The following is a 71,497-nucleotide window of genomic DNA, read 5'->3' as shown; positions in this document are numbered from 1 at the left end:
CGCTCGCTGCGTCGCAAGTGGACTCCTCGCCGGAGCGTCCCCGAAGTGTCCCTCGAGCCAACGAGGGTCCAATGAAGCACTCTACACTCCGCGAGCGGCCCCGTTTAGAGCCCCCGGGCCCGGCTCTAAGAGGCTCCATCGGTCACCCTCGTCGAGCTGTCGAAAGCAAGCACTCGTCACTGCACCGTTGCAGATGCGGCCTGCTGCTGCTGCTGGCCGCCGCACCGAGCAGGTTTTGAATTATGCAACCGGACCGAGGAAGAGACACTCGAGGCACGCAACTGTGGCAGTGCAACCCCCTTTTTATTCGGTCCCCCCCCCAAGGCACAGGGTTGCTGTCGCTCGGTTTCGGAAGTCGGCCCCCGGTGCTTGCTGTGCTGGGAGGAGTCCACATCTGGATCGATGGCCGGCAGATGGCTTTACGAGGCGCAAAGTGCACATGAGCGGCGAGCGATGTGATATTCTTCGACGTGATTTTAATGCTGCCGTGACAGGCCGTGTCCAGGCCATGGGCTACTGCTACTGCACCAGAATGACGTCCATTTTGACGTCCATTTGCGGCCGTTCATCGAGAGACGGGGAATCGAGAATAGGGAAGGATGGAGAAAATCACGGTACACTTTGGTTGAGTTCGATTCAATTTTGCAGGTACTTCGTTGAAATGAGTCAAGTTGACGTTGACAACATTTGAAGTAGACATGACACTTCTTAACATGGACTTCTGTGGTTGGTTGGGTTGGGACAGTCGTAAAAGAAATTAAAATATGAATTTGGGGTGTAAATTTCCATTGATGATTGTTGGTAACTAATATCAGTCCGAGCTCCACCGTGGTCAGTGCTCTATGCTCCAGCAAATAAATTTGTGAACCTTGCTAAGTCCCGACTACAAAGACTACATATGCAAAGAGTGTTTCAATACCAGTTCCAATACCTTTGGAATTAGTTCAACAGATATGGGGTCTTAACATCGCCTTCAACATCCAGATGTTGATAACTTAATAATTGATTCAACGATTATTTGCTAAACGTAAGTCCAACAGTCCAAGAGTCACTTCCAGAGAACTACATTTCAAAGCTCACAAACTCCGGTTGGGCGGTCGAACGAAATAACCTGCTTCATTCTGGTCCGGTTTCTACTCCATGGTCGCCAACTCACGAAAGCCATCGATTGGCTATTAATTCGTTCTTTTGGGTGACCGAGAATTAATTGCAAACAGACCTCACACTAGCCGTAGGGCCTCGTCCATCATTTATTCAGCCGATTTCGGCGATAGCCTGGCGTCGAAAGTCCACAACCGTCCACCACTGCGACTGCGAAGAATTTTTCCCGCAACACCCGCCCCACACCCCGCAGGGTCGTCCCTACGAGGCCGCTCGTGTGGTTTCGTTCGAGAAGCGGCAAAAAGGATCGGGACCATTTCTCAACTCGGTGGTCGCCATATTTATCCCAAGATTATACCGACTGCTAGCTGGACCTGCGTTGGGGGTTGGAGGTTACGCCATGCTGAGCCAGCCTCCGAACACGCCTCCGCCTCCGCCGGCCGGCCATCGTCAGAAACCGCCGAAATGGTTCCACCGGGAGATGGCCGGTTCTCCGGCCAGCCGTGGCCAGCAGGTCCGAGTGCGAGCGAATTCCTTGTTGCTCGCTCGCATCCCGACGGGCAACGGAAACGGGACGGCGATGAAATCAGATAGAGTCAGCCTGACCGTCTAGGTCGGGGACGAGTGAGTGTCGGTCGGGCGGGGGGTTGGGTTGGTTTTTAGACAAAACGCCGCGGATCATTCCTCACGCGTGGCTTTCCCGGGGCCCGGAACCGAGGGTGATGGCGCGGGACGAAAAAAGGAATGTCCACGTCCCGGGGGGTGGGTGGCTGCTGGTAGGAGGAAAAAAGGGGTTTCCAGAGGAATCGAAACCCGGGATGGCTCCAGAGGGACCGACGGACCGGCTAGCGGGAGAGAGATAGTGAGAGCGAGCGAGAGAGCGAGGGATGTAATATTCATGTATATTTAAAAGCGTCCCGGTTTCCAACGTCCAACCCCGGGTGCCGGATGTGGTCTGTGTCCTTCTGCGCTCCGTCCGTCCGTCCGTGTGTGTGTGTCCATTTGGACCGTAGGGACACACACACATACACACACTAACACACTCGATTCACATTTAAAATCGCCCCGAAAGGACCCGAGAGGCCGAAGGCGCGGTCGGACTTGGGTAGGAACGCCGCCGGTTTGGGGGCAACGCCAAGGCAAGGCGACGTGGAGCACCCCCGGGCGACCGACCGGACCCCACCACCCCCCCCAGCAGGCGGGAAAAGTTACAATTCCGGCAAAAGTTTGCCTTTTCAGCGAAGTCGCGCCCTTTCTGGGCGCGCCCCGAGAGAAGTCCGAGACGGAGTTGGTGAGCATGTGAGTGGCGCAGGAAGCGCAGGAACCGTGGGACCATGGACCAAGAGGTTAGTTTTTGCTGGCAACCCCCTCGTCCGCGCTTCTTCAAGGGCCCGCGTGGTCCCAGGGCCCGCGTGGTCAGAGATCATCTCCACTTGAGCGGAACGAACGTGAACCTCTTTCTCGGAAGGAGTCCAGCGCTCGATGTGTTCGGGGGCCAGCCCACGCCCCGGCGTGGGCCAATGGTCCGTGACGGTACCACCCTCTGGGCCGGGCGATGCCGGGGATATAACCCATTAAGATATTTTCTTATGGAACACAAACTCTGCCCAGCGAGCCAGCTGGGCTCACATTCGGGCCACCGGGTCCGCCATGTGGCGAAACAGCATGGCGTCGGCGACCACTGCGCTTCGGTTCACCTGCCGGTGCCAGGACTTTGGAGGATGAACTTTTCCGCCCAAGATATCGCATCGAAGGCCTGCGAGAAAGGGAGGCTCCACACACGCAACCTCTCTGCCGAAATCCGCGTTCCGGAACTCGGAAACTCACTTCTGAGGCTGATGCTCTCTTGGACCAACTTTTTCGGCGCAAACTTGTATTCCCGGGGTCGTGAATTGAATGATGTCGTTAGTTTAGGACACAGTGTGTCCGTTGTGTGTTTTGCTCCCTCATTTGCGCCAACGTTGAAGTTATGGTTTCATCCCACCGACTGACCGACCTTAGATGAAGAATCGCGCGAATTAGGCCAAGGTTTTTCGGGGTGCGGATTGGGCAGAACTCTGTGGCTCTCTGTCCTGGCACCGAGTTGTGAATGAAGAAAAAAGCCGGAAAGCCCAAAAGTCCCATTGCCACGAGATGGCGAGGTTCATCTGCAGCACCACCGAATGTCCATCAGCGAGGGCTGTTTGATCAAGTCAAACGCCAAGAGACCTGCGTGCGATGGACTGGGTTTTCGGACGGCTGGTGCTTCCGTCTTATCGTGATGGTTCCGTGACCGTGTCGAAGCGACACCCGAAAGTGAGATGGGACAAGAATATGGCGGATCGAATTGGACATTCGGGTGACGGGTGTGCGCCGGATAAGGGCGGCCGGTCCCGGTTTTTCCCCGGTCCGTGGACCCTTTTCTGGAACCGGCCATGGAGCAGCGTCGGAAGGGTCGGTTTGATATAAAATGTCCACAACCCATATCAATTCTTTGAAAAATTTAATCGACCCTCGTTTTTCTGACCTTTGTCTATCCGGAAATGCTATCAGCCCACACCGACACACATACGCGGCATGACACATAGCGGGATGGCCCTCGTCCGCCGATGAACCTACGAACACATGCCAACTGCCAAAGGGACGGGGTCAGGACGGCGAACGGACGGACGGTGCCCGGCGTGTGTTATGCTCGCTCGGAAAAAGGGTTTTTCTTCGATCGTCCGAGAAAATGGAAGCGAAACGGATATTAGGTCCTCCGCATCGGCCGACACTTGTGACACTGAGCGTGAGAGTCGGACCGCAGTGTTGCCTTCCAGTCGTGTCTAATGAAGTGGCGACAGTGGAGTTCAGGAAGAATGTATGTACACTGAAATGGAATTTGCAGCAAAAGTAGTTCAATATTGTTATGTTGGTGTGCCCATTTTGAATTTGCAATTATTTCATAATTCAAAGTGCTTATTTTAAATGCATTTTGAATATAAAGTTAGTAGTGGATTCCACAGAAAGATCCACAGAAAGGAACATGATATTTGCATTAAGCACGATTCAATGTATTTATAACCTTACATTTTAGCATTTCTTTGCTTATTTTCTGAAAGTCATGCCAAAAGAACAGCTTCTCCTTTGAAGTAAGCTCTCAAGCAATCGTTCAAGTCGTTGACGTAAATAGATGGTAATTGAAAGGACCCAAGTCAAAGACCCACTATCATGCGAAACCCATTTTTTGATTCTATGGATTTTTCTCATGGCTTTAGGAACATAGGAAAATGCCTTCCTGAGTCACTATTCTCGAACTTTTTCGCAGGTCTTCTGCTCTATAATCTCCATTTTTTTTCTAACTTTTTCTACCAATCGAAGCATTGCGAGTTTTCAAAAGCATATCCTGCACGGATGCTTCAATAAGCATTCAATGCGCAGCTCATTTCTTCAAACGGCTAAGAGAACTAAGCGTAAGTTGCCGACTAAAACTTGTTTTAATTTGTTTATTAATTTATGATAACAAAACAGTCAACGGGCAACTTAGCCTATTTAAAAAAAAAACTTAACTTAGAACTTAGAACTGAAACTAATAACAACTGACGGCGTTTCGTGGAAGCTGGTAGCGTAGAAGCTGGTAACCGGTATTTAAAGGAAAACATAGAGGACAGTAACATCGATGAAACAGTTCGACATGAAGACGACATGAAAGCAAAAACATCACAACACTGATCAAGGGACATGTCGAAGTCAAGAGATGAAGAGAAATTCTTGTACGTACGCGTCATGTTTTGTTTTGACTTGAAATCCTTTGCCATTGGCAGCTAGAAGCCATCGGTTTCCAATGGACGTAAGCGTGTCACCTCACGCACCTGATTTATTTTCCATAGGCCAACATATTTTGGACTACAGATCAATTGCAATGCCAGCAGATCTTGTTCAAACTTTCATTGTTTTCAGCGTTTCTTGGTACGTACTAAACGGCTTTCAACTAATCCAACACTAATTTGAATCTTTCAAAGAACCATCGTATCTCATTTAAACTATCCTTTCAATGGAATTTACATTGTTTAATATTATTAGAACTGAGTTGGTGAAACAGATGAACGAAAGTGAGACATCATGAGAAGATTAATCGACCAATCGGCTAGTTCTCAAAATAATTTCTTGTAGTAGAAACGTAGCTCTAGTTCAATTTATTTAATTTGTTGCTGTTGTTCTACCCAGCAAACGAATAAGGATTGTCCAAGCGTTCATAAAGCAATAATACAGTTATTTGATATAAAATGATGCTATAAAATCATTGCCTTTCCATTCCCAAACCATTCGAAAGCGAACCTCAGATGGCCGGACTGGCAGGACTCGAAGGGGCGGCGTTGAAGCTAACACCACGCAGTGCCCAAGGTTCCGCCAATTGGCACGCGGAACGGCGCTTAATACGCTCAGCCGCTCATAATTCCCCACACCGCGGCAACCGGAAGCGTGTGCCGGCAACAAATGAACCCCGAAATGGCCGAAAGGAGTCACTCGCGTGGTTTCGGTTGCTTCTGGCACGTTATCACACACCGAAACCGCGCTGCATCGCGCATGGACACAAATGGCGTCGCCCGGCTGTGCTGTGCTGGGCGTTGGTTTTAATGAAAAGGGTTCAAAGACAAAGGCGTAATGTTTTGATTTATGCCGTCGTACCCACGTCGTCGTGGTCGGTGGAACTCGTCCCCAAAACAACGGTCGTACAGTACAGTACAGTGCAAACCAATCACCTCTCTCAACTGAATGCGGATGAAGGCTATGATTATTTAATTTCACACTCGCCGTTTAATGGCCGACTGCACTGTACGGGACGTGAAAATGCCGTCCCCCGCTCGTATCTGTCGCCGACATTAAAGTGCGAGTGCCAGCCACCGACAACAACGCGGATCAACACGCTCCCGAAACGTACTAATGATGGCCGCGGATGCGGGATGCCTTTATGCTCCGGATCCGGTGGGTTTGTCGGGCGCACATTTTAATTACGCCCCGGGCCGGCCGCGGAAGCCCCGGCTGAATGGATTTGAATGGGGCAGCCCGTCAAAACTCATCAGCCGACCGACGGTCCAAAATGTCGATTTCCACCATCAATTTCCCGCCACGGCCGTGGGTGCGGTTCGTGTTTTAATTGCTTACCCGGCCCGGCCCGGCCACATGCAGTTGCATCCTGAGGTGCAGAGCTTCCCCGCGAGTGCAGCCACTGGGGTGGGCGGAAATTAAAAATTACATGTGCGCCGATTTGGGGAGGACCCGATTCAATTTCGATTCGCCGAAAAGCTCGTCAGCGCGCCTGCGACGAACTTCGATTATCGGAGCAGCCGGAACCCGGGGCGGAGATCGTCGGGAAACAGGTTGAGGGTGTGTGCCATGTTCGGTGGATTTTCGATTAGCGAGTCGTTTGTTTGCATGCGAAATGCAAAACGCAACTGCACATTCGCTTGGTGGGTCCATTAGAGCCATCGACGGATTTGTGGGCCCTCCAGAAGTTAGAGCTGCGTAATGTGCCCTTTTGCGTGCATCACCGTAAAGTGGCCTCGCGGATGAACTTTTGCCTTCGAGATTGATGGCAACCGGAGCGTTTGGTTTGTGTTTTTAGTTTTGAGAGCCATTGTTGAGTTAACATTCAGTAGTTGAGTCGTGCAGCCCAGTAGATCGCTCGAATTATTTGTTTGCAATTCGAGAGCACACATAAAGGGAATTGAGCGATGCTGTGATTGTGGAATAGGAGTATGAAACAGTAATTTATCGTTCCGTTGCATTAAAAATAACTCTGCTGTATTCAGAGAATATACCAACGCTACACAAATTTTTGCCATTTGTTCAGGAGCCACGCTAAAAGAGGAGTTTTCGTATTCTGGTCTTTTTCATCGGAATCTTTATTCTAATTGTTCAATTGCTATCGGTAGCATTCCGTAATAACCGTTTCACAAGGTTTGAGCAGCTTACAGTAGATCAAACCCTTTCGATTCCACCAAACAGAAAGCGTTGTCTTTCGTCCACAGTGAGTTGTCCGAGCAACCGATGATGGTGGTTCCACTGGATTTATCAAATCTACTTATTGTCACCACTCCCAATCCGATGGAGAAAGGACTTCTTGTTGTGCCTGAACTAATAGTACGAACGGGCGGCTTAATCGTTTGAAGAAGTCTCAGCCAAATTCTTCCCGTTGTATTAGCTAGGGAGAGGATAGGGTCCACGTCCATGGTCCATGGTCCAGGAACGTTCATATCCAGGAACAGAGCGCACCATTCGTCTACCATCGGTGCGCGGCATCCAACCGATGCCGGAGCCTGGCGCGCCAGAGTCACTTAAGCGATTGAAATTTCTGGTCCAAAAATTCTTGCTTCACGTCTAACAACAAAAACAGACAGCAGGCGTTGATTTCCAGGGCGTAGCCAGTGAAGCCGCCATCGTGTGGCATCGGCCCCTTCGGAGAAGGGCTCATTGATGGACCGCGGCCCGGCCCAAAACAATGCCATCCGGAGGCCATCCGTTGAAATTAGCCCGCAATGGTCATTGTTTTTCGAGTGCCATTGTGACGCCGCCGGATCTGAATGGTCCTCCCTACATACGGAGTACCACATAGGAAATCGCACAGACACACGTACGCACCTGAGGACTCGCAGGCAGTTTTCCGATTGGTTAATGAATTTTTTCTACTTTTCACCGTGAGTCGAGACATTTGGTCGGCCGGGGGGGGAGTGGTTCGCGTGGAGTGTCTTCTGCTACCGGAGGACTCCAGGACTTCCTCTCTATTGCACACATCGGCCTCGAAAGGGATGTGCTCCGGTGCGCCCGGTTCACCTTCGATGGATGCACCGCACATATATGGAGTGGTGGTGGCTTCTCTTTCCGGCCAGTGGCGGCGGCGGCGGCGGTGGCCGGAGATCCATGCATGGTCGCCACTGAAAAGGCTGCGATTCCGCGGGCGCACACATGCACATACACGGCGAGGACACTTTTATTAGCCATAATGAGGTCGCCGATGATGAAAGGCGAGCCTGTGGAGAGCCTTTCCAAAAGGCAGCCCTCGAAAAGGCGACGCAGGATCACATGTGTGACATGGCAGCTGAGGGCAGCTTTCGGCGGGGGGGCATAAACACCCAAAGGGGGCGGTGGGCTCTTTTGTTGGGGTGACTCCTTTTCCACTCGCGCGAACTATCCAAATGGGGTACGAAGATCCGTCTTACGGTGGTGGTCGTTGAAGATAAAGGCGCCATTATGGGGCGTCCCGGGAGGGAGATGCAATGAGGCCTGTCCGGGGAACTGAAAATGGACCAAACAGAATCCGTGATCCGTGAACCATCCTGGGGGCCCACAAGGAGAATCCTTTTCACTCCCGACAACGGGCGCTTTCTTTCGCTCCCTGTTGCTTTCTCCGTTTTTGGGGCGGGTTTGAGTTTTCTTTTGACAAGACCCAAACCGTAAACATCGCGCGAGTCGCCATGACACACGCGACCCCCCACATCATTGTCCTCCCAGACGGGCGGTTAATGGAACTCGTTAATATGTGCACGGCCCCACCACCACCGGGCGCTACATTGTTTCCGTCGGTTTATTGAGAGCGTTTTCTTTTAATTTTCCCCGACAGGGCTCCCCCATGAGGTCACCGGGAATGTGGGCTCCGGCCCACGCCACGGTGCCGGTGTCTGCATAATTGCGCGCCAGTCTCCGATCTCCGACACACTAACGGGCGGTGAAGGATTTAATGCAAATTGGAACACAACGGCACACGGAACCGCACACGGTGCTGCTGACGCTGTCACCATCTGTTTTCAATTAATTAAGGACTTCTGTTCGACATGCTTACAGCAATTTGCAGCTGATAATGTTCCGGACCGGAGTTGCGCTTCCTCCCGGAAACGGCGCTCCGGAATCGGAACGGAAGCTTCTTTGGGCATCGACGCATCGTTACAACTCGAAGTCCTTGGTCCTTGGGGTCTGCGCTGAACTGCACAATCTGTCCAGGATCCACCGGGACACGGGAGCCACGGGGTGGACTCTCAATATTCAATCGTCTGATATCGGTGGACCACGCAACCACACTCGCGAATTTGCTGACGTTTTGGGGCCCCGAACGGAAGCGTCTTGGGCTGGTGGCCGTGGTGGTTGGCGTCACAAGCAAAACTTCGCGATGCCGCGATGATTTGAAACCGAGGAAATTATTGGATGTCTCTTGCTGGAATAGGTTTAGGGCAGTCGGGATCGAACTACTCTTAGTATAGGATGCTCCATCAAGTGTTTGGATTTGTAACTACTGATTACTTGATTTTAAAAAAACGTCAAACTTCATTTTGGAAATGGTAAACCTTTACCAATAACTTTTACATTTACGAAAAGGGGCGCTATACGCTGGCAGAAAAAAGTGGGAAATATTGAAAACGTATTTCCAAAGTGATTAGTGTTCAACTTTAACTGTACGTAATTTTGAAAAACTCATTTACTCTTTACTGGTTAGCTTAATAAGGAGAATTTTCGCATTTGGAACTCGAACAACTCACCCATCGTGCAAGAGAAACCAACGCACTCCACAACGAGTCAAGAGTGTTTGTGCGGACTTTGACCTGGCGGTCCATCATCGGCATATTTATCTTCGAAAATGGTGAAGGAGCTATCGTAACCGTAACCGATGGCATGAAAGACGTGAAGCAATAGATGCTTACTGTGGCCAACTTTAAGCTATATTTTGAACATCGGATGAACCTCTCAGTTACGCTAACTAAATCTTTAACCCCATTCAACAATCGTAATGAATACTAACAAACATTCCGAAACACGTTTTTCATGTTCGTCCGGGGGGGTCCTTATGCCCTCGCGCTGTTTCGAGTATACCCGAGACCCATTCCAACACCGGCACGAAATTTTATTTCTTCGTTCGACCGGAAAAAAGAAAAGCCGAACTCCTGGCGGCTGCACAAACTGCATCCGCGTTCGGTAATGTTGGCCAACAATGCCCACCCTAGCTGCCTTTCCTCTTCGAGTGAGCACGCAAGCCAAAGTCCCTACCCAAAGGGGGGGTCTTGCAAAATAGAGGTATACAAAATTTACAAATAAAACATATTATTAACGTCGACCGAACGACGTGGGCCGGCCCGGTCGGGATCAGCTTCGCCCGGATTGATTCGCCCGGATTCGCTCGGCCCGGCCCGCTCAACCGGAATGCGTTCGGCCCCGGGACCACATTTCTTGTAGAGCAAATTCCTGGCGCTAAGCTTCTACCTCGACAGCTCGGCAGCTTCCTGGCCCCGTTCCTGGGTGGTGACCAACGTGCTGGAAACGCTGGATGACAGCGCTGACGACGACGTCGAGGACGAACTTATCATCATTGTTGTCGCCATCGTTGTCGTCGTCGTCGCCGTCGCCGTCGGGAGGGTCACACAATCGAACGCGGGTCGGGTCGGGCGCCGGGGGAAAACGCGCTGACGACATCTCGAAGTCATCATCTTTTTCCAAAGTTTTCCCCACTCTGTATCTCTGTATGTGTGCTCGGGAGCATTCCCGGGAACGGTGGATGGGTGCCGCCCGCCGTGTGCAGTTCCCGATGCCCGAGACCATGCCTCGTGGCCGGTTGACGCTATTGTCGGGTATTACACAGTGGAAACGGTTATTATTGTTGCTGAGTCGCGGGTTTTCGGGTGGCGGATTCCTACGGCTACGAAAAGATGGAATTATCGGTCGTCGTCGTCGTTCGCGCACTGCATTCAGGAAAAATGAAGCAAAAATAACGCAATAGGAAGCGGAAGATCCCGGATGCCTTGGGCCGGGCATCGGTGCGCTCGATGGCCAACTCGGCTGAATGCACTCTGAAGCCGGGAGTTTCTTAGTCAGCCCGCCAGCCAGCCGGTTGTTAGTGGGCCCCCATTGTGCAACGGCAGCCGCCAGGACACTCCACAGGCGGTGTATCGGATCGGCGGCTTTGGTTAATGATGTTTTGCCACGGTATGTTAGCTTCGGCCAATGCTCCAACGTCCCGTCCCGGATCCTGAGGACCACTATTGCTGTCTTCTTTTGCTGCAACAATCGGTCCTTCATAATAATGCTAGAAATCTGCAGCCCACTAGGCGAATAGGCATCCAATTAGTTGTGTACAATTCGTCGAAGGCGAGCGAAGGCTAATTGGATGTGGTCGCTAACCTTGTCGGCGGCCAATGTGACTGTCCTCCGGCGTTCGATCGTATCGCAAGCCAGAATCATTAAATCGGAACCAGTGGGAGATTTTATGTACGCGGTTTTTGTGTTGACCATTAGACCTTCGGTTTGGTTTTCTGGTCCACGATCTTCAAAAGGTTCCAATACTCCTTTTCCTTTTCAGAATATCTTTTTCGATGGAAGTTCTCTGTATAATCACATATTAAGCGACATAAATAATTTGGCAAGAGTGAAGAATTAATTAGTGAAAAACAAGAATAACGTTGCCACTCTCGTGCCAGGACATTAGTACCTCATTTTATGGCCAATGAAAAGTACCATGTAAAAGAAAAAGAGGATCAACAGTTAACTGAACAGTGGACTCTATAGGATAGACACATTACGCTGGACACGATTGACGATGGCTTAAGATAAAAAAAACTTAAATGGAATTGGCGAAATCGTAAAAGGAATCCAAAAATTACTCACCATCAATCATATCCAACACGGCCCCTGCATATGACCCCCACGGTAAAGGCTTGCAGCGTAAAGCGAGCTGTAAACATACCGCAAAGTAGCTAAACTTCCATTAACCCTTGGCCCGCCCGGTGAATTTAACGACCATCACACATCGCCGCGACCGGTGACCTCGTCTTCTAATGTCCATCGTGGCCGGACACACGCGGCCGAGTAAACTCCTTGAGAAAAGTGTTTGACAAGTCCGCGCCTATCGTCGCGTCTTCGGCAACAATATTTACCGGTCCGGTGCTGTGCGGTCCGATGACCGAAACTGGACACAGTGTCGAATCCGGTTTACCGTCCGGGAAGTCCGGGAAGTCCACTGAAGGGACTCCGATTACCTCCCGAAGGGTCCGAAGGGTTTCCTTGGTCGCCTTCTCGAAGCGAAAGGCTTTCCAGAGGGGTTGCTAAATGAAGTTAAAAGTTGGCCCTCGGCACGTACCGCCAGGTTTCGCTTGCCACAAACCGAGAAACACACTGCCACGTCCGCCCAGTGGCAACCGGAGATTGCTGCATGAGAAGAGACGTTTCTCTGGCCCTGGACCGGACCAGACTGATTTGTGGGCCACCTTCACCGGGCGCGGAAGAGCGAGAGAAACTTTCTCGAGCCCATCGACCATCGAAAGTTGATCCGGCGAAGCAACGACTCACTTCCGTGGTGTGGCGTCTGGCAAAAACTTTTGCTCCCGGTTTCGAGGGAGCAGCATGGAGTTCCGGGTGAAGAATTGAAGAACGGTGGCCAGTGCCAGAGCAGTGGAGTTCCGGTAGCAAACGTCCGACGGGGTGCCAGTGGACATAAAATAAACATCACATACCCCGGACCCGGAGTCCGCCCAATACTCACGCCCAGGAAGCAGATCATAGCAACAAAGTTCCGAGGTGCCTAAAAGAGAAATTGTATTGATTTCATGTTTTTTGGGTAATTTTTAAATTTAAAGTAAATCATAATCACTAATAATTTTTAATTAATAATAATAAGGATAATTTTTAAAGCAAAAGAAAGGAGCCTCTATGCAGATTATTCACAGTGTTCCAATCGCTGAAGTAGCGATCAAACCAATCCACGATAGGCTTCGCTCAGCGTCCAGCGGGAGGCATATTTCCACTGGATACGAGCGTTGACTCAACCGTTGGACCAAACCCGAACCCCCGAAGTCCCTTGGAGGGGCCTTCGTCCGTGCCGTCGCCATTTGCGGGTTCTGGTTCCGGTTGAAGCACCAGCTAAAAGTTAAGCAAGAAAGTAGCACACCAAAGCTATATATTTTCCCAAAACTCGCACCAATCGCGTGGCCGACGACGAAGGCGTTATTGGGTCCTAGTGGCCACCGGAGTTCGTCGCTCCATCCTGCCTGCTGCCAACCGCCGCGGTGACTCTTGGTAGCTACTCCTCGTAACTCTTTCTTTTGCCCGCTGGAGCTCCACCCGAAATCGGCGAAGAACGGGACACCCAGCGCGCCGGCTGTCCGTTGGGTGCGGTTTCCGTGCGAGAGCAAGATGAAAAGTTTTGGTACCCCCCATCCCCCTCCCCCCGCAGAATTTGGCCAAACATCACCCCGCCGGATCACAGGAGCCACTATCCGGTGGTTAGTGTTTCTCCGAAAGGTAACGGGACCGACCAAAATGGACTCCCAATGTTTTAGTCCCGGGGTTTCGCTTCGGTGCCTTTTGGAGCCGAAGTTTTCGGGGGGGCCGGTGGTTTAGAATTAGCGATGGGTCCGGTCCCGGGACGGAGCACGAAGGTGAGCGGGTTAAATATTTTATGAAGTAAAGTTAGCTTTCGAGTACAGCATTCGTTAAATCTTGGCGCGGTTTGGGAATGGTGCTAGGCAGTGTTGACCGGTTCCTGAGCCAAAGATAGGTACGTTTTCAAAGCCAAAGGCACATAAAGTAGTTCAACACAGAAACACTAGCTGAAAGGCTGCGGATGACATCATTCAATTGATTTGTAATAAGAATTTTTCTTTCATGGAATTATTCAAACACTACGCACAATTCAAGGCTTTGGTTTGTTTTGGGGGTTTTCCGTACATATTTCTTTTACTATGGCGAAATGGGAACGTGAGAAAAAGAACAGGTTACCAATAGATACTTAATTGCATGTAATTATTTGCGTCTGGTGAAATATTTCACATATCATACTCAGGAACTACTCGACCAACTTGTGCCATCTTTATCGGCAAGCATCCTGGTGATTGTCTTCTGTGAATTGAGTTAGAAACAATGGCACTCTAGCCATGGGCGAGATTTTTCAATTCTAATACGACTATCGAATCAAGAACGAAGCGCCCTCACAATATCATTAAGATTGTAACAACAATTCTCATTTGAACTTTTATTACTCGCGACGGTCCGAGTTCTCCGTTCGAATTTGTAGTATCAATTTAAATTACAATTAAAATCCCCTCTAAAACTCCGAGTCCTCTCTGGCCTTAGGTTTCGATTGCCAAAACTGCCTGCAGCCGTGACCAGGAAGTCTCGCGTGTTGGTCTCCGGTTCCGTTTCTGCTCCTGTCGAGGCTGGGCCGACATTTTGTTCCTTCACCACGCGCTGGACACTCTGCAAGTGTGTCCGCCCGAATGGAAGGGGAAGGCTATACAACGATAGCCCAGCGAAGCACGGCCCAATGAACTCGGAGCGACCCCCGGCGAAGGGTGTTGTGTTGGGCTCACGCGACTGACCGGCCGAAAGGTTTAATTAAACCCTTCGACCCCCGGCTTTTTTCCCGTTTCCGTACGGCTAGGCAGCGGAAGGTCCTGGTGCCCCGTGTCCGGACGTGGTGGTAGTGGTACTGTCGACGGTCACCGAAAACCCCTTCCCCGGGCCGTGCCGTGCGGATGACGCAGACGCTCCGGGTATAAATAATAGATTAAAACTTCCCGAAAGGACAATATTTTAGACAGTTTTGGGATGACCCTTTTTCTTTCCCGCTTCCCGGGCTAATTTACATATTTTCACCATGGCCGTGCGCGGTGCCACGGAGCCAACGGGGTTCGCTTCGCTGACCATTCGGCCGACGACGCCGAGGAATATCCTTCGCAGTGGGCACATGTGGCCCGTGCTGGTCGCCGGATTCAATTTGTAGACAGCTTTTTAATGGACCGACTGATTTATGGCGCAATGGCCTCTGGCAGCCCGGGGCTGGCCGCGAAGGTCGCGGCCAGGAACGTGCAGAACCCCCGTGTAACCGAACGGCGAACCCCGATTTCCCGGGGGTTCTGCTTGTGGTGCGGCAGTAGCAGCAGCAGCTGAGGTGCTCGAGGTGGCCGCGACCCGGGTTAGGGTTGCCGTAAATGTTTTCTTCCACAAAACTAGTCGTTAGCAGCGTCATCATCATTATCGTCATCGTTTCCGGTGTAACGGAGATTGGCTAGGGAGCATGCACTCCAAGATGGCGATACGGTAGGTTTTCGGTTTCCCTCAGGAACATATTGCTCGACGTTTTAGAACGATGCACTGTTCTTGCAATCTTCCCGTAAAAAGACATTTATTGTAATACCATGACATAATTCGTTCTTCGTCCTTTCGAATGACGGGGGTGCCATTTTAATTTTTAATCACCGTAAAATGGGAACCTGATTTTAAACGGCCATATTAAAATCGATTATAAAATTCGATAGACAGTTGAAGGATTCGTTACTATATTTGCAATTACTTGTACAAACTTTGGAGACTCTGTACAACAATGACGCGGTACTCAGAAATCAATGTACGAAAACGAACGAAAGAACCGCTTGCATTCCGATACAAAATAATAATCGGTCGTTCGCCGTCGGTTTTAAGCTGCAAACCCTTCTCTACGACGAACTGCTCGATCTGCTCCTTGCAATAATAATTTTATATCTCGTTCCACGCGCATCGCCCTCCTTGGGTCCAGACCGTCCGCAGGAGATGGAAATATAAACAAGAACAAAGAGCAGGAAAGAAGAAACCGGAGCGAAACTACCGGCACATCTAATATGAGGTTCCAGCGAGATGGAATCAAAAGATCCGGGACCTCGTCAGCGGGAAAAGAAATCCTTTCGAAGCGAGCCGATGCCGGGCCATCAGCAAGACAAAGCCTACACTAGCACCGTGGCAGGGCACTGGCGATAAAGGTACGGCAGGACTCGCTACGGCTCCCGATGGTCGTCAGTTTCTCGAACGAACGCTCGGGCAAGCAGTGGAATGCGCAGCCGGTCTCTTTACCCCCGGAGGATGTTGTGCCTCGGGATGTTCCCGTTTCGTCCGTTTCGACCGATCGAGATACCGGCAGCGCCACCGATGCGACCCTTGGCTCGCAACGCACGTCGCCGGTTGTCGTCACATCGTTCGTCAACCTTGCAGCATTCAGCATTTCTCCGAGCCGGGTCGGGGAAAAAAGCGAAACGGGTCCTTTCTGCTATTACCATTATTGGCTCATTCTTCGCCCATATATGAGCGCACGGATATGAGGAGAACAATTTTCCAATATAATTTTGCTCACATTGCACACCCCGCAGTGGCCCTGGTCCACCGGGGAAGGTGTGCTGGGGTGCGGTGGCAAGGAACGCATCCTCCAGCGCTGAAGGGGGGACCCTATCGGGTTACAGGCATTTAGCGACAAACCAGACGATGTTATTTGTTTGAAAGAATGCAGAAGATAGAAGGAGTCCGCAGTCCTTGGAAGCGGCGACACGGCACGGATCGAAAAGTGCTTCCCTAACAACTACCCTTTCAAATGGTGGACTGCAAGCCTCGTGACTAGATAATGTTAACAATCTTTCAGGTTTGCGCAGAAAGATGGGAGAATGAACGATTCGTTGTTAAGTTTATTGGGAAAATGTGAGAAGAGATAATATGGTTATTTTTATGTTTAGTTTATTTTAAACTCGCCACACGGTGGTTAAGATATGTAAAAAGATGTAAATGTAACAGGAAGCCATATTCGAAAATAAAAGCTTTTCCGACAATGATATATTTTAATATGAAATGTTTCGTGAGCTCTAATTTGTACCAAGTTTTGATATGTTCCAAATAGAAAGGTTTCAGCGAAAACCTCCTAATCAAATGTGAAATATTTCGTATGGAATTTTGCGCGAAACTTTGCAGGAATGATTTTATTATAGTTTGGGCTGCAAATATGCGTTGATATTATTAATTCATCTTAAGTTCATCATCTTCTGTCCCTTTTAAAGTATTTTTTTTCATTTTCGTCACGTTTTGGTACATAATTTACAGTAGAAAATTTGCAATAAACATTCCAAATGCTAACTATTTCACCTTAACCATTAGCAGACCATCTTGCTGCCATTGCTGACCACGAAGGAAGGGTTTAATGTAGTCAAATTCCGTTTACGAAAACCTGCATGGCGCTACATACCGCATTGAATTTCCGCTTCCGAACACGCTCAGATTCCGCGTCGGTGGTGTCGCCTTTAAAATCGCCCGCTGGCTTTGGGCAATTTTTGCGAAAGGACTATTCAAAGTCCTGCCCCACCCAAACCCGGGGACCTTCCGCATAAAATCCGAACCGAACATAAATCCGGTGTGCATCCGCACACACGGTAATGAACCCATTCTGTTCCGTCCCGTCCCGTCCCCCATTCGAGGGCCGACGTTAATCTCACATGCGTCGCTGTTCTTCATTTCCATTTGCGCGTTTCCTTGCGCTCTCCACGGCATGAGGGGGAAGAGCGCGGGGAACGCATTGTCACGTAAACACTGCCCACGACCGGCGTGACTCCTAATGATTGGAGGCGCCCTCGTCTTGCTGCCAAAAATCTCACACAGAACGCCCGACGACGACGTGGAGGACGACGAATTTAAAACAATAAACAGAACACTCGACAGGATGCCGACCGGCGCCGCTACCGACGCTCCTTGACGCCGGTCGGTGGCCGGTGGCGGCCGGACGGGCGCAGGACCCCCGCTCGCTTAGGTCCTTTCGCTTTTGATGTGTGTGTGGGTTTCCTGTTGGCTCCGACGGCGGCGGCAGCGGCTCTAGTGCGAGCGGCGGGAGGTCCTTCGCCAGACCGGCCACTTGAATGGACGGCCTGCCTGGGGGACCTTCGTTTGCCCGTCCCGCTCGGTGGTGGTGGATTATGGAAGGACGGCTTCGGAGAATAATTTATTCAAACAGACCCTCCGACTCCGAGAGGGTGGGCGAGAGCGCTGGCCAATTTGCGCGTCCAGTGCGCGGGAGCGCGGGATTTTCCGGGCGACCGGGCCAGATAGCAGCGCTCTTCGGGCCAAGTCCTAATAATCGCCAACATGGCCGCCCAGCCGAGGCTACCCTTTTGCGCAAATTTTATTTCGCCCAAACCACAGCCCGCTGGCCCGCTGGATGTCATTTCCGGATGATGGTTTTGATAAGTGGCCGTGGTTCGGCTGCGATTTGTGGCGATGGTTCCCACTGCCGGCCATTGTCTGCCACTGGGAAAAGCAAAGCCCCGTCTCGATCGCCCACGCCAGCAGGACCAACATAAAAATGATTTATGTTTCGCCGGCGTGGGGCGACTGCACCACCAAATCACTGCTCTGTTGTCCTGGCGCGCGCGCCATTCGGTCCCTCGTTGATATGCTCGCATGTTCCGGCCCGGCGGACAGGCGGAATTCGGGGGGAGAAATTAAAATCGAAATAAAGCACCTGATCACGGAGCTTAAGTCATTTACATTAACCGGCTGAGGGTCTGGTTGGCGGCACTGGGTTGACTGGCGAATGCAACGGGACCCGCTCTGTGCACTCTCAGACCCTTTGAGGTCGATGTGGAGTCGATGCTCACGCGCGGCACATCAATCACATCGGCCGCACAACCCCTCAGCCGGCAAGTCGGCGCGTCGGAAGAATGCGTCTGAAGTCGTAGACCGCCAGTGCGGCCAGTTCGGTGCCGAGTTTTGAGTCGATGAGCTGTGGTGGAGTCAGCGGCTGGGAGAGGATTTTGCTAGCTGCGTTGACGTTTGTTTGCCGTGAAGAGGACCGCACATTACTGACGGTCGGTTGGTCCTTTGTGCCCTGCTAATAGGTGTAAGTGGGTGTAAACGGCTTTCATATGAATTCCGCAATAGTTCCAGTTGTCGGTTGTTCTGAATGCTTCAAACGCAATTAGAAACCAGTACCAAGCACAGCCTTTTGTGCAATATTGCTAGTGATATGCAAAAAAAATGAACAATTTTTAAAATAACACACGAAACATCCAAAATCGAAATATCGAAAAAAATTTAATTTGTACACAAAATATGTTCCAAAACTTGTACACAATGTTGAATGCAAGGTTGTATGCAATCTTGATTGCGAAGCTTGCATGGAAAAATTGTGTAATAATATTGCATGATACGGTCGAACAATATTTTTAGCAATATTTCAGTACTATTCATTGTTTTCCAAATATTTTCCGGTGCCTGATTCGTGTTCTAGTTCTTCACAAAAGGTTGCATAAAACATAGCATGCAATGTTGCATGCAAGTTTTTGAAGACAACACTTGCACACAATGGTACGTGCTACCTACCAGTCGCTTCTGTTCCCCTAGTCGTTTTGCGGCGCCAGAAAACCGATTTTTTCGAGTCAGCACGGCAAATTCTTGACGACTTTTTGAAGTGTTTTTTTCTGATTAAAAAAAATTACCAGGCACTGGCAGTGTAACGGAAAGCGGAAACACTGAAACGACTAAGAGGTGTCACGTCAGGTCCGGAAGAAAAGCGCGTGTGGCGTTTGCCTAAATCCATATTCCCTGAAGCTTCCGACGGAAACTGGTGTTCTTTCGAGCATTAGTACGAGTCTTACCTTACTTTCCTCCCCCTTTTCTTTCGGTGGCCAATTGTTTTCCAATTCCAGCGGAAATAAAGAAAATTCTAACAACGGGTTTTGCGGTTTTAAGATAAAATGTTTGCAAATAAATACAGACCGAGGGTCTTAAGGAAAAACACTGCAACAAACAGCTGGCGGAACGATGGATCAAGAGAGATTAGCCCGATCTGCTACCCGATCTGCTACCTGCTACCAAAAGCAATCGAAGCGCGTTCGGAATAAACAAAAATGGAAAATAAATTAATTTGATGATTAAACGAAATTTCGCATTTTTTTGATTAATTGTACATCAATTAATGGAACGCATTCCAGCTTTATTGCGTATAATCTATCCGATGCTTGTGTCGAATAAACCGAACCATACCAAACCAACTATCGAAATTTGTGAAAACCACAGGAATTAATTCAAAGTTTTAAGTTCGAATTAGAAGTCAATCGAAAAAGTTTGGCCATTTGTTTGGTTGGTCCTATGTTCTCCACTATTTGGTGTACTGTAAACGAAAGCCAACCGGTAACCTAACTACGGTACAATCTATCCAACGAGTTCGATGAAATATTTCCCTATTCGCCGCGCGTGAAATATTTCACTCGAAATGCGTAGAGCAATCGGTTACCAACAAAGGGTCGCTTGAATGGCGATTCCCGCATTGCATGCTCTCCTATTACCCGAAATATCGGTCGAAATGTTGTTCTGTTTGAAGAACATAACCCAAAAGTTCACAACAGTTCGTCACACTATCAGCAACTGTATTCGCTATTTATTGGGACTGTAAAACCATGAGACTTCTTCGCTGAAGGCAACCCCATTTTCATCCCGCTAGTCAGGCTTTAAGTGCGTCGAATGGCTCCGTCGAATCGTTACAGTGTACCTTTACTGAAGCGAGCCTCATAAAGTATGCCCGTGAAACCGTAAATCTTCAAAAAACCCATCTTATCTCCCGGACGAAGGCCGACCACGGCGATCCATTACAACCGCCGAGTAAAGCGTAGTGTAGTCCGGGCCGAACAGCGTCCATTTTGAAACTAACCTTCTCCTCCTACGCCACCGCTTCCTCCTACCAGATCGTTGCTGACCACGGGGCCGTCGGGGCTGTCCTTCGCCGCTGTGTAATGGTTTTCCCCTTTCCGGTTCATTTGTTCGCGCGAAGGACGTAAACGGAACGTGTGTGCTCGGGTGCCCCGAACCCGAACACGTCGGGGCTTCGAAGCCATTGGTCAGCTCTCGTGTCTGGTCACCAATCTGGCCCATCCAACCAACACACACGAGTCACATTCCTCCGGGCCAGCGCGCGCCTGCTAATGGATTTCGCCATGTAGCACCGAAACAACAAGGACACAGCAGGCCTGCTTGGGCTGGGTGAGCTTTGAAAAGGACGACCACAGCGCAATGGTGCGGCGCTGGACAACACAAATGCCTTTCGGGCACTCACACTCACACACGCAGGTACGGACAGGAGGAATTATGAAAAATAGAATCCCAGCATGTGTGAGGGGCTGCCCGCTGTCCTGCGGAATCCTTTTAGTTCCAATCGGAGCAGGACTGAGAGGGACAGCTACGAGAATGAGTGAGATAGAGTACATGTCATCCTCGCTAGTATGTGTAGGCCACACGAAGGGTGAGTAAGGATATCCCCACTACATCGCACACATGCAGCTTCCCCTGCAGGACTCACTCTCTCTCTCTCTCGCACACGTGTCCCGTCCTGCCACTACGTATGCATGTGTGGGTCTGCTTAACGATCCTTGGAACATGCACGGCACACACATCGACATGCGTTAGGCAAACACACACGCGCACCCGTGTCCATGCATGTGTTAGTGTTTGGCAAATACATGGCACTGTTTTCTTTCTCCTTCTCGCCGGTGTTGCTCTCTCTGCCCAGTAAGTGGGGTGTAATAAATTATTAATGCCCTCGCGTGCGCGTGTGTGCTGGTCATCGTCAGGACGATTGGGAAAGGGTTGCGCCCTTTCCCCGCCGTGCGCCAGCCCAAAAGTGGAAATTCCGATTGGAACCGGACCGTCTCCGGCGGTGTTTTCTTTGTCCGAAACTCCGCCCGAAGCGATCCGGGGCGAGGACGCCGGCGGCGGTTCACCGCGGTCGCTGGCCGATCGATTTAACGCCTCTCCCGCAAGGCGGAAGAACCCCCGGACCCAGACCAGGCGAGACGCGGAGGACAGTGAGTAATTAAATCCGATGATTTTCCGAACTCTGGCGCTGGCAAAGGAGGCGACGGTCGAGATGATGATGATGCCGGCGGTAATCAGCACTTTCAGTGGGGCCGCGAGACGCGCTTATGCTAATGCGTGAACATGAGTGACAAATGACGACACGCGCGATGATGGGCTGCGCGGGTATTTGTCATTCGCTCACATAATTAATGGCACCGGGCCACCAGGGATTTCATTGTTTCAACATTTCGGCGCCACCGGCTTGCTTAGATCGTATTTGGCCCTCCGCATTCGTTCGAAAGCGATCTAAAACGCTGCGGGGCTAGGTAAAACGCCTAGCGGTATGCAATCCGCACGACGCGCCTTCCCGCCAGGTGTGGTGTGGTTCGGACCTCATCTAAAGGACTTACCTGCGACCCGCGACCCTTGGAAAAGGATTCTGGGCGCGCCAATAAAAGAGCGAGAGTTTGTTTTTAATTTTTGTAAACATTGATAGTTTTTATTTACGTGTTTTGTTTTGCTGTAAGTGTAAGTACGCGCGCGCCTTTCGCTCGCCCTCGGTCCGCTCGGTTCGTTATACAATATAAGTGATTTTATTACTGTCCAACTGCTACTACCATTACACGGGCCAGTGTCCGTTTCTGATGCCCTCCCCCCCTCGGATGGTGGCTTGTTTCAGTTTCTTTTGGTTAAATGTTTCAGAACGAAAAGAGAACACTTTAAAAGTCAACACCTGTGGGGCGGCGGTTGTCGCGGGATTTGTGGATTCCGTTTCTGCTTCATTTAATTGCGTGTCGACAGCACTTTCGCTTGACTGTTTTATTTGCTACTTATTCGATTTGTGCTCTCTCTCTCGATACTGTCCACTCTGCGCGCGCTACGTTTCTACTTCCCTCTCCCGTTACGTTAGGTAAAAAATGCCCCTCGAGTCCCGGGTGGCCTCCTTGAGTCCTTACATGCAGTGTGTCACCCGACCGACCTTTTTGACTTTTGCCTCGATTTGCATCTACGCCTCTCACCGCGATTTGTACATTTATATAAATTCATAAAGTTTAATAGGAATCCGTTTTTGTGTGTTGTTTTGCGCAAATATTTTCTTCTTCATTTGCGCCGCGTCGACCGGCAGCGGCGGCGACGCCGGTCATATCCACCTTTTTTGGTTGGTTGCTCTTCTTGCCCTGTACACTACACGCTCACTACTCACACGTCCTTCTATCACGTCCGGGAATGTGTGCAAACCCCACACGGGGACCGTGAACACAGAAAGGTGAATGGAACGAAAGCAACCAAATTGTGGGTTAAACGATTAAAAAACTGTCTTTATTGTTGTTTTGCGATCATTACACAGGTTGCACGGGGAAACAGTTGCACTGCATCCACCGCAATCGGCCGATTGCAGGGGATTGCCGGCAACTGTTTCGGGGGGGGGGGGTGGGGGTTCAAATAAATAGGACTCGCGGTTCCACTACTTCGGGAACTTACAAATCACCACTAAAAACGGAAGGCCCCACAACGGTTCGGATTTATCATTCTTTTGGTCAGTCTTAACGTAAGTAGAAGGAAACAAGTGAGCGCCCCAACCGGAGCGTGGCGCTCTACAGATCTGAACCCGCGCGAGTCCGAACGGGAAAACGAAAAGTCTAAACAAGGAATTCATGGGGGACACGCGCGGCACGGATGACGCTACTACTTATGGGCCTAATATCATACACAGTTATTTACAGGGCCCACCCAAAAAAGGGACTCCGCCCCCTGGGGTGGTCGCCAAGGAAACAGTAACAGCACAGGCGGCTTCTTGAACGAAGAAAAGGTTAGCGAAACAATGTCGTAAAATAGGTGGAAGGTAAATTAGTCTAAAGGGCCGACCGTCTAAGGACCACCTCTCAACAGTAACCGCGAACTCAGATTTTAACAAAAATTTTAAGCCCTCTATACCCGATCCGGGGGTACGGGTTGTGGTGACTAACCTAGTAGTGTTGAATGGAATACTCTTACGCGTAGTAAAAACGAAACTGGCCAATACGTCTGGTACAATACGTCTCGTCCCTGGCGTGCGCGTGTTTGGTGGCTCCAATTTGCCTATCCTTCCCTGACAACGAATCGCTCGAATTAACGCTACTTAGAACTACTCTACACGCTCTCTCTCTCTCTCTCACCTTGGGACCCACGGGGCGTGTGTGTTTTCTTTTGTTTATTTGTCTTATTTCTTTTACGCTCTGTTATAAGGAGTTTTCATATATATATATCGATCTTTCTTAGCCTAGGCTCCCGCTCTCTCTGTACATAAGTCGGGCGAAGGGTCAGGACCCCGCCTGAAACCGAAAAAAAACAAACAAACAAACAAACAAATAATTTAATCTCTAGTGCCTCTGCGCCTCTGACTCCAAGATATAAATGCCTTTCTGCGTTCCCACCACGCATCGATCTGGCTCTCTCTGCTCTAGGTACACCATCCTCTATGTATGTACAGCCCACCCCTCTCGTGTGTCTGTGTTTGTCAGGGAAAAATCGGGAAATCGGGGTGGCCACAAACGGTTGCCACGGGAACGAAAAAAGAGTGGTCAGAGAAATTTACAACAATGCTTTGGTATTAATGCCGCTAAGAGGAAGGAAAATAAGCACGATTCAAACGAGACTAAGAAGGACGTTGTCAACTCAACTCGACGATCACCTTTCACGTGTCCGGCGGTCTGTAGTGTGCGGCGGCGGCGGCGGGCGGCTAGTAAATGCGGGACATCATCCGATTCGGAGGCAGTTCGTAACCACTCCACGGGGAGTAAAGTCATGCCGTGGCCGCCTCCTCCTTTATCAGGGCTGCCGAGGCTGCCGAGCCTGCGGATGATGATGAGGAACTGGCCGACGTGTTGGCTGAGCTGGTGCCGTCGTCCGGTGCCGTCGCCGTCGCAGCCGCCCCACTGGCGGCGGCGGCTACAGCGGCTGGCAGTGGTGGCAACAGCAATCCCGGCGGCAACTGTGGTGGGGCACCGTGCGAAGGGGATGCGGCCGCTGCCAGAAGGGCCGCCGATTGCTCACGGTGGTGATCACGGTGATGTTCGGCCCGTTGCTGGGCGGCTGCTGCCGCTGCCGCAGCCGCCGCCATCTGCTGGGCGGCTAGCTGTTGCTGGGCGGCCAGTTGCTGTTGGTGGTGATGCTGTTGCTGCTGGAGTTGCTGGAGTTCACGCTGCTGCGCTTGCTGGAGCTTGCCCTGGTTGACGACACACTTGCGCATGTGCTTCTCGAGCGTGGACGGTACGCTGAACGGCATCTCGCAGAACCGACAGCGGTACACGTCCTTGCCGAGCCGGCCGTGCGTTTTCATGTGGCGCGTCAGCTTCGAGCTCTGGGCGCAGGCGTACGAACAGAGCTCACACTTGTACGGCTTCTCGCCCGTGTGGCTTCGCCGGTGCACCGTCAGGTTGGAGCAGTTCTTAAACACCTTGCCACAGAACTCGCACGTGTCGTTCCGCAGTTTGCTCTCCTTCTTCAGCATCGGCTGCAGCAGGCCACCGGCGCCACCGCCATGCCCTCCAGAACCCCGATCACCACGGCCCGGTTTCAGGTTCTCGAACAGTGACTCGCCCCGGTGCAAGCCCGGGATACCCCACCAGCTGTCGGCGGCCGCTCCCTCAAGCTTCAGGCGCTTCGACGCCTCGAACGGATTCTCGAACGGGTGGAACAGCGGAACTTGCGGGAGCTGCGCGTTGTGGTGCTGCTGCTGTTGGTGCTGCTGCAGCATACTCTTGGCCAGCTCCTCCTTGATCCGGAGCGCAGCCGGCAACCCGTTCAGCTTCTCCGCTAGCCCGGGGATCGCCATCGCGCTGTTGTTGTTGTCCCGATCCTTACTCGTCAGCTGCAACTTGAGCGCGTTGCCCGATTCCTGTAGCGCCTGTTTGTACGCCTCCGAGTACTGGGCGATGTTGGACAACCCGAACTTGTCCATCAGCTCCCCAACGAGCGAGCTGGACATCTGCTGGAGTGCCCCGCTCCCACCACCGCCATCCTTCTTCGAGTGGCTGTGGGTGCTGCTCATGCTCAGGTCCTCCGCCTCATCATCATCATCGTCGTCCTCGTCCACATCCTCCTCATCGTCCTCCTCCTCATCGTCATCGTCCAGCTCCTCGTCGTCGTCGTCGCGGGCGGCTCGGGCCGCCGCGTTCCGCAGGTGCCGTCGCCGACGCCGCTCGTGGGCCGCCGATTCCAGCTCGTCGCCCTCCAACTCGTCCGCCTCCATCAGCGCGTCGTTATCCGAGTCCGGATCGCCTACGTCACTTTCGATCGACGAGCCGACGTTGCTGGCTGTATCCGGCTCCGAAGTGGCCGCTGTTGAGGGTCCTGCCTGTCCGTGCGCCAGCCGCATATGCTGCCGGAGTTTGGCCGGCTGGCTACACGAAAACTCACAGCCGGTGCATCGGAACGGCAGCTCTGTGGGTGCCGCTGCCGTGTGGGTCCGCCGGTGGACCAGGAGGTTGCTCTGGAAGCGGAACTTTTTGCCACAGAAATCACACCCGTAGAGGGCGCTATCGGCAGTGCCGCCCGTGGAGAGTCCACCTTGACCGTGACCGTGGGTGCTCTGCTTGTTCGGGGGTGTCGACGCCGAACGGGGCGTGTTGGTGAGTGAGCTGCCAGCGTCAAGGCCAAGCAGCTCGACGGCGCTCTTCTCCGGCGGTGTCAGGCTCTGGGGGCGCTGCGAGTTGCTTCCGGTCAGTGGCGTTGGCGGTAGCTGCGAGGGCGAAGGGCTAGCGAAGCGAGGCGACGGTGATAGCGCCGCCGTCCCCGACTGTTGCGTGGTTTTGCGCGGGCTCGGGGATGCGGAGCTGCTGGTGAGGGCCGGTCCAGATCCTGTCCCTGGGCTGGTGGTTCCGGCGAGCTGACGAAGACGCTGCGAGTAGTAATCCATGTGGGGCTCTCCGACTCCGAGCAGTGCTTGGGGTGCGGCGACCGGCGTTTCGAGGGCCCCGCTAGAGGACGCGGACGAGGGTGGACGCTCGGAGGCGGTGGCACCGGTGGCCGGGTTGAAGGGGGCCGGGTTGTGCGATTTCAGTCGGTTCGCGGCCACGACGGCGGCCGCGGCCAGGTTGAGGCCGTGGTTCCGGAACTGCTCCGACATCAGGTGCTCCATGCGGAAGTGGTCGTGGTGGGTCGTCCGCCCGAACAGCGGGCTGTGCGGGTGCGAGTGCGGGTGGTGTGGGTGATGTGGCGGCATCCGGAGCAACCCGAACGGGTTCGGGTGAAGGTCCGGCGGAAGTGGCGCGAGCAGCGGATGATGGCCCCGCAGCCCGCTGGACGGTGGTGGTGGAGGAAGACTGGTGGGGGGTGGTGCGGCCGGTGACTGCTGGCGGGACGGAGACGGCGGAACGGCGGCGGTGGCCGCCGACGACAAGGACACCGTCGCCGCCGTCGTCGTCATCGCGGAACAGAACGGGGACGGAGCGGAAGCGAGCGGGGGGCTGGTGAGGGAGAGGGCGGCCACCTCCTCGCAGCCGTTGGAACTTTGGGACAGCTTCTTCCGCTTCGCCCGCACCTCGATCTCCTCCCGCTCGTCGTCCGCTTCGGAACCGCCGTTGCCACCGTTGACGGCCTTCTTCTGTGGGTGGTGACCACCTTCCGCCGACGTCCCATTGGCCAGTCGCCCTCCCCTCTCCGCGGGCTCCCTCCAGGTTCTCCTCGGCCCCGGGGTTTCCGTTTCGTCCTCTTCCGCCACGCTCCGGCTCGAACTTCGCGGAGGTTCCACGGGCTTCGGTGACGTCACCGGGATTGGGGCTTCCGTCTCCATCGCTTCTTCCTCGGCGGCGGCGGCGGCGGCGGCGGCGGCGGCGGCCGATTCCGGTGCGTCGCACTCCTCGGTTGGGGTCGCCCCGCCACCACCGTCCTGGTTGCCGGTGCTGGCCAGCGACTCCACGTAGATCTTCACGCCGTGCGCGTGCTGGACGTGCTGGACCAACCGCCACGCCGAATGGTACTTCGTTTTGCACGTCGAACACACGTAGTTACTGGGCTCTAAAGCGAGAGAGAGAGAGAGAGAGAGAGAGAGAGAAACGGGTTATCGTTTGTGGCGGATTAACCGATTTTGTTTGGACACCAAACATCAAAGGACCGGGGAGGGACATAAATATTTGTAAAATTCGACCCGGGCCGTGTGTTGCGCGCCTGATGCAGTTGCAGTTGCGGAATTCCTCGCGGCGGAGGTCCAGCTTCCGGTTCCCGGGAGAGGAGGCCAACGGCAACAGCGACAACGACAAACGGGGCACAATATTTACATTCGCGCATTCGCGCGTCCTGTTTATGGTGCGTCCCCGAGAGAAGCCAGCTGCTGCTGTGGTGCATCCGTCGGAGATGCGCGCATGTGGATGCAGAATATTTCCCCCGTTCCGCCCGCTCGGCACTGCACCGCACCGGGCGGTTCGGTTTGGGAACACGGATTTTAATTAAAAAATAGCTTCGGTTTGCCATTTTTCGCATTTCGCCTTTTTTCGCCATTTGCCCACGACAAAGGGTTGCGCGAATAGTGCTCATCGGGGTCGGGACGTGGGGTGTCTTTTTGCAGGCACTGTAGGCAGTGCAGTGTGTCAGCCAGGCCAACAAGCCAAGGTTGGATTTGTTTCATGATCGGCCAGTTCACATTCGTTGTAAGCCGAAAATCACGTTGAGTCTCCGAACCGAAATCACAAATAATGTAGCCCAAGATCGCTGGTACTTGGAACCTCATTAGCTAAACCAACGCCATTGTATTCAAACAATTCTCATTTATGTGGCTCGTCGCAACAAACTAAAAGAACATCCGAAATGAGGTCCGTTTTGGCTGAACAGCATCATCCATCAATAGAAACGTAACAGCATCTATTGGCAATACAAATTTGAACCGATTCAACCGATGCACCAACAACTTCTTACAGTCGAGCTAGTCCCGGGATAAGGCTATCGTGTAGAGGGGGAAACGCCACATGTTTCTTAAGTTAAGCTTGTTAAATTAGATTAAGTTAACTAGTAAGTCAATTAAATAAATATGGCCCAGTCCGTTAAGGTCCATGAACCGAATATGAGACAAGAATCTTCCAACATGAACTGACTGTCCAAAACAGCAATTAAGCCAAAAAAATAGTGTCCGCATATCCGAAATGAATAGCATTAAAAGTGATTTACTGTACTAACACATTTATCAGCCCACGTCCGGGTCCTAACCCATAAATAGCGCTAACCTTATTGCACTACTAACTGAAATGAAGCAATTGCTTCGAAATCCAACCTTCGAAAGAAATCTGTTAAAATTTCATGATATTCTACTCATAAGTTTGCGAATTATTGTGCTAAGAGTGACGCTACTTTTGTTATTTCTAAAACAATGTATCAAACACCATTTCGTGTTTGAATGTTACGCTGCTTCTTGATGAGAAAAATACCGTTCAAGCGAAGCAATGGCTTGAAAAGTGTTGTAAGGACTACGCAGAGACACCGATGATGCTGAATGCAGTGGACTCCCAAATGATGCTGCTGTAACACCAGAAAACATTTAAAAAGTCCACGAAACTGTGTTTGATTATGAGACAACTCTTTACAAAGTGGCTGCCGTGTTTGCTCACTGTTGACCAAAAACAAGAACGTGTTGATGATTCTGAGCCGTGTTTGACCATTTTGAAATAAAATAGACCGACTGTTTTACGTCGATATGATGATGATGAGACCCACCTCTTACCCCAACATAGGTTTGAGATAGGCGAGATAGTTATCGTGTGATAATTGTATTTAACAAGATTTCAAGAGAAAAAAAATGGTACGAAGTGGTGGCATCGTTGCAAGACACTCTAGAACACTCTGTCTGACTCTAATCCATGCATACAACGGTATCTAGCCATTTCCATAAGAAGAAAACTCTCCGGATTGCCCCGTAAAATCTCCAGTTCTTTCAGTGTAGCCGGTTCCCTAGAACTATTGTAGCGCTAGGGTACCACTACTAAGAACGGCCGAAATTACATTTATCTAGGACATTTACGGTAGCATAAAAAAAATCATCAATGGACGAATTTGATGCACCTGTCCCACGATAGCACGAGTGCAGCGAGAGTCATTCTATTGTTGAGTGTTTGCTTCAACTGTCCACTTTTACGCGCGCGCGTCTCAAAAATATGTTGTCTCATTCATGCTATACTATTATTCTAAATTATTTTCAAAAATTCAAATTCAAGTTGTTTTCTTTTTTTCTCATCATCATCCAGCCTCCGGGATGAGTGCAGTAGATTACAAGTCCATACTAACAACATTTACATTACATTTACAACATTACATTACATTACATTTACAACATTTACATTTACCTAACTACTTCTTTGATGTACAGAGCGCACCTCCGTTTAAACTCCCAAATGCTATCTGAATTAACTATCTCTTTGGGCATTGAGTTAAACCATTGGATACCCTTTACAAATAAGGAATAAGGATATGTGATAATCGATAAAATTTGCATCTATCACGTCACTCCGGAATCAAAATTATCGTGATCTGAGTGGAGAGCAACTAGTAAACCTCGTCCTCCAACATTAAAGGACCTTGTAGACTTTAAAAAATGTTCGTCGGTAAGAAATTTCACTCGAATGAAGGAATGATACCTATTTGGAATGAAAAAAAAATCGTTTTCTTAGGATCGGGACTGTTCAGCCCATGTGTTACATGGCGACTATACTTGGATTCTCTCACGGTTAGGCTTATAGTGGAAAGAAAAGAAAATAAACATTTATAAATGTACACAAAATTTGATAAAAAACGATTATACCTGTTCATATCCCTCATGAAAACCTTGAACAAGTTACAAATAATACTTTAGCATTTATCCAGATAGGCTGTAGAGCCATCCAACCATCCAAAGACCACTCTTAATTCGACGTCACTCGACTACAGAAACATACGAATTTGTCGAAATGGGCAAGACTGCTTTAGGGGTAATGAAAATTCGCTGGTTTTCGCTTTGGGGCTCATACTATCAAGCAGAACATATTGAAATATTGATGATTAATGATGTATTGAAATATTAATATCATTATCCAATAAGTGATGACACTTTCGATCGAGGCCAATTTTGAGAGAAGCTAGTGAGTATCACAAAGAGTCGGCTGCCATTGCCGATTCGTACAAGAGTCTTAATTTGGCTCCACAAAACATTACAGAGTATCGTCCGGAAACAAGAAACCTGTCTAATGATTCGAACACAGAACGGTGCCAAACTGTTGGGTGTCCTTTTTAACTACAAATAAAAATGACTGAACTGTGTGTTATTTTTAGTAAAACAATAGACCAACTTTTCCTCACCGTGAATTGGCCAAAAGCCGCCCTTTTGGGAGGGGAAAAGAATTTGCGAACTTTCATTCCCACAAACGGGGACGACGGCGTGGGGGAGGGATGTGCGCGTAGGTCCATAATCCACACGTGGTCCAGCAGTCCCGTGGATGGGCCATTTCACTCCACACCAACCTTCCCCTCAGTCCGCGTCCTGCCGCAGGGAGTGAAAACTTCGGACCAAACGCGGAGCGAACGCCCAACGTCGTCCTACTTTTCGGCCACACGTACCACAACACACCGGCCGCCATCGCCATCCATGTGTGGTGAGGAGGCAACGTTTGAATACAAATGAGAGCGGTGGCAGTCCACCGGATGAGCCACTGGACTGGATGGGCCCGACCGGATGTCCTTCGCTTGGACGATGGCCTGGCTTTCTGGGTAGCAGATGTTCCCGGGAATCGTATTATGGCGCACGATGGCTCCCACACCACGCTAAAAAGTTCCACAGTGGCACTTCCATTACCACCGCCGTGTATGTGGACAAAACGGTGGCCGAATATTGCCTTATGGAAATTTATAGTATTTGATTAAAAAACACAACAACAGCCCACGCGGACCATTATCTCTTGGTCTCGGCCACGGCGAGTGGGGCGGCCAGGGCCCCGAGGACATTAGCGCGCCCCTGACCGGAACAGACCGGGGGGAGAGAGAGAGGGCGCAGTTGTCACCGCGCCATGTTGGCCACTTTTTATTGTAACTTTTTAAAATCACCCCCCGAAGAAGCGGCGGACCCTTCCCAAACCCGGGCCTCTCTCTCTAATGGGTTGGCGGCCTTTTCCGGTGGTGGTTCCCGGTGATAATTCGATAAATGTAAAACAACCGGAACCGATTGACCGTAACCGCCGCCGGAACCGGCCGCAGGCCCGCCAGACAATTTTCACTTTGGCACCTTCCACAAAGGACACGGTCGCGGAGAGTCCACCGAGCGACCGATATGATCAATGTGACGTAATCACTTTCGACACACGACACGACACACACGGACACACGTGATAAATGTCATGACACAATTCCGGTGCCCTGTTTTTCTTCCCGTTCGGTCTCTTTGCGCGAACCGATCCGAAGGGAACATTTATTTTACTGTCCTGACAAGACTTAATCAGAGGATGCTCACGCAGGGGGACACACCACAGACCACCGGATCAACCGTCCGAGTCCGAGGGATCTGACAGGACATTCCGGGCACGTACGGCGGTGGCGGAGGAATCGTATTGGAAATCGGCTCGGATCGGATTGTGGTCGGTCGTTGTTCGATTTTTTTGCTTCTTTTTGGTCGCTTATCGCCCAACCTTAAAAAACTAGGGGAACGACGACGACGATCCGGATTGTTGGCCGGCGCGTATTACAGCAAAAAATAAAAAATAAACAGGAGGCGGGCGAAAGGACCAATTTTTATTATTACTTTAAACCCCCCCAAAATTGGACACGATTTTCACTTCATTTGCCACGGCCAATAGTCGGCCATCCGCGCCTGCTAACGAGTCCTTCTGTCCGTCTTCTATTTTTTTTTTTGTTAGCATTAGTTCCTTCCTAAACCCGGGGGTCCTGACCGGGAACTGTCCAGAACGCAGAACACAGTTTTGTGGTTTGCGGCCATGGCGCCCCCGGAGAGAGATCGGGATCGCGATGTCGATTGCGCTCGCCCGCGCGTGTCCCGATACGTCGAAACGTATCATTACCCCCCTGATGTGTGGAGTATGTACGGGGGGAGGGGTCTGGGTGGGGAGTGGCTGCACTTCCGGTCTCCCCTCGGGCACGATGAGGTACGATTAATGCGCCCTCCTGTGGGGACCACAAAACAATGCCAACATTGTTCCAGCGCCACGGCCAACGCCAACGCCAACACGCTGATTACTTGTGCCTCGTGTGGCCCCCGGTGTCCACCCGCGGGTGGGACGGTGACAGGGCGGGGGGTGACCACGCATCGGGCGGCGTATGCTGCCGAGAGCCGAGAGTGCAATGTGACAATTAATCATCTCTCCAACTCCGACGTCCGCCGATGACAACGGCGCGACGGCGGACCGGACCCGGGCGGACCCGGGACCGGGGGGGTGTGCCGGGTGGCCAAAGTAAGACATAACCGCGAGATGGGTGCTTTCGCGACTCGCACACGCCCTTCGGGGGGCCCGTGGTGGCTCTGCGCCGAGGCCTATAATTACCAGACCCCGGACACCGCGCAATATTTGCAATCGATTGGTTCCTCGGACCAAGCCCCACGCCAGGGTGGGGAGTTGCAATTTTCCGTGGCCATTGTTCTCTCGCGGGCCCCGGGGGGCTGTCATCGCGACCGAAAGGATGTGCTCGCCGTCCGTCTGTCCACGCGCGAGATCGTCCCGTGCTGTTTGTTGTGTCTTGTGTGTTGGGCCCAATCGATCGCCGGGGACTTCGCGATAATGTCGACAGCATCACACCCGGGGCCCGGAGGATGTCGGGTTGGCGAGTGAGCCCACGGCGCACAGAGAGTTGCTCGGTAATTTTATTCACCGTGACTTTGGCCGCATTCGGCATCGGCGCCGCCCGGGACTGGCAAGATTAATGAACGGATGAGTCCCTCCCCGGAGGAGGACCCGACACGGGGGGTGTGGTGGACGTGGAAACCTTCACCAGAACGCCCACCAGGTCGCGACGAGATGTCGCAGGGCTTCGGTCGGCGGATGCAATCATCTTTTATTTTAAGGGCGCTGCTGGGGCTCAGGAATGTCCTCAACGGTCGGTGACATCGGTCACCACCGATCATCCTGGAAGGGTGTTCGCCTAGGACTCTTATCCTTGGGCCAATATAGCCTTTAGTCTAGAATCATTTGACCAAACTAATTCGACTTCATATTCTTTCCAATACTTCCATAATTATTTTGTGACGCTGATTTCTTAAAGTTTGGAAGACGTTAAGAATTTTTGTAGGATCTTTTAAAAACCATGTGGCGATACCTTTGGATGGATTAAGGTCACTAACGAACGCTAAGCTGCAATAAGCCTTAGTTGCATATATGAACCTTGGTCGCTCAATGGTTTTGACAGATGGTCTGTCATCTGCCTAGTGTTTGTTTACTATATAAAATACAGAGTTACAATTTATCTTAGTTTGTTCTTTTAGGTGGATTGCACTCGAAGAAAGGATCATTGGCCGACACATTGACGCATGAAAGGGAATCTACTTCTAACGTTTAAAGAGTACCGACCCGTAACAGCTTTCCCTTTCGACAGGGGAACTCACTGCGCACCAGAAAAAAAGGGACATCCGAGCCAACAAAAACCAACAGGACAGAAGGAAGCCACGTGCGCAGCGCGCCCAGCTAGGAGGTCCACGCGCAAAAAACCCACGGCCAGGCGGCGAAGAGGATATACAGATAGTCAACATAGGCCGACCAACCACAAAAAAAGCTGGGCCTCCTGTGATGGCCAGGTGATTCTCGGTCGGGATGCGCAACCGAGGAACCCCTTTCTGGCGATGTAAATGAAGGCCCACCCCGAGCCGTAAGCTCGTGCGCTCGTTGCGTGTGCTGCGCACGTTCCCGGGTCGCCCTTTCCCGGGTCTGTCAACACGGAACCCGGAAGGACACGGAAGGCACCGAGCAGCTGGTGGTTCGGGTTCGGCTGAACGCAACTTATCAAATGATCGGGCGTTAGGCGCACGTTCGATAATCAAACGAAAGCGAAACCCAAACAAACAAACCTCCCACAACCTGATAGTGATAGATAAATCAACCTTCTACCGGGCAGAAGCCGCGCGCGGTGAGTCGTGATAATGATCTTCACTGGACATCCGGCCTGTTGCGCCCTCTGGAAGGACCTGACGAAAATACGGAGAAAAAGGATGGCCATATGTTGGGTCCTTCGGAGCAATGATTTTTGATACGTCCCCCAGGGGGAGAAATTCGATTCGAAGAAGGACGGATCGATGAAAGCCCTTTTGGATCCGGAACATCGTTTGAGATTTGAGTGAGGTGATTCCGTCCGGTGAGATGTTTATTGACCGATCCGTTTTGATAGAGAAGCCATTTTTTTACATTTCTCAGGGTGGCCAAGGTGCGTGTGGTTGTACGTCAAGAATGTAGATAAGCTGCTTAGCTTGGAGTTTGGCCGCGACCGATACACATAAATCACACGGCCACAGGGTTCGAGGAACGTGACGACCCCCAAGAAGCCCTTCCATTAAGGAAGGTTGGTGGTCAAATATCTGCTCGCCACTCGCCCGAGTAAGTCACGTACACGCCCGAGGGGTCGATTTACATATCTTTGTCCCCTTTTTTTGGGCTGCCTTGTAAGTGGCAAGGGAAGGGATAGCGAAAAGCGACTGACCACCTATGAAGGTGGTAAAAAGGTGGCCTCCTTGGGGAAGAGTTTAATCTGGCAAAGAGCGAAAAATTGTTATCACTACCGGATGCCGGGGGCTTCAGAGGGTTTTTTACTATCCACTTCCAGCCTCGCCACTTGCCGAAAAGGGTTCGAAGGGCGTCAAATGGTCATCGGAGTAACACCTTACAACAACAACGGTGAACGGATTTATAGCGGGCCCCCTCGGCTTCCGGAACGCGGCATCAAGCCTAGAGAGTCGTCTTAAGCCCGAGCTCGAGCCCGTGGAGGATGTTTAATTGACAATATCTTCCGGTTCCGGGCCATTGAAGTCCGCGGCACGTACCGACCGAGACGACCCCCGGAAGTGGCCGACCCCGTGGAACAAAAAAAGCCGTCCATTTACATCCGGCAAAGGATCGGCGACGGAAATCAGCGTGGACAGCGGTGCGTCGTGACGGACAGTGAAGGAAAACGGAACCGAATATAGAAAAAAGGAACACGACGGCGCACCAGAATGCGTCGTCCTTTTTTAATTTGAATCGAGTGCCGAGCGCGCTCTGGCACGAGCCCACGGGGAAAAAAACGCGGATAATTAACATAAGTACGCCGAGAGGACATGGGTTTAATATTTATGTCATCCGTGAAGCGATGAACGCGCCCGCGGTTCGCGTATGTTCACAGTGGCGGCGCGGCATGTCTCTCTGGCTGGCTCACTTTTCATTTCCTTCGGGGAGGGAGCAAAGGGAACTAGGAAAAGAAAAAAAACGCCACCATTCCCGGGATGCGCTTTCGTTTTCGTTTACGATCTCCGGCCCGCGCCAAAGGGTGCGCGCGAGCGCGCGCCGCACAGAGAATTGAAATTAGACAACCAAAAAAACCCAACCAAACAACCGGAACACCTTTCGGAGGTCTGTGCGTTTGGAGAATAAAAACGAAGGCCACGGTAAACAAACCAACGAGAAAAAATAACGACAAGTAAATCGTGTCACCGACCGTAAAAGCCCGAGATCGACTGTGGTCGCCTCCGACGAGACGAGTGTTAGCGGCTTGTAAAATGGAGCCAAAGTAGCGGATTAACGGACCTGCTTGAAAGTCGGCCAAACCGGGCGCCACTCAGCCAGTTGGACAATTAGATGATGGCCGATCGGAGACGGCGAAAAGCCAGCAATCATTTAAGCTAATTATTTATGCAAAACAAAGGAAAAGGAGCGAATAGTTTACAAGTATTCAGTGATTCAAGTGCACTGAATGCGCCCGAAAGTATGCAACATGAATAGCACCAATATGCCCGCTTTTGTGGGCTGCGCGTTTCCCAATTATTTTCTCTTCCAACCAACCCTGTTTACTATAATTTTCGTATTTCATTTTATCACTCTTTATCTTGCTGTTTAGCTTATTATTGCTTCGCGTTTTAGGTTGGTTTGGGTCCTAGAAGCAGCCTGTAACTCCAATAACTATTCAAGGATTCTTAAATTCGAATTTCATTTCCAGGGTTCTGGAAAAAATTAAGACTAACGGTTTATCAACTCGCGAGTATGCCACATACCATTGAGCGTGGAAAAAGTAATTATTATCTAGCTTTAATTCAAATACTTGTAACGGTTGTCCTTGCGCTTCAAAGAGCAGATCCGTCGGCAACGTTGGAATTCGTGGTAGTAGCAAATCTTCTCCTTTATATTGTCCATTGAAAATGGTGGCTTCGATAATGTTTTTCATAAACCTTTTCATGGTAAGCCGAGTACCATTACAGCAACTTTCGGTGGATTGATATTTCTCAAAAAAAAAAAATCATCGCTACAAACTAGAACCACAAAGTATGTAAAGGCAGTCCTTATAAATCAAGCGGGTTAAGCAATTCTTTTGGATAATTTACTGCTTCAACCTGAAGTACCCCGGAATCCATTGACCTTGTCCAGGTTAGTGGCATCATTTCGTAATTGAACTCGCATTTTGGTTTTAGTGACAAATCGAACGCAAGCTGCAATGGAACAGACAAACATACAAACACACACCCAACATAAGTTGTGTGGGTTCGCTTTATGATCAATCAGCAGTTGCAACCAATGAGTTGCTCGCAATTAACCATCACTAGGCCACCATTAACATTAAAACCGGGTGCACCCTTTTCCGGGAGACAGATTTGAATGCCGAACGCCCAACGGTCGAGACCGCCTGCTGCGGCTAAGGACGACTGCACCAGAAGCTGCGCCGGCACTCGGAACAACTTACCCCTTTAAAATGCACTGCGCCGTGGCGGTGGTGGTGGAGGATCAAAACCGACCCGACGGGCGGGTTAATAAATGGGATCGAGCGATAGAATTCGGGTCCGGGGCCCGAAGGATCGCTCGGTCGCTCGTTCCCTTCTCACCCCGTGGCTACAGCAGCATACGGTTTTTTACTTTCACGACCCACCCAACCGAAAGGGTCTCTCTTCGGTGCCGTTGTAGGACCGCGTTTTTGTTGGAAGGTGAAATTTTCTTCTCCCTTTTTCGGTGGTGTTCGGGGGGTCCTGAATGCGCCCGGATAAACCCCGAGCGCGCGCTTAGACGATTATGATGGCGTAACGCGCACGGCCCGCACAAGGATATGCAGTCGGCCAGATGCTGCGTCATTTAACGAATCCTTTCGAACGCACCACATGGCTCGTGCCAGTCGGCACTGATTCGAAGGTGCAGCAGCAGCGGAAGCGAACTCACCATCAACTTCTCAGCCTTCTAATCCTTTCGCTGCCACGGCACGGCACGGTCCGGCTCGGCTTTGACAAGGACCTGGCGCGATATCAATTACACATTCCACAGTCGTCAATCAGGTCACGAGAAAAGTGAATCCCGCGAATCCTTGGCTGTGGCTGTGGAAAAACAAATATGAAGGCCCCGGGCGATGGCGCCGCAAGAAAAGGATTATAGCTTCCCCCAGGGGGTGGGCCAGCCAAAGGATTACCACCCATCAGGGGCCGAGGCCCAGCTCATCCACTGTCAGTGGCAGATGGTGGTACTACCGAGAGCCATGGAGAGCCATGGTGACACCGGGGGCTCTCGCTTATCGACAGACACTCGACGACGACGGCTGCCCCTGACACATGACGTCATCATCCGTCCAGCGCGCGCGGGCGTCTTACGTCAGGCGAAGGAGCCGAGAATATTGACATTTTAATTTCGGACCGGCTTTGTGTGTGGACCACCCAGCGACGGAGTCTGGGCGACGGAAAAGGATTGAGAAATTGATCCACCTTTTCAGCCAGTCCGCGAGAGTCCTTACACACATGGGCGGGGGGGCGGTCGGTCGGACGGATCGGGTTTATTAGCCTTCGCCAATCTCCTTCTTCTGCACGGCCCCCCAGCGGCGAGGCTTGAAATTGAGGCTGAAATTATATATTCTTCTCCGGGAATGGGACTCTCGGAACCCTGATGACTAATGCCATCAGGCAGGCTTTACATAGGCAGAGAGAGACAGAGAGAGAGCGTGCGATTGGAGCCAGGCACCTTGTTTAGCTGAGTGTTCTCCGCCGATATCCTCCGACGGTGTCGGTGACTCCCGGTGCCGACGCGAGTGTTTCGTCGAGGCCAACAACATCCGAGGACCAGTGGCCGGAAAACTAAACCGCTTGGTAACGTGCCAGTCCCGGCGGCCCAGGAAGCGGACCGTGGAACATGCAGACGCCGTCGTCGCCGACTTCCGCCCAACCGGACGGACAAAAGTGTTGCACAACCCTTTAGAGCCGGGGCGGCCCCCAGGGAATCCGGAGGCCTGCAAGAGACAGCATCCCTCCCGCTGGGCAGCTGCGTTGGGCGGGAGGTCAAGCAGGTCCCGGTTCCGGGTGCAATAAAATATCGCCATCAATGCCTGTGTGGGCTCCCCCCCGGGGGAGCCAATGGAAGGACATAAAAAGCAGGACCAGCGCCACAATAACCGCAATAAAGAAAACAATCTTCCCCGGGCCGAGACTGGCCCCTGCTGGCTGGCTGGCTGGGGACGAAATCCTGGTATTGGCGTTCCGTTTTTTTTCAGGACCACCGTTTGGACCGAATTCGTGGACGGAGTGGTCAACTTCCGGCGACGAAAGCCGGGTGGCCGCCCCGGTGTGTTGGTGGTTTCCGGTGCATCCGAAGACCGAATGCGAAGGGTGCATCACCTTCGCCTTCAAAGAGCCATTCAAAGCGGTCGGTGCAGGAAACGGAACTTACTTTGTCCTTCCGGTAGGTCTGCCGTCGGCATCATTATCCTCACCACAACATGGTGAAGTGCATGCATTTGCATAGCGGACCAAACACGAAAGCCTATCCACAAACAGACGGCATAAATACCAGCGGTGGCCGGGACGCCAGACGTCAGTAAACGGGATTACTTCCTGCGGCAAACATGCGAGAGTCCCTTCTCTGGGACTTCTCTTCGGGGGAACTACTGTCACGTCGTCTGGCTGATTGTCCTGCCGGGTGCCGGACATTGCCGAGAAACAAGGTAACACGCAGCACGTTCAAAGGTCAGCCCGTCCGAATCCGTGACACGATACAAAAGCGGACGAGGCTTCGTTGGTGTTCCGCCTTTTTGCCCGGATTATGGCTCCAGCCAGCCAGCCAGCCAGGGTCCTCCTGTTGGTGGTGATGTAACTGTGTGAGGTCCAGCGGTCCCAGGATTAGGCACGTCACCGTCGTCCTGGCGGTGTCTGGCTGGTGGCCTCCGGAAACGTGTCCTACACAATACGCACACAAATACCCAGCGTTGAGAGGATGCGAAAAAAATCCCACTCCTGCTGATGACCAGTGCCAATTTGTGCTGGCGTGTTGCGTGTGTAGCGGTCAACCTGGGCAGCCTTTAAAGAGCCTTTAAACTGCAAGGAGCGCCCTCTCGGGAGGATACTCGGTCCCGGCTCTAAATGGGGTGCGCTCCGGCTCGGTTCGCTCGTCGTGAATAATTAATGAACCGTAATTGATATGACCGGACACAACCTGACCTGACTCGGACTCGGACTGGCTGGGCTGTGCAGAAGGTCATCCGTTTGCCGACGCGGCCGGAACCCCTTTTGGCCGGACTGTGTCAACAGAGCCGGACATAAGAGGGACACAGGACAACGAAAACCCTGCTCGATGTGCATCCCTTCGTCTGTGCAATAATCTTCCTTTTTCACCCATTATTCTCTATCTTTCTACAAAGATAAAAAAAAGCAACAACAAGGAGTGCAAGCAAGGAACACTCACCACTGTTGCCGGTGGCCGCCGTCGGGTTGGGGGTTCCACTCGGGGGCTCGGAGTCGCCCTCGGGGTGGTGGTGGGAGTTGCTGGGTGTTCGGCACTTTGGCCGCAGCAGCGCATCCTCCAGGCCACCGTTGGTGGCGGCGGTAGTGGGGTCGAGCTCCATCAGCTCCTGTTTGATTTCGATCGCCGGCCGCACGACGACGGACGGTTTCTGGTCGCTGGCGGCGATGGTGGTGGTGGTGGTGGTGTCGTCGTCGTTCAGGCTGCAACCGAGCGGGCTGGCACCGCGCGACGGGCAGTGGGTGGATGCGTTTTCGGGTTCTGCGGGTCGGAATGGAACGGAAAAAAAGGACGAAAAGGAGCACGATTAGTGAATGCGTCTGTGGCGGCGGTGGCAGTAGCATGTCGGCAAATCGAGCAGGCGGCGACGAACAAGGCAGTGAGCAGCGAGCAGTGAGCAGTGAGCAGTGAGCAGTGAGAGCGAGTGAGTAGCGTTTTTCGGTATCAAAGCAATCGAGCGAAAGGACGAAAGGGGCGAGCGAGCGACAGTTCCGGGGGGTTGCGAAACGAAAGGCACGGGTCCCTTCCCCCATTGCCAGGATCCCCTTACTCTTGGTGGGCTTTTGGGATAAGGATACGGCGAAGGCCATCGTCGATCGAATCGTTGGTCGAAACGAGGCAAGGATCACAAGCGGAAAGAGGAGGCAATGGGGGAAAAGGACCCGAAGGATACTTACCCGTCGTCGTCGGCGGCGTTGGCTGTTTCGGGGTGCTGGAGGCCCCGTCCCGCAGCAGCTCGGCCGGGCTGGTCGGGGGCGGTGTGTGGACCCGGGGATCGAACGTCACGGCGGTGGTGGTGGTGGTGGTGGCGTTCGTGGTCGTCGAAGCCGGCTTCCGGGTGGACACGGTCGGCAGCGAGGCTCGGCGCATCGCGATCCGCTGGCCCATGACCCCGACGGTGGTGGCCGTGGCGGTCGCGGTGGCAGTGGTGTGGTGGAGCATCAACCGGCGGCCATCGTCCGAGTCACGGTCCTCCGCTCCGGACGCTGCCACACCCAACAACACGCACGCACACAACCACAACAACATCGGGGACACCAAAGTGATACACGAGGAAGAATCCATTAGGTTAAGGAACCGGAAGGGCGCGGGCGGGCGCGGAGGGACGTGGCCTTACCTTGCGCGTAGCACTGGCCGTAGTTCTCCTTGTGACACTGGAGCACCTTGTGCTGAATGAACCGCACGATGTCGGCGAGGGCGAACGTTTTCTGGCAGGACCCGCATGTCAGGATATCCTGCGGCCCTCCGTCCGCCGATTCGCCCGTGTCGGAATCTGGATTCCGACGACGGCCCCCGAATCAAGAAGAAGAAGGGGATGTGGGTGCGTAAGCGGAAGAGCAACCAAGCCATGGTGGGGGGTGGGGGAGATAGGATCGGTGGGTGGATGGTGGTGGTGGGTGGGGGCGGGAAGAAAATAGGCGAAGAATTAAAAATTATTATCTCATCACAGCTAATTTAATGAATTTAATTAGATTTCTTTCACGGTTCACCCCCCCGGCCCTGGTCTGGCGCCGGGTGGGTGGAGGGTGGAAGCCAGGGTGGGCCAGAGTGTGTCCCCCGTTCGGAGAATTCACCGCCATTCGAGTCCCCAACCCCCAGGCCTCTCTTCATTGGCCTCCGCAGACTCTATTCGAATCCACATCCTTCCGCGTCGCATCCTTTTACCCGTGCGGGGCGCGGGCGCAGGGAGTGCTTTACGGCTTTAATTAAAGGCCTCTTCGGACCAGCTTCCCTCGGTTGGTCTTCGTGTGGTGGTTATGGTCCGGTCGAAGGACCCCGGAAAAGCCTTTCCTTTCCCGAGGTTTGGCGTCTCAGTTTTATGAGCTCCTCCGCCAAAAGAGTAATCGTCGCAGGCCACCGGGGTTGGCCGGGGGTTGAATTCCTTCGCTCTTGACACTTTTATAAAGTCCGCAAGCCGCCAGACATTCCACCGTTCACACAACTGGGGCCAGCATGTTTTGGGGGTCCTCCAGCGAAAGGAAAAAAAAACGGTAGGAGCCACCCGATGGAGGGATTTTGGAACCGGTTTTAGGTGAGTGATAAAAGTTACGTCTCGACGGCCGGTGGCGCCGGGGCGGTTGTGGCCCCTCTCTTATTTATATCGAGTGGAGTAATAAATGGCGCCAGTTTCAGTTTTTCCGAATTAATATAATAAATTTCTCCACCACCGGCACCGGCACCGGGGTAAATCCGTTCGATTTCTGTATCGCTCCGGGAGTGGGCTGGGGCCACACATTAAAACCTCGGAGACTCTCGGATCCGAATGCGCACCGGATCGTTCCTTCCGAGCACGCGAATCGAGAGATGTGTAATTAATGTGCCACACACACAAAAAGCAAGAGGAACGCGGGCACTCGGGCCGCTGCTCGACTTTGGGGACATAAAAATCACAGACCAACGTTCTCGGCGACAGTGTCATTAAATGGCGTGTGCGGGGCCGGGCGGAAGGCCATAAAGACACTCTCCTGAAGCCGCTACTCGGTCCGGTTCTCGTTGCCCCGGGCAGGCGACTGCGGATTGATATTTATGCCGATGCCGATTGCGCCAGATTGACCCACTTGAACTGCGATCCCCGTGCGCCCCTCGGCGACCCGGACATTAAACGCAGAGCGACAGAGCACGCATGGCCCGGTGCCGGCCCCAGGATTTGATGGGTTCTTGCGATTCTTGAAGTGGAAACGCAATTAATATGATAATTTGTCGCCGTCGCGCAAGAGGTTAAGATGTCCTTTTTGCGGTGGCGCAGTGGTGTTTGCCACGCGTCATAAAACGGCGAGGCACCGAACGCATCACTTGCTAATTAGTGCTCGAGCTGTTTCAGGACCATCGCAGCGGGACCGACCGCAGCATCAATCCACATATCCAACGCACGTCTTCTTCTCGGTGGTCCACCCAACGGCGGTGCTCGTGCCTCGTGATGATAAATGAGCGAAAGGCTACGGCGGAACGGCGTCCCGACGTTGTGTTATCGGCCCCGACGCGCCAACAATGGGCACCGATGCGCAAAAACAATGCCACGGACCGAAAAGGACGTGACTAATGATCCTCACACGTTGCGTATGTGTGCGATAAGCCAAATGGCAAATAAATCGAACGCCGGGAGCGCCATGCCGTGTGGGCGAGCAAATTGATTGTGCAAAGCAACCGGGCGAACCAGGAGAGATGCCCGGCCATTGCGCGTCATTAAATTAATAGGACCACCACCACAACGGAGGAACCAGCGGGTTTACTGGACATCCCGCGGGGCTGGGTGGTGTTGCGTAGTAATCCGTTTCCCCCGGGGGTTGGCCGAAAGATTAACACCCCCCCGAACGAGGTCCCCGGTGCTGGGCGTCGTAAATCAGGGGCTTTATTTAATTACCCTTATTGAGTGCTGTTCCTGGTGGCGGCAGGACCTGCCGCAGGATTTAATCCACTCAAACGCGACGCGATGGACGATGGTCATTCGCGTGGTGGTGCACGCGTCGAACGCATTCGAGCAGTTTCGAGCAGTCACACAGTAAGCCGTAAGCAACCAAACGACCGAACGAGAGAGAGTGAGAGAGGGAGAGAGCACGCTTGTCGAACGCTGACCAGTCGAAAAATGGGCGTCCACTTCGGTGGGCTCCGGACGCACATACACGCGCACTCAGCCACATGTGGTCGAGTTATGTTGCCTCCAGTTCTTCTTCCTCGCGAGTGTGTCTTCGCCCCGACCGAGAGCTGGACGTTCGTCGAACTGACCAATAACATGCTCCGACAGCGAGAGAGAGAGCGAGTGCGAGCGAGAGAGTGAGCCGACCGGGGTGAAAGGGGTGCGTGTTTATGCGTCCTTTATGCTACCTTGGCACGTCGAACTTCTGACATCAGTGTCAGGGAGGATGTCAGAGGGATTGTTCGAAGGAAGTGCCGCGACTCTCTCTGCTCTGCCAGCTGTCGCAATTATGTCGATGGCCATGTCGATCGCTATGCATAATGCTGCCAGCGATCCATTATGACGTGTGTGACACATTCCGGGCACACACATTGGCCCACCCCCCGGGACCGGATGTGAAGGTCCTACGGTTCCCGGCGTTCCCGCGTGCGAAACGAATGCGCGAATCCGAGACACCCAAATCCGAGATCGAGAGGGGGAGAGAAATCGGTCAATCATTGTCGGGACTCGGGCAACCCACGTCAGCACGCAGACCCTCCGTCCTCCCCCGCCGCACACGCAGGCCACTCGAAAGTGCAACTGCATCGCCGCCCGGCCGAGAGTGCAGCTGTGTGCTGCACCGTTCTGTCGATCCGTAGGATCCAGAATCCCGAGGTCCGCGTAGCGGCCACTTGGCGTTTGATCCACACACTCACACGCAGCACACACGAGAGCCTCGAACCTCGAGGGTCTCAATAGAGCGCAGTGGAGAGGACCTGAACCAGGACCATCGAAGGACCGTTTGTCGGCATCGAATCGCGGGTCGCGGTTTGAAGTGAAGAAACACTTCGACGGCGGCGGCGGCGGCGGCGGCGGCGGCGGCGGCGGCGGCGGCGGCGGCGGCAGTGGAAACTAATTTCCACTTCAACGAGGACTCCTGGGCTCAGAGGTCCACCAGAGGGCTCACCACACCTCTGTGGTGTCCTTGGACGTGAAACCCCTTCTGGAGTCTTCTCGTTTCCCCGCGTCGCGGTCAACGACGCCTCGCGGATCGAGACGGCTCTCGGAGGCTGATGTCCTTCAGAAGAAGGGCCGAAGGACATCGAGAATCCTAGCTAGGGGACCGTCGCAGCATCCGAACGACACACGCCGGGGCCAGCAAACCCTTGGAATGGCGCGGAACCATCTCCGACAGTGCGTCGGTCGTGATGAATTATTTCGGTTTCTTTTGTGGACGTCGCGCGGAACTCCACGCTCCGGAACCGGTTGTTGTTGTTGTTGGCGCGATGGTTTCTCCTCGAGAGAAAAGGGCACCGTCAGCAGGGTGGCCTCATAAATGTGGCGAAATCGAATTCTTGGGCGCCCCACAAATTAGCTGATGGGAATCGGGGCCGCTAGTAGTGCCACGTTGGCAGGATGTCGCGATAGGACGCCCGCGTGTAGCGTGGAGTTTTGGGTGTGGTAATTGCCAGCCGTGGATCTATTGGGCACCGTGGGAGACAATCGAGGAACCGGATCTATTGCGCCGTGTGGGTTGATCACAGCTCTTTGATTGACTTTCGATGCATAAATTATGCGTCGTCGACGAGGACACCACGGTCGGTCCGGAGAACTCCCGGACACAATAAGGATCTGGGGCACCCGGCATCTTTATTTATTTATTCATAACAAATTTTGATTGACCGCCGCGAGATCCGCACGGCGCGGCGGCGGCGACGGTGGTGATGGGTATCGAATTCAGTGGACCAAAGTTTTCCGTCCCCTCCAGTCATCCCGCCACCATCGACAGGGAAAGACGGGACGAGAGCGTTCATAGCGCGACGCGAACCACGACGCCCGACCCAAATTCGATTAGGAAGTTGTAAATGATCTCTGTTGCCGTTGCGAGAGGCAACCGGGCCGGTGGGCCGGAAGTCAGCGGAGCGGAGACAGCCGCCGGCTATTTCCGATGATTACCCCCGTTGCGGTGCGGTATGGTGCTCCTGGCTACCACCGAAAATATGTCCAATTTCTGGGTCGGGCCGCCGGATTTCTGGGGGCGCGGGAACTGTCAAATTATCGATTCCGAGATGTCAACCTCCGCCGAAGTCAACGGGGAAAAACAATCGCCCCGGGGCATTGGAATCACTAGGTCGTCCCCGTGTCGGTGGGAACTCGAGCGAAGAAGTTGAAGAACTCGAGCGCGATTGATTGTCCGGGGCCGGGGTCGGGGATTCTCGCCACTAACGAAGTTAAAGCTCGCAGCCACCTTGAGGTCTCTTGATGCATGTGTGTTAAGTCGGAACTTTATCGGGAAGTTAGGCGGACTTGTTCTGGACCCAATTCTTCGCGCAGAACCCACAGCGTTTGTTATCCATTTCCCTCCGCAAACAGCCATAAACCGGGGAATGCGCACCCCCAAGTCCGAGCTAAGCCACTCCAACACGCCCAGGGTCCAGAGATCTGGGAGATGAGTAATGTCGCCGCCGCCGCCGCCGCCGCCGCCGCCGCCGCAGAGCTTAAGCAAATACGAGTGCGTCCGAGGCTCAACCTGGCTGGATGATGAGCCAAGGGCTGGAACGTCCAGAGCGCGGCCCAAACAAAAACACAGGCCGGCCGAATTCGGGCTAATCATCGTGCAAATATTGGCCCCGTTCCACATGTGGTCCTCGTCTGTCCGTCCGTCCGTAGACCACAGCGCAGCCAGTGGACAGTGCGCGCCAGAGAGCCACAAGTTGTTTGAAAAGTAGGAAAAATGATTCTTTTCCCCCGGGGTGGGGAACCGAATGCCGGGCAAGACAGGGCACCGCTCCGATAGCGGTGTGGTGTGGTGGCCATAAAAAGCCGCAGCTCGCCGTATTTGCGTGCGAGCCTGGACCCTCTGCGCGTTGCCCTCATCGGGCGCGAGGCCTTCGGGAGGTAGTGGCAGGCAGGCGAAAAATGAGGTTGAACGGTTAAATGGCCCACCAGCCGGCGGCCCGCCGGTCATTGGAAGTTAACCCCCGTGCGGACCCCCATGTGTTATCAGTGCGTGGCATCCACCCGCGCGCTGCCAGGGAGTCCCCACCAAGGGGGTTGGGGGCAGGCAGGGGTGACGGTGGCGGCCCCTATGCGTGGTGGAACCGCGCGCGTTCAAGGTACGCTTATCGCCGGCAGAAGTTAAACATTTGCCCGTACCCCCACAAACACATCCACGGCTCGCAAACCGTGACCTGAGCGTGTCCGGAGGCCTGAGGAGGCGAGAGACCTCTGGCGGTGAAGCGGAGCGCAACCACCACACCAGACCAGACCAGGCACCTTTCGACCTCCGTTCGCTTATCAGCGCCGCCGACGCTTGTTTGTAGAGTGCGGAGGTGGATTGAACACCTTCACCTCCGGCCGCGGCGGCAGTTATCTGCCCCATCCGGCCCCGCCGGGAACGACGTGCCACTTCCGGAGACCACAAAGAAAGGGAATTGAAAAAACAAAATTAAGTCCAACAAGGCACACGCAGAGCACATTTGCACATCGTCGACGATGGCGACACCTCTGGGCTGATTGGTCTCCTCTTGACCGGAACCTGCGCTGCTGGTTCCGCTAATCTCTAGACCGTCCCTCGTCTAGGTCCACAAGTTGGGGGCGTTGCGTTTAACCTGATAGGAGGCTTCCCGGACCTGGCTGGCTGGCTGGCTGGGGGCCATTGTCCCCAAGTGACGGATCCCGCACTCCAAGTCCAGTCCAAGAGAACCGGACATCGGCAGGGCACTGTGGTTCGATCGTCGAGGTGTGACACGAAAGCAAACAATCCACGACCCGGGCACCACGACACAGCTGTCTCCTCCGTCCGGATCGATAAACCGGGACTGGTATCAGAGCTTATCATTTTCGCGATGCGCGTGGGTGCCGCGAAGAAGAAGCTCGTGCTGGTAGTTGCCGTTGGACCGTTGGGATTTGAAGTAGGCACACCCGGGGGGGAAGCCCAGGACACGGCCAGGCCAACGGCCAGCTGCGCCAGCACGGTGGAGAAGGCGTCAACCTCTCTACGCTCGGCTCTGTAGGGGGCTAATTGTAGGTCCGTCGTGTGGCACCCCTTGCAAGTTCCGGAGCGGGGAAACATGAAGCCGGGTGCCAGAAGAAGGTGCTGGTTGATTCGGCACCCAAGAAGCGAACACACACACAGAAAGGCGCGGCCGACGGAAGTCAGCGAGAGGGGTCAGACTCCTGAAAACCGGAAGCAGAAAAACTCACGATCACGGTTGTGCGAGTAGAACCCGGCGTCTTCGCTGGTGGACAACATGGTGTTGCCCGTCGGATGCGTTTCACGAGACGAGTCCTTCCTTCCTGCCGGTCGGGTCGGGTATCACAACACGTTGCGCACACTGCCAGCGCTGGCTCACTGAGTTGACGGAGGACACTTGGAACGCACGTTGGAATCACTTCGGGGCGGACGTTTGACGTCGGCAGAGACTTGGAAACTCGCGGCACCTCAGGGCACCTCAGGGCACCTCAGGGCACCTCAGGGCACTGGCACACACCGCGAATAACCAACAAAACAGTAAGGCCACACTAAATCGACGACTTCCCCCCACCGTTGCTCTCCCTCTCTCTCTCGCTCTGAGTTCACCTCGATTCGACTGGACACGGCAGGAATCCCACAGCCAACTTCACTTGTTCACACCTTGGTCTCTCTCTGCGGGGTCACCTTTGGGGAGCACTTTTGGCGCGCTTCATCATCGCCACCCACCCAGGTGTCCTTGTGGGGGGGTTGTACGGTGGTGGTGGTGGGTGGTGGACGTACTCCAGACAAGTCCAGCGAGCGCGGTGGTGGCGACGGTGTTCCGGGCAATATTCTCGGCTATCCACGCGTCCGTTCGCACCGACGACGTGCCGTGGTATGGCCGGTCGGTCGTTAGCTCGGGTTCGGCTCCGGTTGTGTGTGCGGTCGGTCTGTTGTCCTCCTTCAGGAGAGGCTCTTCCACACTAACACACCCAACGGGGAGAGGACGACGGCGGTGCTGTGTGTATAGGCGGCGAGAAGAAGGCGCTGCTGGCGATGTGTGCGATGTTGTTTCGTCGATCAGCGGAATTGCACTGACGACCGTGTCGTTAGGTTCCGTCCACCACCACCAGCGCCATCATCCCCCCCCGGGGTCCACCCTACGGCGGTCGGCGAGGGGTCGCCGCGGCCACTACCAGCACCGGTCGTCGGTCGGTCGGCATGCGTACTTCACCCCTAAAAAGCGCTGGGTGTGCGAGGAGCTCTCGCCTTACTCTCTCACTCTCTCTCTCTCTCTCGTGGAGGCCGACAAAAACGACCGAAGGACCAAACACGGCCGGGTTGTGAACGGACACACGGCGAGTGTATTTGTGAGTCGTTGGTCTGTGGTCGTAGTGGTTTTTTTTTCCCTCACTACCCGACTGTGCCGTGAGAGCGTGAGAGTAGCAGAAAAAACCTCTCCCCTCACGGACACACATACCGACGAACGAAAGCCACTCACTCGGCCACAGCTTGCTTTCTCACTTTCGCTTGGCATTTGCGTGTGAGAGGGAGAGAGAGAGAGAGAGTGACCGTAGCATCCTTAGGGGTGACCGAAACCGGACCGTGAGATGAGAGCCACAGGGATTCTTTTTTTTACCGGACCCGAGACGAAGGACATCAGAACGGTGTACGGCGCGAGTGTGAGTGAGAAGCACCGTAGTGAGTTGAGGCTGCGAGAGTGAAACGACACTACACACTGCAATCCCGCACACGCTCTCTCTCTCTCTCTCTCTGTCGCGCGCTTACTACAACCGGGTTTATTTTTTCTCCTCACAACTCATCCTTCGGGGTGGTGGTGAAAAGTGAAACAAAAACGAGGTGAAAAGTGGCGTAGAGAACCAAAAAAAAAATTCACCACTAACAGAGAGGGTGTTTGGTGGTGCGAAGTGGACACCGAAGCCACTGTTGGACCAAGCTCCCTCCCCCACAGCATCCCACCCACCCTCGCCACACACATACAGAGGGGCAGCTCAGGAATTCCTTATCTTATCGAACGGTTGAACCGGTTTTTAAGCAAACAAGGCCCCCCAAAAACTCTCAATCTCTTCTCGAATGGATGAAGGGTTTTGGACCCCCTCGTCCCTGACACCCCTGCACTCCCCTGCACTGCAATCCCGCGGACCCGACCGAAATCCGGTGGCAGAGTTCTCTCCGCGGAAACCGACACCCAGTCGACAGTCCACTTGAGGGCCGCCCGCGGTAAATGTGCGGTGCGCGGGATGGTGTCCGCTTTCAACGCTTCCTTTCCAGGCCCGAACAGGGCCGCTCCTGTCGATCCGCTCAAGTGCCACCGCTGGCCCGGCTCTTTCGTGGCGAAAAATGGCGTCAAAATCCGGCCGGGCCCAAAAACCGGCAGAGCAGGACATCCCGGCGATCCTTACACCCTTACACCCGGTCACAATGGGATTCGGCGAAAAAAAATATCGTGGGCCGATATCCTTAAAAAATGCATTTCCGTCGCTAAGATTGAGGAGCATTAATACGAGAAGACGGTGGTATAACCCGGGCCGATCCTTTCGATCGATCGCACACACCCGCAGCAGGAAACAGCGGGTTTCCTTCCCGTGCCAACCCTCCCAACTGGTGGTAATCGATTCACCGATTCGGGTTAGGAGGATCCGACGCTGCACATCCGGTGCAGCGACGTTCGGGCAGGATCCGACTGGGGCATCGGCACGTCATTTGGTTGGTGGTTGGTGCGGGTGCCCTGGTTCCCGAACCGGAAGCGGCCACCTCGAGGGGGCCTCCGGAAACCGCGAAGGATGCATCTCGCCACGGCGTTGCGTGAGAGATAGCGGCGAGTGGAGGATACTTGAGTCGCCGTTTTTTGTTTTGTTTTTACCGGTTGAGAGTTGTGAGCACACAAAACAGTGCTTCTGGTCGTGAAAAAAATGAGCCTCACAATGAGCCACACATGAAAAGGACGAAAAAATAACGGGCATCCCGGGCCGGCAAGCGGCACAAAAGAAGACGAAGGATCAAATTCACCACATCCTGCGGCCCGGCGCGTTTCCGCGTCCAGCAAGGACCCCGCGTCCATCAGGGAGTGTGAGAGGGAGAGAGCGAGACTTCGGGCCGTGACCGAGGCACCGGTGAATGAATGCTTAATTATATCTTTGATTTATATTAATAACAAAGCCGGGAAACGATGAACGGGAACGAGACCGAAGATAAACAACGGAAAATTAGAAACACATACACATACGCAGGCACGCCAACCCAGAAGGAATGGCCAACGGAAAAAAAGTAGCCTAGAACCCTCGTGGTCGTTGAGAAAAAACGGCGTGGCCCTGGCGATCCTCGTCCGTCGTTCCCCGAAATACCGTTACATACACGCCCGACCCCGAGGGGTTTGCCGCGGAAAGAAATCACACCGTCAGCGTCAGGACGGCAGGAAGGGCCACGGCATCAGGATACCCAGATCTGGGGTGTGTGCGTGCGTGTGATGCGTTCGTTTTTTATGGCCACCGTAAGATGCTGTTTTTTCGTTCGGAGGTCCTTGCTGAGGCAAGTTCGCCAGAAACGCGTATTAGAATACGCGTTGCGTCTCGCGGGCGCGTAAGCGAGAAGGATGATGTTGATTGTCTTTCGCTTTCTTAACCCACAGCAAGTAAGACCCGGGCGGAAAGACGCTCGCGTCGGTCGTGCACCACGAATCGCGTCGAGTCGCGCTTTCGCCGGAGAAGCCCATACCGGAGAAAGGACGCACACAGGAAAAGAACGATCGCCAAGAGGCTGCGATGCCCAAGATGCCAGAGGGGCGCAGGAAACGTTAAAAAACAGTTACAGCGTGTGTGAGGGACCCCGAACGATGGCGACGGTGACTGCCACCCCTAAAAGGACCCTCTCCGTGCTCTCAGCGGCTTTTTTCCCCGGGCGGGCAGCGAGAAAAATTGGCATCGATGAAGCCTTCGGAGGGACACCTGGGAAAAGGATACCCCCGGTGGCAATCACTGCCCCCGGGGATGAGATTCGCTCCGTTTTCCTTTTTTTAATGAATTCAAGGGTCTCTGATTTCTTCTGCTTCTTTGCCCTCTGCCGCCGATCAAACATGCTTCGGGGTGCCGGTTTTTTTATGCTCGCTGCAAGATTTGCGGGTTGATATTAATATAAAAAAACGGGACGCAAGGACTGGACCTAAGACGACGTCGACGGTGATGAGACAGTGTGCGATCATTGGCGAAAATTCGATGAGTTTGGTAGGCGAGGGGATTTTGGACAGTCCAAAGGATGCGCTTCCGTGGGGCGCCGCCGCCACCGACCGTGAGAAACTCTCGCCGGGACCAATATTCGCGTTCTTGGTCCAGCTGCCGAGGCTGCCGCTGGACCTTGGGAACGCTTCTCGGACAGATGCGTGAACAGATTAATTCATTTCAGCAACAACATTTGGATTCGGGGAGTCGGTAAAAACTGATGGATGAGGTAAAAAAAAACCGTCAACAGATAGTCCGGTGGGAAAACGCGCATGCAAAACTGTGGGTCGTGTGGAAGAAAATTTGGAGGAAGCGAACGCGTGCCTTACTCGAGAAGTGGAACCATTTAGCAAGCAAATTTGGCTCACCGCCTGCGCTCGTCGCCTGACTTTTTTATTGTCGCCATCGATAATGAAACACTGCGCATCTGTCGACTACTTACGAGGGAAGCCACACAGCGAGTGGGTAGCGTGTGGGTAGCAGAGTTGGCTGCTATCGGCTCTTACCTGTGAACGAGAAAAGGAAAAGACATATATTAATTGATGAAAGTCGCTTCGCTTCCACTACTAAATGGGGCCCAACTGTCAATAGCCGAAGCGTCAAAAACCGAACTTTAAATCGCTAAAAACCAGGTCCATATCGATTACGTAACATCCGTTGCTGCTCTGTTTTGTTGCCCCCCCACTGGGGCTGGGTCGCAGCCCCGAGCACCCCCGAGGGTCACTGCGCGAAAAGCGACCAACTCTCGTTTCGCCATCGACGGCCCCATCATGAGCAATGCGGTGCACTGCGCTCTGGTTACATATTTGCTGGCAGACCTCCCGAATCCCCACCCGAACCGTGCTTCGTTGAACTTTCGAGGCTAGCCCCGGGAGAGGCTAACGTTGCATCACGGGGTTAAAGCCGCAGCCCGGGCGGGCTCCGAAAAGGCTCCACAGACTCCGGCCGATGGGCGACCACCATCGGAAAAACGTGAGCAGCAGTCGTCGTTGTCGTCGTCGAGAGGTCAGTTTCAACGCTGGCTTCCCGAAGGCTTCGTCCGTCGTGGTATCGATGTCTCCAGCCCGGGTTACATTCCAAAGGTTCAAAACCATCGCTTCGCGACTCACCAATGATCATCAGGCCAATCAATTCTTTGGTGGTCGCGAAATGGACTTCTTCTTCATTCCACCACGAAAAAAGTCCTTCACATGTGCTGACACCTTCCAGGGATCAAATCTTGTTAATCTCCACAGCGTTCTTGTCCCACGCACACACGTATGTGGCCGATCGACATCAACATCAAACATAAATCATAGTTTCAAATCACTTGTTGAGTCCTTGTTCGAGCGGACGAGGCCATCCCAATGCGACGAGGGATTAGCTACCGAAGGATGGACACACAAAAAGAAAGGACGAACGGCCGTGGTCCTTGCCCACGCAGTCCGGCAGGCTTGGGACGGAGCTCGTTCCTCTTCAAGCTACAATTACCGTATTGTGGACCCTTTTGTGGACCCGAAATCCACGATGGGTTCTCCATCATCCCGAAGAAGCCAAAACGGGACTTTATTGTAGTGCTGGTCTAGGTTCCCAATCCAGGGCCCGGTGACCGATTAAAGGATAAACTTTCTCCGCTCTCTCTCCGGGGCCAATTTGATTGATTCGGGCGTGGGAAACTGCAAACACTGCAGGTGTTGCTGTGCTCTCCGATTCGATCGAGACAATTTGATGTCCTGAGGGACGGGACGTTTCGTTCCTTTTGCTCGGTCAATCATTCGGAACTCAATCGTCCCTGGCTTGTACCTCTCGCGGAGCGTCACAGTCGCAGCTACCCGTGTAAGTGTCCCTCCCGGGGCGTTTCTCAAGCGGCCATCGCTCGCTGTGAATGTCCGGTCATAATTTACATAAATTATTCCTAGCATAAACAATCCACCCACGGAGCCTTGGCCCGGGCCCAGGGTACGAAACACACCAGGAGCCACGGGTAAGTCATGGAACCGAAAGCGAAAGTAGCCAGGCGAATTGAGGTGTCATATAACCGGCAAACATCGGCGGCGGCTCGACAACAACAAAAAAACAATTAAATGCAAACAAAAAATGGCCACAGCAGCAACAAAAAAGGACACGACAAATGACACGAGGGAAGAAACAAAAAAAAATTGGCAGCAACAACAATTCCCCCGGGGTGGTCTTCTCTCGCTCGGAATCGGTTTATTGTTTTATGATTTGTTTTGGCGGTGGGCTAATTACAGAAACAAAGAACACCCGCTGGCTAGGACGTACGCCTTGACCTCTGGGGCCGACGTCCTGGCGCGAGGTACACAGCCGAGTGTATTGGCAAGTGTGCTCGATGGACACACGATGATGGCCGGGCCGGGAGAGACCGGGATCCATTGGCCAGGATTCGCCCCGCCAATAAAGCCATAAAAATCATGCGCGGGTCAAACTTTTCGTCCTGTCCCATGATGGTTGGCCCGATTTTTTGTCACGCACGCAGTGGCCACAACCGACTGGGAGACCGACTGTTCGTCGGCCTTCGTCCTTATCGTCGTTTTTTTATTTCATCCATTTTTTTTATTGGCACTTGCTCGTCCTTTGGCCAGCAGCAACCCGGGGTCCTTCGGGTCGTCCGGAGGCGCACTGCTCGTGCTGTGCTGTAAACAGGTCGTAAATTTTGGGCCCCGTAAATGGTGTGTGGGTTTTTGTGTGTCGTCCAATGTGTTTTGCCAACGCCGAAGGTAGGATGATGATGGTGATGGCGACGGCGAGTCCTTCATGTTCGGTCCTCTTTCTTGCCCAATGCCCGTGGCTTCGACGAACGGGCCTCACTCCCGGAAGGAGGATTTAATAGGCTAAACAAACCGACCGACCAACACACGGCACACAATTGCGGTGTTCAAGGGACAAACAGGACTCATTCACAATCATCTAAACATGCTGTAAGTGCTCCAGAGAATGAAAAGAATAGAGAATGCTTATCAACAAATAGAAAGAAACAACACAAAACTAGCCACTGACGAATGAGAGCCCAAAACGTATGCGATAAAGCGAGTAAACTTGATAAGTGAACAGTGAAACAAACAGAAAATCGAAAAAAAGAAGTAAAATGAAGAAAAATCCCCAAAAAACGTTGAAAAAGAATGAATCAATTGAAACCGAACCAACCGGAACCAACAAATGGAAAGATTAAATCATTTCATGAGTCAGATCATTTCAGGGCCATTTTGGTCGGGCCATAAACACATTTCCATACGCGCTCCTCGTCCGTGGCCCCGAAATCTGGGCCGCCAAATGGGCATGTGTGTTCACGCAAATAACGGTAATCCATCATTTCTCAAGCCGCTCAGGGGGACAGTCTGCCGATGGCCTTCGCATGGCCAGCGCAACTCTGCATTTGGTCTTTGTCGGGGAAAAAATTGGGTCCGCCGTCGATCGGCACTTTTGATGGTTGTTTAGATTTTTCCCAAGCCAAAAAAGTGTGCCTCTATTGACACAACAGCAGCAGCATCGCGTCAGGCGGTGTTGGCTTTCGGGACTCCTCTTTGTCCCTCGCTCCTGAGTGTTTCGGAGAAAAAGGAACCCCAGGAAAAAAAAAAACGACGAACGAAGCCCCGGGTCTCGGGTCGGGACAGAAAATCAATTTGCGTATCTTTCTGCGATTAGATGCGCGCGGTGGTGAATGCTGCGCGCCAGTCTGTCACCATCTGTTGACCATCGCGCCAACCAAGGACGGAAGGACGGACGGGGACTCACATCATCGCTTTCGCTTTCGTGGTTGCGGTTTTTGGCGAAGGTTACAGAACCGAACACGCCGCGCGAACGAGAACGTCTTGCGGGGCCACGGGATGTCCGTTCCCGGGGGAACGGGTCACGATCATGTTCGCGATGCGATGTTGACCACACCGGACCAAGACCGGGCACAAAGAAGTGGAAGACCCATCGATGGTCTCAGGCCGCAATCCATCTTTCGGCGCCCTATCGTCGAGCATGTCGCACGTTTTTGGCCGCTCGGCGGTGACATTTGGAAAACCAGCAGCAGCGTGACGTGGGAGAGGCCGAGGCCGGAGCGATATGAAATATGCGCCCAAGATGCAAATCCATTCGCCCGGCCAGAGCCCGGGCTGCAATAAGTCAAGTGACACGAGAAGCCCGCAACCAGCAAAAAAAAGAGCCGATGTCTGAAATGCCCATAACCGTTTCGGGTTTGACCGTTCGCGTTCTTCGGGTGGTTCCTTGCTGTGCTTCTTCTTCCAGCCGAAGAGAGCCTGAGTCCGAACGCGTCTCGCTGCCGACCGCATAACAAATTAAATTTGTCATGTTCACAACAGTCTGCGCGAACGACCCGAGCGACGTAAACACCGGACCAGACCGGTCGGAGTGTCGCATGTCGAGCGGTCAGCGGCTGGCTGGTGTCAGGTTCGGCTATGTGTTGTCCAGGGTCCATCCTAACGGGACCGTCGGGATCATGGGACAGTGATTTTCTGGGTGCCTTTTTCTGGCTTGCATTTTGCGGCCTTTGGGACTCATCTGGTCCGAGGCTACAATACTGCGAAGAGGGAACCAATTTTTAATGACTTTTTTTTGTCGTTGGCTGGACACACTTGGCGGTGAAATGGCGCGGATCCTTGCGGACGAATCCCCGAGATGTGGTTTGTTTTCTCACGAACGTCACCCAAGAAGACGAAGCGTTGCGTAGACCACGGCACATGTGCGTCCGTTGGTCCAACGACGACAAGTCCGACAAGGATCCTGGGCCATGGATTAACGGATCGAAGAAACAAGTAGGCAACCGACGTCTGTGTTTATGATCCCCTGGACCGCGCGACCCGATGGTTGCGGCTGATCCTAGCGGGAGGCCCCTAGACTTTGTCCACTTCGTTCGAAGTGATCTTTCGAAGAATCTGCGTATTCTAGAAACTATTCTTTCACTTTATTAGCTCACGTAACCCGACCGAAATGGTACCCAGAAGTTCACTGAACCATCCGCCGATTCCCAGCCGATTCCTTCGGCAGCGTGTAGGTCGCGGTCAATAAATCAGCGGCGACGAAGCCGACGTAGAGAAAGCAGCGCCGCCGGTACAGATCATGGCGACGTTTATTCGTGTATTTGTACTACTCCCGGACCAGAACCAGACCAGACCGCTGGGGCTGGGAACGCTCTCCCGTAGTTCACCGCCAGTGATCCCCAGCGGTCCACCGGGGTCAGGGAAACTCAGGCGGCCTGGCCTCGGCGGCGGCAGCATCTGGGCGACGACACATTTGCCAGCCGCCATGCTTCTCATATCCGCGTGATTTATGCTCGCGTGGGGACCATTATATGCAACAATTTCATCATCATCATCATCAGCAGCAGCAGCAGCAGCACCGGGAGCACCGCGAGCGGGAGCAACATCGCATCGTGGCACTGGCGGTCCTCCATGTGTCCTCGGACTCGGCATCGGCATTTGTCGGCATCGTTTCTGCCGCGGACCAGAGCTCCGCCAGAGATCGATGTGATTCCCGCGAACGGCGCCCCGGTCACGGGTTCAAGTCCCATGGAGCCGGGGGCTTCGGGGAAGGGTCAGTCTGCATTTCACGACTTCGAAGCGGTGGTGGGCCTCCAGCTGGTGGACAATTCCTGTCTGTGCTCCAGAAAGACGGCAACACGGTAAGCCACAGAACCTCGTTCCGCGCTGATTCCGCGGACTTTGTGCCGCGTCCACGGAAGTCCACCGACTTTCCAACGTGACCGTGGCTTCGCGTCGGAGAGAAAGGCAGGTGTGGGAAGGAGACATATTAGTCGCACTTTGGATCCAGCCAGCCAGTCGGCCTGCCCGGTCCACCGGGGCCGACCCCGGCTCGCGACCCACTCTCGCGGGTCGGGCGGGGTCCCGTTTGAATTTCCCAGGCGATTTTCATCTTGCGGAACCCACCCATATATGCTCGCCGATTGCGGTAAGTTCCCGTTCGCCGTGTGTTGCAGTTCTTCGTGGCAACTGCAACATACACGCCACACGGAGCATGTGGCTGCGCATCTGGCCGTGTGGTGCATGTGTGTCCCTCCCCAAGACCCGGTCCATTCATCACCTAATGCTCTCGTTTGCCCGGGCCGTTCGGGCAAATTAATTGTAATGAGAAGATTCACACGATTGTATTCAATTTGAAGTGTCCATTTTCATAATTTACCACCGTGCACACGGTGTGCCCGGCCACCCGGCCAATCTCCACGGCACGGGCATCTTGAGGCGGGCGTGAAGACGGCCGGCTAAAGGTTAACCAGGAAGGAACCGGTGCTGCTGCTGCTGCTGCTACCAGCGCGACCCTGGGCGCGCGCTTTCGGCGCTGATTCACGCGATGTCCAAGAGGCAAGTGCAGCAGGAAGGAAGGAAGGAAGGAAGGAAGAAGCGGAATGCAAGTGCAGCGCACGAAAGCCGGAAAGAAAAGTGTGAGCGCGAGGCGCTCGCGGTGCTAAAAGATCATAAGTGAAACATGTAATTTATGCTTAACGGTGCACCGGCGGCCCGGGAACGGCGACCGGGAACGGCAAATGAAAGGGCAGTTCCGTGGCAATGGAAGTCATCAGGTTTCGATGCCATCCGCTCGCTCTCGCCAGGCGAGGTTTGTTTTTTAATCGGCCCGGCGGTGGTCATCAGCACGCCTTGCTGCTGGACTCTTCGGCTCTGGGTCGTCATCATTACGCCGTGTGCGCCGCGACGTTTGATGTTTGATTGCTTGCCGATTGGCGATGTGATCATGGCACCCACCGAAAGGGAAGAGCGCATAAATGGCCCAACCATAAGCGCCGTGGCGCGGGCAATGGCTGGGCAATGCAAACCGTAATAGATCCACAGCATGGTGGACCGCAGTGGGTAGCAGAAGTTTATGAAAATGTAATGATGAAAGGTAATGATATCGCTTACATTGTCGGCGCCGAACGGGGACTAGAGAGTGTTGTAATTGGTTTGGAATATTTAAAACTAAAAATTGTTGTCAGATACACAGTATTTAAATAACGAGATTTCATTCTTTAAACAATATAAACCGCAGCCACATTTATAAATTAGTAACACGGTACGTTCAGTACGTTGAAAGGTACGTTCTTCTTCTTTTAAATGCGTTCAATTTCATGCAAATCGGATGATGCATTTACAAGTTATGCTCGTTTATATGTTGTCATGGAACAAAGAGCCAAAGACTTGGTAAAACAAGTACTGAGACCTATAATTTGTTACAAGTTTATGATAATGAGTAGAGCACCGAACGACCGAAATCATTCAGAAATGAAACCGAAAAAGTGCATGAAACCGTTACTGTGACTTGGAATTTAACTAGATGAAGTAATAAAACAAAACAAGTAGAGAGACTATTTCGAAAGTTTAACGTAATGATTAGAAGAAACGAAAAGTGTGTTCTCGTTTTGTTTAGCAGAAATTAACAGACAACCAAAAGGACGCTCTTGTAACACATTCGAAAGACATGATTAAAACCGCCACAATAGACAATCATGTGATTGTTTCCTATTCCTTAAGTTCAAATTGGCCATGAAAGGATCATTTTATGACCACATTCGAGCGATTCAACCGGCTGTAACACACCTCATCAATCTATTGACACATAAACGGGCATAATTTTTCAATCCATCATCCGATTTGTATGAAGTTGGGTGCGTTTGAAAAAGGAAGAACGTACCTTTCGAACAATGTTACTAACTGATTGATATTACTGCATTTCGTCAGTGGTTTTGACAGACATTTTGTCTGTTTACAGAAAGAAATACATCGAAGTTATGTTTGGATCTGCACACATTTCGGATCGTAACTATCGAATGTTGTGGAACCTTTTACAACTTACAAACCTCCAAACCATCCTGCTTAGTGCTCAGCTGCTAGGCTTACTATCAGTGGCGTCTCGTCCCAGAAAGCATCTTTAAAGGCGCCCATCAGCTGACGGTCGTCTCGGTGGTGGCTCGGCTTTTCACCGCCGAAGTTGCTCTTTGAAGTCCAATCGGTGTCGCGACCGCCAGAGCCAGTGAGACGCACCACGGTGCACTTTTGCACCGAGACTTGGCCCCGTGTTTATCAATGAACGTCTCTCGCGCGCGAACGGAAAGTGCGCGCCAAAATCACGCGCCAACGCGCCCTGAGGACGAAGCAACGTTCGCCTCTTTATGAACGTGAAACAAAACACAAAAGGGAACAGTGAGAGTGAGAGAGAGAGCGACAGAGAGCAAGTGCCGCCGGACCTGGCGACGACGGCGAAAGAAGAGTGCGCGAAATGCAAATAAAAAAAAACGCGTTCGCGTTCAATTTAAAAACTTCTCAACCTCTCAAGCGAAGGTGACCCTCGCGAAAGGGCGCCCAGAGGGAAGCGAAACTCCCACGCTACGTCGTGCTTGAGCTTTTGGTTCTCCCTCTTTCTCTCTCTCGATCGGCGGCTCTCTCTTTCTGGCGTGTGGACCTCTTTCTGGCGTGTGGTGGAAAAATTAACGAGACAAACCGTACCGTAAGCCACGACGGAAAGGAAAGCAATTGCAACGACTGGCCGGCTGTCAGCAAAAGGGCACAAGTGCGTGAGAGAGTGAGCGGGTGGTGAGAGATTCTGACTCACGGCAGCAGCGTGAGTTGGAGCTTTCAAGCGGACAAGTTGCGGTAGGTCCGGTCCGGGTTTCCACGTTTCCACTTGGCGCCATTTGGAGAATTTACGCGCTCCCGTGGCTTATCACTTTGGACTTTTACTTTGGGGGCGAAGATGATCGTTTTCCAAGTATGGTTTAAGCTCCCGTGACTTTGAGACATCTTCTTTACGATGTTTTGACCTTTTATCGTTGTACTTATTCTACCTTATCACTTCATCTCGGTAGAGTGATTCAGACAGTGTTTGCAGTTTTAAACTACCGATTACTTGTCTTTTAACCGATCAAACTTCATTCTGGAAATTGCAAACATTTAGTTCAAACTTTGATATTAACGAAATGAGAAGCTGTACGCTTTCAGAAAATTAGGAAATATTGAAAATTTAATTCCAAAGTGGTAAGGTTTCAACTCAAACTGTAATAAGCAGAACTGTCCTACTTGGGGCTCGGAAACCCCAGATGTCGTGTAAGAGAAGCCAATGCATACCACAATGAGTTATGAGTGTTTGTTGCGAATTTTATTGTCTGTCTATATCATTTCTCGATTCTGGTCCATATTATAGTTCTTCCTATGTTTCGCTGATTTTCTCTTAAATTCTGTTCCATCATCAAATTTACGCGAACTTTCCAAACAAAATGCTGTTGGGAATGTTGCCACAGCCTCGTAATTGGTGAGCTTGCCCGTACGTTGGCACAATTGGAGTCACCACCCATCATCATATCGGCCCACCGTTCCCCAGAAAGACCAGAGCCACCCCCTGGCCATATGGAGGGGACCTTCTGCCGTCGCTCTCGAATGCCTCTCGAAAGTGTGCGACTTCAATGGTTATGATTTACTTTTGCCTCACACGCCCGTCACACACTAATCACACATACAAGCCCAGGTAGGACCCGGACCCTTTCTCCCAGCAGCGATGCTGGCCCCCCACCGGGGTCAAGCTTCGCCCCAGTTCGCGTGTGTGGGTGGGTGGCCCACCCCCTGTGAGTGGGTGGTGCATATGCACAGTCGGCAATTAAAAATTAGCGTTAGAAAAGTGCAATTGTTCCCGTCCCGTCCTTCGCCGGCCACCTGGACATGACGCGGCTTTGTTCGCGAGGCGCGCCGCCAACGCGCCTGACACTCGCGGCGCTGTCTGCTGGCGATCGGGCGGTAACGAAGGTAGCGACCGCTGGGAATCATACGGTGTAAAAACCGTTAAAAATTTGAACCACGTGAGGAAGACCTCAGACCCCAAGGCGGCCGGGTGCGTTGGGTGTGTGCACACGCACGCAGGCTTTCTCGCCTTTCTTCCCAGTCGGGTCGGTCGGTCGGTGATAAGCATCAGGCGGGGCTGGGCCGGATGATGCACTCCGGCTGCAGTTGGGCTCCAGTTGGGCGTCTAATGAACTTCCGCCAGCCAGTCACACCCACCCACACATACACAATTCGCTCACAAGTCCCACGGCAGCATTTCCCAGCCAGCACGCCGCCCGGTCGCTGGCCACGTGGGAATATGGATGCTTCCGTGACCGCTTCTAATCACCGACACCGATTCCGAGTTGGGCCCGTTCGTCCCATGATGAATCCGTTTGTTCTTCGCATTCGCGACCCGGACGCGGCAGACCAGGAAGTCCACAGTCATGCTGCTGTCCGACGACGACGACGACGACGACGTGTTGCCCGGGCTAATCCTTGCTGTTCCAACTCCAAAGCTGGACCAACTCCCTCTGTTGCGATTTCCTTTGGCGAAGAAGTCCACCGAACGAAGAACGGCCCAAGCGGCCTTTCATGGGCATGATTTATGATGTCGAGTGTCCGATAGCGTCCCCGAAGAAGGGTTTCCAGAGGCAGCTCCTCGCAGAGCAGAGAAGCGCAAAAAGCGAGAGAGAAAAAGAATCACTTAACGCGCGGACACCGCCGGACAAGACGTGGTCAGCCCGGTTCCCACGACCAGAGAGTCCAGGTCTGGTCCGGGGGATGATGAAGTGAGCAAATAGATCAGTTTCGATCAGCTGCACCAGAACGCCGTGGAAGTCGGGGCTCAGGTGCAAAGTATGATAAATGGAAAATTCTCGGCCTCGGTCTCGACGATCGTTCACGGTCAGCTGACCAGAGAGCGCTACGAACCCTTCATCCCGACGGTGCTACAAGCGGTTTGCCACCCGTCCCACAGCATCCACCCGCAGGTCCCGAAGTATCTACCAACAAAACCACCATCCATTTAAATTAGTCGCCGAGCCCGGCGCAATGCAGGACTCCGATGCGGGCGAAATACTTTCACCCACCGGCCACCGGGGTCTGTGCGATTCGCACATGGATCGCGGTCGATCGCGACATTTAATCAAAATTCCACCGCTAACTAGCTTCTCTTGTCGACCGTTTTAATTTGAACTTAATTTCTCCGGGAGCCTCCCGGGAGCTTGCCACGCACAAATCGAAAGTTCACCACCCATCGGCGGGGCACCCCAAATAGGCAGCTGAATCGCGGCCGACCGAAAACGGCCTGCGAATTCAATTAATTCCAAACCCCGACCCACAACATCCAGCCCGCCGAAGCCCGCGAGAGAACGCCTAATTAACTGTGCACGCGCGTCCTCGGTACCTGCCGGTGCATCGGCAGGCTGCGACATTCCCAAAAAGGGCAGCAGCCGGGGTCCCGGGGGCCGCGAGCCACGTGTACACGTGTTCCGGAACGGCGAGGGAGAGCCACAACAGAGTCATTTCATATTTGTCGCCAACCAACCAGCAGCCCGTTCCATCCGAGTTCCCGCGGCGGCGATGCTCGCGAACATGGCCACGATTTGAATAAGGAATCCCCACCCCACCCGGGGTCTGGATGTTTATGACTCCACCGTTGGGTGCTTCGCGCGCTTCGGATGTTGGGTTTGGCGCACTTTGGAACATCTTTTAAAGGGCTGCTGCTCCCGAGGGGCGCTCCTTTGTCCCTCTGCGACGAAAACCTGGACCCCTTTTTTCAATGGGTTTATTGAATTCGATAATCACACTCCCGGGCAGCGGGCCGTTCGGGGGTGGCGGTGGCCACCTAATGGCCGACCTAACGTCACCGATCGAGCGTGAGAAATTATATGCAGTTATAGGTCCCGCGTGTGGGCTTTGTTTGGCTTCCTTCAGACCCCTTTCCCGTCAGCATGCTCAGCATCGGCCTAGCATAGACCGTTTTTCGCCTTCGCCTTTTGTCGCCTTTGACCACCGTCCGTCCGGACCGGACCGGAGGAGGACGGCCTCCTGAAAGGGTTCTCCCGGCGACACGGCATTTAAACGGGATCAGCGGTCCGTTCTTTGTAAAACAGGGCGCGCGCTCTTCTTCTTCGTGCCCATTCACAGACGGCCGGACACAAAAAAGAAGCTGAGGTGCAGGACCGCGGGCGAAACGATAAATAATATTTACTATTATAAACGTTGATTTATTGTGGCAAAATTGAAAGCCTCCCCGAGCAGGATGCCCCGAGGATGTGCTGTTGCTGCCACCACATCGTCTGGTTGGTGCGCTCCCGGAACCGGAGTCACGGCACCGACGGAAGGAGTTAATATTTAGTGACAAATTTTCATCCTTCACCTCGACCACCACTGTTGCGCTCGGGGTCCTTTTATGCTGCGCACTCGGGAACGTACACCCGGGAGTGTTATGCTACCAGGAACGATGCGATGTTTTGAACGATGTTTTCGGACTGCACTGTTCGGACGCGGCTGTGGAGTGATTTATGCTAACGCGCGCCGAGTGCACCCCGAACAATATGGGGTCCGTGGGCCCCGGGGAGAGAGAGGGCGAGAACGGACCGTCTCCTCCGTCTTTTGAGGTTGATTCGGTTGATGGATGCGACCACTGAGCCCGCACCGAGCATAATCTCTCGCAATTGATAGCGCGTGAAATTACATATCAATCAGTGGCGGTTTGGTTTGGCTTTAGCCATAGGCATTCAAGAATTCGTAGAGTTCGTCCAAAACCACGACTCAAGAATGCCCGTTCAAATTCCAACTCCAATTCCTTTTTGGGAATTTAGAAAGGGATCCGTAACGAGGGGGAACCGCGATGTCCGGTGTGTCTCAGAACATGGAGCCGATAAGGCAACAATCAGACGACGTTTCCGTGTACGTTTCTTGTGTTTCGCTCGCTTATCAGGCCTCCCGCCGATGGAGCGCCGATAAGGAATGGTTAAACACCACCGGTTGACGCTACAAACAAACGAAACGCGGGTGGACCACCGATACCGGTGGCAGGATCCGTCGTTCGCCGCCTGTAGATCGTTCAACTCACCTGCCCCGCGTAGCCTTTGTTTGGTTCGTTACGCACCCGTCCCGGCCAATTGTTTATGTGTTTCTCGGTGTGTTTAAAGTGCACTTTTCTCGCTTTAATTTTATCGATTTTTCCTCGGTGCAGATTTTCCTCCTCGCGAAGCGGCTTCCTGAAGTCGGTTTGGAGGTCCTCGCGTAAAAATAACTTTCGCCCGAAGCACCGAAGAATCCCCACCGAAGTCCTTGAACTGCTGACTGGCTGACGGAGGCACGTGCCTCCGTCATCGCGCAGCTGGCACCCATCAACGCGCGCGCGCGCACCGTCATCGTCATCATTATCGTCGTCGTCATCAAAACAGGAGCCGGAAGCCCGGGAGTCGGTCGCTGAGGGTCTCGTGGCGGGCGCGTTAAACTTCACGCGCGCCCGCGGTATGCAAAAGTTCCGCGCGAAAAGGCGCCTCGAGAATATAAAAATAATCGCCCGGCGCGGTAGAGTGAAACGGGACTACCCACCACCAACAGGTCCTTTTGGGGCGTTCGCCATCGTCGTGACGAAAGTTGCACTCCGGACGAAAACGCTTTCCGCGTTTCTTTTCTTGCGTTGCCACATCCAAGAGTCCTTTCGTCGTGACGTTCCGCGACGCGCGCACCCGAAGGACAAGTTTCGCGGTGGGCTGTAAATTTAATTTTTCCACCACCACCTGATCCTGTGGCTGGTTGCACTTTCCGGCCACTCGAACGCGGAGAGACGGCTCTGTTTTTTTTTTGCTATCCGCATCGAAAAGTTTTACTTTCGTCCTCCCGGGCGTACGGTGAAAGTGAGTGCGGAACTTCAACGTCATCAAGTCGCAGTGGCCCGGCACGGAGAGGTCACGTACTTTCTTCAAGCTTCACTTTTGATTTATGGAATTTTGGCACCGACTTCGAATCCGCGGAACGGTGTCTGAGGGTGCGCTCCCGAATCCTAGAGCGCCTTTGTCTGGAGTCCGTGTGTCCGCGGACCTTGCGTAGGCCAACATCCTCCTGGGGCGCTGCGCCAGAATGCGCCAGCAAAATAAAACCTCGGAGCCTTCGAACCGTGGCGTCTGAAGAACCCGTTTTGTGGGCAAACATTCTCACGATTAATTTTTCCCCGGGATGGCAACTCCCGGCCAAGGGTTTCCTGTGTGTCTGCCATGCGAAGACGCTAGACCAAACCGTTGGTGCGCGGCCCCCAGCCCCCAGAGAGCGCACTGCGCCGTTAACAACCGTTTAGACATCGCCGCCGTGGCCGCCGCGAAGAACATAAATTTAAATTAAATTCAATTGCAATGCCCGGCCCGGCATCCGGTGGCCACGAGGGGGGGTCCCGGGGGGTGGGGGGATAAGGTATGGCCTCCACAGTCGGGTTGTGCCAGGCTGTGATAACGATCGGCCGCTGCTCGACTCGTCGGTCGCGCTCGTCGATACACGTTCCGGGTTCCGACTTCGAATCGTATCATCAGCCTCAGATCTAGATCTTTGGATTGGCCAGTGGCAGTGGCAGCGACCGACCAGGAACCAATTTACTTCTGTTTTATGGGCTCGACGACAGCGTGTATGTGTTTGTTATCAGCTCGGGGTCCGTCGAGGGTAGCGATTTTGAAGGAAAGCAAACATAAATTCGAGTCCTCTCTCGAGAGGGCCGCCAGCGCCACCCCGGTCTCCGGGGGGTGGGCCGCGGGTTCATAAATCTTGGCCATCTCACCGGCAACCCGCGAGCGCCGGCGAGGACATTACGGGAAATGGATGTGTTTCGCGGTGCAGCAGTAGCAGCTGAACCGGGAAACCGAACCGATTCGGAGCGACCGATAATTGCTCTCTCTATCTCCTTTCCGGGGTGACGGTTGCTTCTAGCTGCGAGTTCCAGAAAAGAACCCAAATTGGGAAATTTATAGGAAAATAGCTAGCCAATGGGCAATGGCTTCGGGGCCCGTTTAAAGCGCGACGAAGCGCCCTAAATCAACCGACTCCCGGGTGCGCCCCGATCCACCGATCGTAATCTCGGCAATCGATTCCCGGGCTCATCGAGTGCTCCAGCATCTCCAGTTGTTCCTGCTCCGTTTTTTTCCGCTGCTGCTGTCCGGCGAGAGCGGCACTTGACTCTCTGTTCCCAGGCACCGCATCGAGCCGCCATGGACACGCAGCACCATGACAGCCGCTGGCCGCGGGCCGGGCCGAGCGGCCGAGAAACTTTTTTCTGACCTTCGACAACGGTGTGCAGATAAGCCGGGCCCGCGGACTGCCCGCCAGAGATCGATTCCGGCCGTGGGGAAATTATGCACTTTTAAAATTATTCAAATCGGCCAAAGTCGGCGGCCCCTTAGGAGCGACCGGGATCAGGACGTGGAGGGACAAAAAGGCCCCCGCTGCAAACACACATACGAACGGTGAGGCGATGTCGTCGGAGTGGACGCGTTTTTTTTCTGCCGCCATCACTTCGGCCCCACGAGCATCGCCAACACATTAAAGGATCGCCCGGATCGGCCTTTTTTCCGAGACCTCCGATCATCGTAACGCGCCGCCAAGGGGCTCCCTGATGGAAGAAGTAGAAGAAAAAGAAACAAGGAACCCAACGTCGCATTCAGGGCGCAACGATAAGCATCGCGGAAATCGCGGTCCGACCATCGACCGGCGACCGGAGTCAGAGCGGACCATCCACCGACCATGGAGTGCGGCAAGTGGCTTCACAAAAAACCCGGGGATGCAAATTGAGAAGTTAAACGCCCGCTAGGTCATTGAACCCGAAGGACATTCGGGGTGGCATGCTCTGAATCTGAATGCTTCATAGTCCCTTTCGGACCCCTAAAGAGCAACGCGCAACGTCCTCGAAGATCCTGACCTTCGCGCCACCGTTCAGGCGCAAGTCCAAAGGCCCTTCGCCTAATTATCTCGATCCGTCTTCGTTTGGCCATCGCCAAAATGGTCAAACGGCGGCAACGGCCACTTGAAGGACACTCGATGGCAGCGAAGGAATCGCGAAAAATTTCGCGAGAGCTCCTCCGCGTCCATTCCGCCCGCGCCGGACGCGGCACGGAAAGTAAGACATAAATCTACTGCTGCCGTCGTCTGCCCGCGGTCTGTCACATTCATCCACATTTCCCTGGGCGCGACCGGCACCGGGGATTGGCCGGACGATCGAAGCCGCTGGCGAGGACTGCCAGCCTCAGGGCCGGCAGAGTCGGCAGTTTATTTCTCTAATTGACCACGGAACGTCACATTCATCTCAATTTTACATGATAATCCCGCAGCCGCCGGCCGGTGGACTTGAAGGTGAACCGGACCGGTGGAAGCTGTCACCGGAGTTGGAGCTGGATTGCTGGTCGGCAGCGGCCGAGATGGAGCCTAGGTACTGTTGCTTCCTCACCGAATCGGTGGGAAGCTTTTCACCTGGCGGCCCGGCCAACCGATCGGACTGAAGACTTCATTTGGCGCAGGCGGTGCAGCCAGTGCCAGCCGGAGTTGTCAATTTATGGAGACACACCGGGCTCCGGGCCGTGGCCCGGTGCCTTTGAACCGGGCCGGGCCGCTAGATGGCGCTCCGGGCTGGGAGCGAAATTACGTGAGTTCGGGGAACGCGGCCCGTTCTCACCTCTCATTTCGTATGCAAACAGCGCGCCACGGCACGGCATGTGATGTTGGGAAAGGTCCACCCCGGGGTGGGGCGCAACATGACCTTACGGCGGATCACTCATTCATCCATCCATCCATCCCAGGCCAGCCCAGCCCAGCCAGCGAGCGCATCTCCAAGCATCCGTCGTGGGGTTCGTGACTTTGGGCTCATTACGCTGCACGCTCCACTCCGTGCTGGTGGGAGCAACTTTGTGGTCTGCGACCCGGCCGGGTCCTGCCCGGACCGGACCCTACGGACCCGCTTCTTCCCATGCGTAGGCAACATCTGTCTAATCTAATTAACCGATCTATGCGCATTGCTGCGCGCATCGGCTGCGATTCTAACGGGGCCAGCCCGGCGCTGCACTTAACGGAAGTTGGCCGACGTGCGTACGTGTGCCCGGGGGTGTGTGGAGTTGTCATGTTCCCACCATGCTTTGGTGCTCCCCCCGCCGAACCCGGCCCGGCCCGGCTCGAAAGCAAAGACCCCGGACGTCAGTCAGCAGCACAGCTTGCCGGCGCCGCGATGCACCTGCACCGGGGCGCTTTTCGCCATTTCTCCAAATCGGGAAATTGATGAAGTGCACTTTAATAATTATCTCAATCTTGGCGGCCGGCCCCGGGCTTCGGAAGAAAAGCAAAAAACGGAAGCGCCGGCCAGAGATGGCCGGCGATTGCGCGAACGATTCAGAGCGGGCGCGGAATGGCGTGTAACGGGCTCCGGGGTCTTTTGGGGGGAAATGCAATCGAATGTGCATCGGGTGAGAGAGAGAGAGAGAGAGAGAGCGCGCACTGGGCATTGATAGTGATCTGGTTGCGCATTCGCAAAATGCAGCTCGGGCCGCGAGGCGCTTTCGAGGGCATTTCGCGAGCATTCACCGGCATTGCTCTTCAATACGCTTTGCCGTTCATGTGGTCATTCTCTTTTGAATAATTTAGCTTAAACAACCAATATTCAGTCGATTGTGGCGTTGTCTTTGTTGATAGCTTTTGTGGGTCTTGTTTGTTTCGTTAATTGTATCATTAGTTGCTCGCTTTGGATCGATTAATCGATTAATTTGCTCGCTTCACCGCAATTTTGCACTTCTTATTCTTTTTAACTTCTTATAAAAGCTAAACGATGTCTTATTTGCCAGTATTTTTTTCTTTTCTGGTTTCATTGTGCAGTAGATCTGGTTTACTTTATTCTTTTCTTGTTTTTTTTTCTTTCTTTCATTTTTCTCTTTCGTTTCATTCTTTTTTTTTCTTCTTTCTTTCTTTTTTCCTTCTTGCTTTCTTACCGTTTTTTTATGCCTATTTTGATTCTTTTTGGTCTACTTTCCCTCTCTCTGGTAAAATCGAGTTACACCGCTCACCCGGTGGCTCCGGTGGCTGTTCAGCTTTCCCAGCAAGGAGCCAGCAAGGCTCGCCGCCTTCCCTGGCACGGCCGAGCACAGAGAGATAGTGGCCCACCCGCCGAGGGGTTCTTAATTAAAAATCCATTCGCGGCGGGTTTCGGACGACCATCGAAAACCATCGTCGGCCGTTGCAGGCCCAGGCCAGGCCAAGCCACTTTAATTTCACCCCGCGGTCTGTTGTTCATTGGGCAACCGAGGACACGTAATGCAATTCTGCTGCAACCCTACGAGCGCGCGGGAGGTCAAAAAGCAACGGCAGTAGGGGCCCATCCGGAAAATGGTTTTGTCCTTCGCCGGTGGTGAAAAATCACGACCCGGTCATTGCGGTGGACGAAGGATTGATGATCCCGGGCCGGGCACCGAAAGGACGAAGGCTGTTGTGGTGTAACCAACCGGAACCACCGGGTTTTGGCGATGGCACGGGGACCGATTGTCGGCAGAAGTGCGCGTCACTTGAACGGGTTGCCGGCGGGTTGGACCGGCGACGTTGATGATTATCACCGCAACAATCAGCCCGCCAGCTCTCCCTGCACGGTTGGCCGAGAACTGAAGTGGGACGTGAGGTCGGCTGGGGTGAGCGCTCTGCCGGAACCGGCTGACCAAAAAATCACTATTGTTTCACGGCGGGACCAGCAACTGCGAAATGCGAACTTTGCAGAAAATGATTTTTTGTCAACTCGTCAACTCGACGGTGGGAGATCGTCATCGTCAGGCGTCACAGCGGCTGACAGGGAACGCCAAGGTAGCCGCAGTCCGCCGTCCCCGGGGGGAAAAAAGGACAACGCGAAAAATGTCCCCAGCGAGGGGAGCGGGGTTCCACAAAGAGGACCGCATCGAACCAAACAGCAGTTATGTGGCCCGCTAGGCGTCACCGTAGTGACGTTGCGACACACATCCGCCAATTTCGGGCAGGCCACAACAGAACTCCAGTGGACCATATTAAAGCCGCGGAAATGTTGCGCTCTTATCGGCGGCGGTCGCGGTCCGAGCGCAGGACAACCGTCACCATGGCTTCGGTTCGAACCTGGACTCGTTAGCTTCGGTGAGGCGCCGTTTTGATAATGGTTATTATTTGCCAAACGTAACCCCCGTCGGTGACACACCAATGAGGGCCGGAAACAATGACAATGACGACCACCGGAAAAAGAACACGGATCGCTGCAGTATCCACACATCACCGGGAATGCGACAGAAATTTTAATGGGACCGGGTCGCTCGGAACTCCGCCGTTATCGGGGTCGAGAGTTGTCGAAATTTGACAGTTGACGGCAACATTTTGACCATCGATTCTCGGCGCAC

The 71,497-nt window shown here is 53.2% G+C and overlaps 1 protein-coding gene across 1 annotated transcript; it reads right to left on the bottom strand.

The window, feature by feature from the left end:
• Positions 1-24,451: 24,451 nt before the first annotated feature.
• LOC131207093 (B-cell lymphoma/leukemia 11B) lies at positions 24,452-48,412 on the bottom strand. The gene is made up of 6 exons (XM_058199704.1): positions 48,364-48,412; positions 41,662-41,817; positions 41,222-41,530; positions 40,488-40,805; positions 27,140-27,666; positions 24,452-26,998 (listed from the first exon to the last, which is right to left on the bottom strand). The coding sequence occupies exons 1-6, from the start codon at positions 48,410-48,412 to the stop codon at positions 24,452-24,454; spliced, it is 3,906 nt and encodes a 1,301-aa protein (XP_058055687.1).
• Positions 48,413-71,497: the final 23,085 nt, after the last annotated feature.

The sequence above is a fragment of the Anopheles bellator genome, chromosome 2 (assembly GCF_943735745.2).
Source record: "Anopheles bellator chromosome 2, idAnoBellAS_SP24_06.2, whole genome shotgun sequence".
Taxonomy (NCBI): Eukaryota; Metazoa; Arthropoda; class Insecta; order Diptera; family Culicidae; genus Anopheles; species Anopheles bellator.
This window is presented reverse-complemented; position numbering and strand designations above follow the sequence as displayed.

Coding starts and splice junctions, on each gene's coding strand:
- LOC131207093 (XM_058199704.1), bottom strand. CDS start 48,412: ATGTTGTCCACCAGCGAAGACGCCGGGTTCTACTCGCACAACCGTGAT. Junction 27,667..40,487: donor GGCGGCCACCGGCAACAGTG/GTGAGTGTTCCT, acceptor CTCTCGCTTTAG/AGCCCAGTAACTACGTGTGT. Junction 26,999..27,139: donor GTTCCAACGGCTGCGAGGAG/GTGGCCGCCCTC, acceptor TCCCGCCAGCAG/TCACCGGCCGCACCACCCCC.